Here is a 72,089-nt window from a genome sequence, read left to right as displayed (position 1 = left end):
TCCACTCTATCTATCCCTCTCATCATCTTAGACACCTCAATTAAGTCACTTCTCATCCTCCTTCGCTCCAATGAGAAAAGGCCTAGCTCCCTCAACCTTTCCTCATAAGACCTACCCTCCAATTCAGGCAGCATCCTGGTAAATCTCCTTGCACCCTTTCCAATGCTTCCACATTATTCCTATAATGAGGTGACCAGAACTGCACACAATACTCCAAATGTGGTCTAACCAAGGTCTTGTACAGTTGCAGCATAATCTCACGGCTCTTCAACTCAATCCCCCTCTTAATAAACGCGAACACATTATAGGCTTTCTTCACGGCTCTGTCCACTTGGGTGGTAACTTTCAGAGATCTATGGATATAATAATCCTAACCAATTTAGTCTCTCCACATATGACAGTCCCTCCATAGGAATCAGCCTGGTAAATATAGAGTGACATACAATGCTCTCTGTCCCCCCCTTTGGATGCCTCTCCACCCCTTCACCTTTCGCAGGACAATCGTCAGTGGCTCGAGTGCCAGAGCAAACAGCAGCAGGGACAGTGGGCATCCCTGTCTCATGCCTCTGTACAGCCGTAAGCATCTAGAGCTGGTGGTGTTTGTCCATACGCTCGCCATGGGAGCACTGTACAGTAGTTTCACTCAGGGGTGGACCCTGGTCCGAAACCAAACTGTTCCAGGAGCTCTATGAGTTACTTCCATTTGAGTTGGTCAAAGGTCTTTTCTGTGTTGAGGGATATGGTCACTTTTCGTGTTCTCTCCCCGGATGGGGTCATTATCACGTTAAGCAGGAGCCTGATGTTTGATGTTAGTTGTCTGCCCTTGACAAAGCCCATTTGTTATCCATGACTACTCCTAGCACACAGCTCTCCAGCCACCTCGCCAGAACCTTTGCATCTATGTTTAATAGTAAGATGGGTCTGTTGGACCCGGAATCAGTTGGGTCTTTGTCCTTTTTGGGTATCAGTGATATTGAGGCTTGTGCCAGTGTTGGTGGCTGTGTGTCCCTTACCAGTGATCTGGAAACATCCCTCACAGGTGCGGGCCCAGTGCTGGTGCAAATGTTTTTTAGAAGTTCACCAGGAATCCTGCCAACATGAAGTTGATACTCTCCATGACTTACATAGAACATAGAACAGTACAGCACAGAACAGGCCCTTCGGCCCTCGATGTTGTGCCGAACAATGATCACCCTACTTAAACCCACGTAACCCGTAGACCCATAACCCAACAATCCCCCCATTAACCTTACACTACGGGCAATTTAGCATGGCCAATCCACCTAACCCGCACATCTTTGGACTGTGGGAGGAAACCGGAGCACCCGGAGGAAACCCACGCACACACGGGGAGGACGTGCAGACTCCACACAGACAGTGACCCAGCCGGGAATCGAACCTGGGACCCTGGAGCTGTGAAGCATTGATGCTAACCACCATGCTACCGTGAGGCCCAATCTTCTCCCAGTCGTAATGGTGTTTCCCGGCACCGCCTTTTATCTTCCCCCATGACCAGTGTCTCCTGTCCGTTGAGGAACTGCTTCATACCCGAGTCCTCCTCAGGAGGCTCGGAGGTCTGCAGCCCCCAGTTGCGAAGACTTTGTTGATCCTTTCTAGCATGGCAACTAACCTACCACTACTGTCCCTCACTTGGGCTATTTCCTCCGTGGCTGCCTGCTTTCTCAGCTGGTGAGCCAGCAGGCAGCTGGCTTAGTGTGTATGTTCATTGAAGGTCCGCCATGTCTGACGGAGCTGGTGCACTGCTTTCACTGTTCGGCGCAGGTCAAAGTCCAACTGTAGCTTTTTTCTCTTTGACAGGAGTTCCACGGTTGGGGTCGAGGTGGAAGACCATAAGACAAAGGAGCAGAATTAGGCCAATTGGCTCATCGAATCTGCTCCACCATTCAATCATGGCTGTTAGATTTTTTTAGCACCAATCTCTCCATAACCCCTGATCCCCTTATTCATCAAGAATCTATCTGTCTCTGTCTTAAGGACACTCAGCGATTTGGCCTCCACAGTCTTCTGTGGCAATGAGCTCTACAGATTCACACCCTCTGGCTGAAGAAATTCCTCCTCATCTCTGTTTTAAAGCATTGTCCCTTCAGTCTGAAGCTGTGGCCTCTTCTTCTAGTTTTTCCTACAAGTGGAAACATCCTCGCCACATCAACTCTATCCAGTCCTCTCAGTATCCTTTTTTTTTATCAATTTAGATTACCCAATTATTTTTTCCAATTAAGGGGCAATTTAGCGTGGCCAATCTACCTACCCTGCACATTTTTGGGTTGTGGGGGTGAAACCCACGCAGACACGGGGAGAATGTGCAAACTCCACACGGACAGTGACCCAGAGCCGGGATCGAACCTGGGACCTCAGCGCCGTGAGGCAGCTGTGCTAACCACTAGGCCACCGTGCTGCCCTGGCCTCTCAGTATCCTGAAAGTTTTGGTGAGATCGCCCCTCATCCTTCTAAACTCCATAGAATACAGACCCAGCATCCTGAACCTCTCTTCAAATGAGTCCTTCATTCCAGCGATGATTCTTGTGAACCTTCTCTGGACCCTCTCCAAGACCAGCACATCCTTCCTTAGGTACGCAGTTCAAAACTACTCACAATATTCCACATGGGGTCTGACCAGAGCCTTATACAGTCTCAGAAGTACATCCCTGCTCTTGTATTATAGCTCTCGACATGAATGCTAACATTGCTTTCGCTTCCTAACTACCAAATGAATCTGCATGTTAATCTTAAGAGAATCCTGAATTAGGACTCCTAAGTCGCTTTATGCTTCGGATTTCCGAAGCCTATTGCCTTTTAGAAAATAGTTTATGTCTCCATTCTTTCTACCAAAGTGCATAACCTCACACTTTTCCACATTATATTCCACCTGTCACTTCTTTCCCCACTTTCTTCACCTGCCCTGGTCCTTCTGCATAAGTGTTCTTCAAAGTCGGGCGCGACCCGAGGGTGGGTTGCGAGTGGGTGTCGGGAGGGTCGCGGAGCCGTTGTCCGCGGCACTCGCGATCGTACAAATTCCTGCTGTTCATAATGCCGGCTGCAAGCAGCCGCGTACATGTTAAAAGAAAAAATTTGGCCGAATTGCGCATGTGCGCCGATCATTGTGCGCGCATGGACATTTCGGGCACGCATGCACAGTGCAGCCGCTATTTTTTAATACGGTTGCAGCTTTTTGTTTTAGAAGTTCTGTAGTGGTTTTTATTCCTTTATTTATTTATTTTATTCATTTAATTTTTATATTTTTCATTTATTTTATTCATTTTTTTTACAAGTTCTGGGGGGGTTTTATTCATTTCTTTCATTTATTTTACTCATTTTATTTTGAATATATTTTTTACAAGTTCGGGGGAGGGGGGTTGTAATCTTGGGATTACCCCCTGTGCCACGTGCCAGTGAGGCTAGAAATAGGAAACGAGAGCAGATAAACACGTGGCTAAACAGCTGGTGCAAGAGGGAGGGTTTCCGTCATCTGGACCACTAGGAGCTCTTCCGGGGAAGGTGTGACCTGTATAAGAAAGACGGGTTGCATCTAAACTGGAGAGGCAGAAATGTCCTGGCAGCGAGGTTTGCTAGTGTCACATGGGAGGGTTTAAACTAGTATGGCAGGGGGGTGGGCACCGGAGCAATAGGTCAGAAGGTGAAAGCATTGAGGGAGAACTAGGGAATAGGGTCAGTATGGCTCTGAGACAGAGCAGACAGGGAGATGTTGCTGAAAACAGTGGGACTGGTGGCCTGAACTGCATATGTTTTAATGCAAGAAGTATTACAGGTAAGGAAGATGAATTAGAGCTTCGATTAGTACTTGGAACTATGATGTTGTTGCCATTACAGAGACCTGGTTGAGGGAAGGACAGGATTGGCAGCTAAACGTTCCAGGATTTAGATGTTTCAGGCGGGATAGAGGGGGATGTAAAAGGGGTGGCGGAGTTGCGCTACTGGTTGGGGAGAATATCACAGCTGTACTACGGGAGGACACCTCAGAGGGCAGCGAGGCTGTATGGGTAGAGATCAGGAATAAGAAGGCTGCAGTCACAATGTTGGGGGCTTACTACAGGCATCACAACAGCCAGCGGGAGATAAAGAAGCAGATAGGTAGACAGTTTTTGGAAAAGAGTAAAACACCAGGGTTGTTGTCATGGGAGACTTCAACTTCCCCAATATTGACTGGGACTCACTTAGTGCTAGGGGCTTAGACGGGGCAGAGTTTGTAAGGAGCATCCAGGAGGGCTTCTTGAAACAATATGTAGACAGTCCAACTAGGAAAGGGGCTGTACTGGACCTGGTATTCGGGAATGAGCCCGGCCAAGTGGTAGATGTTTAAGTAGGGGAGCATTTCGGGAATAGTGACCACAATTCAGTAAGTCTTAAAGTGCAGGTGGACAAGGATACGAGTGAATGTACTAAATTGGGGGAAGGCTAATTATAACAATATTAGGCGGGAACTGAAGAACCTAGATTGGGGGTGGATGTTTAAGGGTAAATCAACATCTGACATGTGGGAGGCTTTTAAGTTACAGTTGAAAGGAATTCAGGACAGGCATGTTCTTGTGAGGAAGAAGGATAAATACGGCAAATTTCGGGAACCTTGGATAACGAGAGATATTCTAGGCCTCGTCAAAAAGAAAAAGGGGGCATTTGTCAGGGCTGGAAGGCTGGGAACAGACAAAGTCTGTGTGGAACATAAGGAAAGTAGGAAGGAACTTAAGCAAGGAGTCAGGAGGGCTAGGAGGGGTCATGAAAAGTCATTGGCAAATAGGGTTAAGGAAAATCCCAAGACTTTTTAAACGTACATAAAAAGCAAGAGGGTCGCCAGGGAAAGGGTTGGCCCACTGACAGACTGGGGAGGGAATCTATGTGTGGAGCCAGAGGAAATGGGAGAGCTACTAAATGAATTATTTGCATCAGTATTCACCAAAGAGAAGGAATTGGTGGATGTTGAGTCTGGAGAAGGGTGTGTAAATAGCCTGGATCACATTGAGATCCAATAAGACGAGGTGTTGGGCATCTGAAAAATATTAAGATAGATAAGTCCCCAGGGCCTGATGGGATCTACCCCAGAATATTGAGGCTAGAGAGGAAATTGCTGAGGCCTTGACAAAAATCTTTGGATCCTCACTGTCTTCAGGTGATGTTCCGGAGGACTGGAGAATAGCCAATGTTGTTCCTTTGTTTAAGAAGGGTAGCAAGGATAATCCAGGGAACTACAGGCCGGTGAGCCTTACGTCAGTGGTAGGGAAATTACTGGAGAGAATTATTCGAGACAGGATCTACTCCCATTTGGAAGCAAATGGATGTATTAGTGAGAGGCAGCATGGATTTGTGAAGGGGAGGTCGTGTCTCACTAATTTGATAGAGATTTTTAAGAGGTCACAAAGATGACTGATGCAGGTAGGGCAGTGAATGTTGTCTATGTGGACTTCAGTAAGGCCTTTGACAAGGTCCCTCATGGTGGACTGCGACAAAAGGTGAAGTCACACGGGATCAGGGGTGAGCTGGCAAGGTGGATACAGAACTGGCTAGGTCATAGAAGGCAGAGAGTAGCAATGGAAGGGTGCTTTTCTAATTGTAGGGTCTGTGACTAGTGGTGTTCCGCAGGGATCAGTGCTGGGACCTTTGCTGTTCGTAGTATATATAAATGATTTGGAGGAAAATGTAATTGATCTGACGACACAAAGGTTGGTGGAATTGCGGATAGCGATGAGGACTGTCAGAAAATACAGCAGGATTTAGATCGTTTGGAGAGTTGGGCGGAGAGATGGCAGCTGGAGTTTAATCTGGACAAATGTGAGGTCATGCATTTTGGAAGGTCTAATGCAGGTAGGGAATATACAGTGAATGGTAGAACCCTCAAGAGTATTGAAAGTCAGAGAGATCTAGGTGTACAGGTCCACAGGTCACTGAAAGGGGCAGCACAGGTGGAGAAGGTAGTCAAGAAGGCATACGGCATGCTTGCCTTCATTGGCCGGGCATTGAGTGTAAGAATTGGCAAGCCATGTTGCAGCTGTATAGAACCTTAGTTAGTTAGGCCACACTTGGAGTATAGTGTTCAATTCTGGTCGCCACACTACCAGAAGGATGTGGAGATTTTAGAGAGAGTGCAGAAGATACTTACCAGGATGCTGCCTGGTATGGAGGGAATTAGCTATGAGGAGTGGTTGAATAAATTCGGTTTGTTCTCACTGGAACGACGGAGGTTGAGGGGCGTCCTTATAGAGGTCTACAAAATTATGAGGGGCATAGACAGAGTGGATAGTCAGAGGCTTTTTCCCAGGATAGAGGGGTCAATTACTCAGGGGCATGGTTTAAGGTGTGAGGGGCACGGTTTAGACGAGATGTACGAGGCAAGCTTTTTACACAGAGGATAGGTTGTGCCTGGTACTCGCTGCCGGAGGAGGTGGTGGAAGCAGGAAAGATAGTGACATTTAAGGGGCATCTTGACAAATACATGAATAGGATGGGAATAGAGGAATATGGACCCAGGAAGTGTAGAAGATTATAGTTTAGTCAGGCAGCATGGTCGGCATGGGCTTGGAGGGCCGAAGGGCCTGTTCCTGTGCTGTACCTTTCTTTGTTCTTTGTTTACTTGATAAAATTTTACTGGAAAAAAATTCAGAACTTTGGACAGATGGAGACTCCATACTTTCTTACACCGGAAGGCTTCACCTTCATCCAACAGGTTCTATTGGAGGAGCGTGTACGAGGGCCAAACGGGACCTAAACCATTTCTCCATTTTTGTCATCAGCAAACAAGATAAGAGAAAATGGTGGGTCGCGTAGGTCGGCCGACGTGGGTCGCGCAGGTCGGCCGGCGTGGGTTGCGAAGGTCGCCGGCGTGAGTTGCGAAGGTCGGCCGGGTTGGGTCCCGAAGGTCGGCCGGTTGGTAAAAATGGGTCCCCGGAAAAAAAGTTTGAAGGACACTGCTCTACATATAGAACATAGAACAGTACAGCACAGAATAGAACATAGAACAGTACAGTATCTTTGTATCATCTGCAAACTTAGCAATAATACCATCAGTTCCTTCTTCCAGGTCATTAATGTATATCATTGAATAACTGTCGTCTCAACACTGACCTCTGTGGAACACCACTAGTCACCAGCTGCCATCCTGAAAAGGACCCCTTTATCCCCACTTTCTGCCTTCTGTCAGTCAGCCAATCTCTATCCATGGCAGTACCTTGCCCCTACGACCATGGGCTCTTATCTTATTTAGTAGTTTCCAGTACAATACCTTGTCAAAGGGCTTCTGGAAATCCAAGTAGATCAATTCCACTGGTTCTCCTTTGTCTAACTTCCTTGTTACCTGCTCAAAGAATTCTAACAGATTTGTCAGCCATGACCTCCCTTGACAAATCCGTGCTGATTCTGTCCTGTTTCACCATGCACTTCAAAGTATTCTGCAATCTCATCCTTAATAATAGACTCTAAAACCTTACTGACAACCAAAGTCAGCTACTCGGCCTATAATTTCTTGTCTTCTGCCTCCCTCCCTTGAACAGGATGTTACATTAACCTTTTTCCAATCCTCTGGGACCTTCCCTGCCATCAGATTCCTGAAAGATCACCATCAATGCCTGCACAATCTCCTCCGAAATCTCCTTCAGAATCCTGGGGTGTAGTCCATCCGGTCCAGGTGATTTAACTACCTTCAGACCTTGCACCTTCTCCTTAGTGTTGGCCACTACACTCACCACTGCCCCCTAACTCTGTTGAAGTTTTGGTCTGCCACTGGTGTCTTCCACTGTGAAGACTGATGCAAAGTACCTATTCAATTCCTTTGCCATTAATGTCCATTCTTGCCCCTCTCTTACCTTTTATATATAAAAAAAACTCTTGCAATCTACTTTTATAATATAAACTAGTTTACACTCATATTTCCTTTCCTCCACCCTTATTGCTTTTTTTAGTAGGCTTCTGTTTGCTTTTAAAGGCCTCCCAATCCTCTGGCTTCCCACTAATCCTCACCACATTGTACCCTTTTTCCTTTGCTTTTATGCTGTCCTTGATGTCCCTTGTCAGCTGATGTGACCATCAATTCACTCTGAGCCAAGAGTTGGAGTAATCTGTGCCTTTAATCGACTTACAACTGAGCCTGCCTGCGACTGAACGGTACTGAGGGCAGTCTCGCAGGACTACAGCACTTATACTCCCTAAAGGGGGCAGAACCTAGGGCGGAGCCCTGTACACGCTGCTCATCTCCCCCTTTGGGCAGAGTGGCTCACAGATGGGGCCCACATGGACAACAGTAAGGTACAGTGTGAATTACCAGTTACACATTCACCACATTCACCCCCTGTTCAAAAATCAGGTCCGGCGGGGGTAACGGGTCTACAAGTTCAGTCGGTCCGGTGCCCGGATCATGCGTTGCGACCGACGAAGCACTGGTGTTGCAGCCGTTTCGGATGGCTGTGGAAGGATGTTCGCTGCGGGTCCGGGGGTGGACTCCGGGGATGTTTTTTCCTGAGCTTCGTTCTTGCGGACTAGTGTGCCGGGTGGAAGGAAGTGCGGGAAGCAAATAGGTGTGGGGATGCGTGGCATGGGAGGTCGGATGGGATGTAGTGTGGGGGTGTGTCGGCAGTAGTGGTGGTAGAGCCTGCGGTCCCGGAGGGAGACTGTGTCTTGCCGGCCATCGGGATGTTCGACATACGCATAGTGGGGGTTCGAGTGCAGGAGCTGGACCCTCTCTACCCGGGGATCGGTTTTATGTGCCCAAACATGTTTCCGAAGGAGGACAGGGCCCGGTGTCCTCAACCAGGATGGAAGCAAGGCCCCTGTGGTAGTTCCCCTCGGGAAGACAAATAAGCGATCAAGGGGAGTCTGATTCGTGGCCGTACAAAGGAGGGACCTAATAGCATGGAGTGCATCAGGGAGAACCTCCTGCCAGTGGGAGATCGGGAGATTCCTGGACCGTAGGGTCAGTAGGATGGTCTTCCAGACCGTCGCGTTCTCCCTCTCCATTTGCCCGTTCCCCCTGGGGTTATAACTGGTAGTCCTGGTTGAGGTGATGCCCTTGCTGAGCAGGTACTGATGCAGTTCGTCGCCCATGAAGGACGTGCCCCTGTCACTGTGGACATTGTTGGGGAAACCGAACAGGGTGAAGACATTGTACGGGCTCTGATAACCGTGGGGGTGGTCATATCGGGGCATGGGATGGCAAAAGGGAAACGGAAGAACTTGTCTATAATGTTGAGAAAGTAGGTGTTACGGTTGTTCGAAGGGAGGGGCCCTTTGAAATCAATACTCAGGCGTTCAAAAGGCCGGGATGCCTTTACCAGGTTGGCTTTGTCTGGTCTATAGAAGTGCGGATTACACTCCGCCCAGATCGGGCAATTCCTGGTGATGGCTTTAACCTCCTCGGTGGAGAAGGGCAGGTTGTGGGCCTTGATGTAATGGGCGAGCTGGGTGACTCCCGGATGGCAGAGGTCATTGTGGATAGCTTGTAGTCGGTCGTCTTGCACGCTGGTGCATGTGCCGTGGGACAGGGCATCTGGGGGCTCATTGAGCTTCCCAGGGCGATATACTATATCGTAATTATAGGTGGAGAGTTCAATCCTCCACCGCAAGATTTTGTCATTCTTGATTTTGCCCCGCTGCAAGTTGTCAAACATAAAGGCAACCGATCTTTGGTCGGTGATGAGGGTAAACCTCCTACCCGTGAGGTAGCGCCTCCAGTGCCGCATGGCTTCCACAATGGCTTGGGCTTCCTTTTCAACAGAGGAGTGTCTAAGTTCCGAAGCAGAGAGGGTTCAGGAAAAGAACACTAACGCCCTACCTACTTGGTTAAGGGTGGCAGCGAGAGCGACCTCTGGTGCGTCACTCTCCACCTGGAATGGGACGGAGTCGTCTACCGCACGCATGGCTGCTTTGGCGATGTTTGTCTTAATGCAGTTGAAGGCCTGGCGAGCCTTAGCTGACAGTGGGAAGAGGGTGGCCTTAAATAGTTGGCGGGCTCTGTTCGCATACTGGGGGACCCACTGGGCATAATATGAAAAAAATCCGAGGCACCTCTTGAGGGCCTTGGGACAGTGAGGGAGAGGGAGTTGTAAGAGGGGGCGCATGTGGTCAGGGTCGGGTCCCAGGACCCCGTTTTCCACGATGTAGCCGAGGATGGCTAGCCTGGTAGTGCGGAAAATGCATTTCTCCTTATTGTGGGTGAGATTGAGTTTTTGGGCGGTCTGGAGAAATCGGTGGAGGTTGGCGTCGTGGTCCTGCTGGTCATGGCCGCAGACGGTGACGTTATCCAAGTACGGAAAAGTGGCCCGCAGCCTGTACTAGTCCACCATTCGGTCCATTGCTCGTTGGAACACCGATACCCCATTCGTGACTCCAAAGGGAACCCGGAGGAAATGGAAGAGGTGGCCGTCTGCCTTGAACGCCGTGTAGTGCCGGTCCTCCGGGCGGATTGGGAGATGGTGGTATGTAGACTTCAGATTCACCGTGGAGAGCACGTGGTACTGTGCGGTCTGATTTACCATGTCTGCAATCCGGGGGAAGGGGTACGCATCAAGGTGCGTAAACAGGTTAATGATCTGGCTGTAATCAACCACCATCCGGAGCTTTACCCCGGTTTTGACGACCACTACCTGAGCTCTCCAGGTGCTATCACTGGCCTCTATGACTCCTTCACGCATGAACATAGAACATAGAACGATACAGCGCAGTACAGGCCCTTCGGCCCTCGATGTTGCACCGACATGGAAAAAAAACTAAAGGCCATCTAACCTACACTATGCCCTTATCATCCATATGCTTATCCAATAAATTTTTAAATGCCCTCAATGTTGGCGAGTTCACTACTGTTGCAGGTAGGGCATTCCACGGCCTCACCACTCTTTGCGTAAAAAACCCACCTCTGACCTCTGTCCTATATCTATTACCCCTCAATTTAAGGCTATGTCCCCTCGTGCTAGCCACCTCCATCCGCGGGAGAAGGCTCTCGCTGTCCACCCTATCTAACCCTCTGATCATTTTGTATGCCTCTATTAAGTCACCTCTTAACCTTCTTCTCTCTAACGAAAACAACCTCAAGTCCATCAGCCTTTCCTCATAAGATTTTCTCTCCATACCAGGCAACATCCTGGTAAATCTCCTCTGCACCCGTTCCAAAGCTTCCACGTCCTTCCTATAATGTGGCGACCAGAACTGTACGCAATACTCCAAATGCGGCCGTACTAGAGTTTTGTACAACTGCAACATGACCTCATGGCTCCGGAACTCAATCCCTCTACCAATAAAGGCCAACACACCATAGGCCTTCTTCACAACCCTATCAACCTGGGTGGCAACTTTCAGGGATCTATGTACATGGACACCGAGATCCCTCTGCTCATCCACACTACCAAGAATTTTACCATTAGCCAAATATTCCGCATTCCTGTTATTCTTTCCAAAGTGAATCACCTCACACTTCTCCACATTAAACTCCATTTGCCACCTCTCAGCCTAGGTCTGCAGCTTATCTATGTCCCTCTGTAACCTGCAACATCCTTCCGCACTGTCTACAACTCCACCGACTTTAGTGTCGCCTGCAAATTTACTCACCCATCCTTCTGCGCCCTCCTCTAGGTCATTTATAAAAATGACAAACAGCAACGGCCCCAGAACAGATCCTTGTGGTACGCCACTCGTAACTGAACTCCATTCTGAACATTTCCCATCAACTACCACTCTCTGTCTTCTTTCAACTAGCCAATTTCTGATCCACATCTCTAAATCACCCTCAATCCCCAGCCTCCGTATTTTCTGCAATAGCCGAACGTGGGGAACCTTATCAAACGCTTTACTGAAATCCATATACACCACATCAACTGCTCTACCCTCGTCTACCTGTTCAGTCACCTTCTCAAAGAACTCGATAAGGTTTGTGAGGCATGACCTACCCTTCACAAAACCATGCTGACTATCCCTAATCATATTATTCCTATCTAGATGATTATAAATCGTATCTTTTATAATCCTCTCCAAGACCTTACCCACCACAGACGTTAGGCTCACCGGCCTATAGTTACCGGGGTTATCTCTACTCCCCTTCTTGAACAAAGGGACCACATTTGCTATCCTCCAGTCCTCTGGCACTATTCCTGTAGCCAATGATGACCTAAAAATCAAAGCCAAAGGCTCAGCAATCTCTTCCCTGGCTTCCCAGAGAATCCTAGGATAAATCCCATCCGGCCCCGGGGACTTATCTATTTTCACCTTGTCCAGAATTGCCAACACTTCTTCCCTACGCACCTCAATGCCATCTATTCTAATAGCCTGGGTCTCAGCATTCTCCTCCACAATATTATCTTTTTCTTGAGTGAATACTGACGAAAAGTATTCATTTAGTATCTCGCTTATCTCCTCAGCCTCCACACACAACTTCCCACCACTGTCCTTGACTGGCCCTACTCTTACCCTAGTCATTCTTTTATTCCTGACATACCTATAGAAAGCTTTTGGGTTTTCCTTGATCCTACCTGCCAAAGACTTCTCATGTCCCCTCCTTGCTCGTCTCAGCTCTCTCTTTAGATCCTTCCTCGCTTCCTTGTAACTATCAAGCGCCCCAACTGAAACTTCATGCCTCATCTTCACATAGGCCTCCTTCTTCCTCTTAACAAGAGATTCCACTTCTTTGGTAAACCACGGTTCCCTCGCTCGACCCCTTCCTCCCTGCCTGACTGGTACGTACTTATCAAGAACATGCAATAGCTGTTCCTTGAACAAGCTCCACATATCCAGTGTGCCCAACCCTTGCAGCCTACTTCTCCAACCAACATCCTAAGTCATGTCTAATGGCATCATAATTGCCCTTCCCCCAGCTATAACTCTTGCCCTGCGGGGTATACTTATCCCTTTCCATCACTAATGTAAAGGTCACCGAATTATGGTCACTGTTTCCAAAGTGCTCATCTACCTCCAGATCTAACACCTGGCCTGGTTCATTACCCAAAACCAAATCCAATGTGGCCCCGCCTCTTGTTGGCCTGTCAACATATTGTGTCAGGAAACCCTCCTGCACACATTGTACAAAGAACGACCCATCTAATGTACTCGAACTATATCTTTTCCAGTCAATATTTGGAAAGTTAAAGTCTCCCATAACAACTACCCTGTTACTTTCGCTCTTTTCCAGAATCATCTTCGCCATCCTTTCCTCTACATCCCTAGAACTATTAGGTGGCCTATAGAAAACTCCCAACAGGGTGACCTCTCCTTTCCTGTTTCTAACCTCAGCCCATATTACCTCAGAAGAAGAGTCCCCATCTCGCATCCTTTCCGCCACCGTAATACTGTCCTTGACTAGCAGCGCCACACCTCCCCCTCTTTTGCCCCCTTCTCTGAGCTTACTAAAACACCTAAACCCCGGAACCTGCAACAACCATTCCTGTCCCTGTTCTATCCATGTCTCTGAAATGGCCACAACGTCGAAGTCCCAGGTACCAACCCATGCTGCCAGTTCCCCTACCTTATTTCGTATACTCCTGGCATTGAAGTAGACACACTTCAAACCACCTACCTGAACACTGGCACCCTCCTGCGAAGTCAAATCTGTGCTCCTGACCTCTATACTCTCAATCTCCCGTACCCCAAAACTACAATCCAGGTTCCCATGCCCCTGCTGAATTAGTTTAAACCCCCCCAAAGAGCACTAACAAATCTCCCCCCCAGGATATTGGTGCCCCTCAGGTTCAGATGTAAACCATCCTGTCTATAGAGGTCCCACCTTCCCCAGAAAGAGCCCCAGTTATCCAGAAATCTGAATCCCTCCCGCCTGCACCATCCCTGTAGCCACGTGTTTAATTGCTCTCTCTCCCTATTCCTCATATCACTATCACGTGGCACGGGCTCTGAGCTTCCATCCTAGCTCCCTAAAGGCCTGCGTGACATCCTTGTCCCCTTTCCTACCTATGTCGTTAGTGCCAATGTGGACTACGACTTGGAGCTGCTCCCCCTCCCCCTTAAGGACCCGGAAAACACGATCCGAGACATCACTTACCCTTGCACCTGGGAGGCAACATACCAAACGTGAGTCTCTCTCGCTCCCACAAAATCTCCTATCTGTGCCCCTGACTATTGAGTCCCCAATTACTAATGTTCTACTCCTTTCCCCCCTTCCCTTCTGAGCAACAGGGACAGACTCCGTGCCAGAGGCCCGTACCCCATGGCTTACCCCTGGTAAGTCGTCCCCCCCACAAGTATCCAAAACGGTATACTTGTTACTCAGGGGAACGACCGCAGGGGGTCCCTGCACTGACTGCTTCTTCCCAGTCCCTCTTACAGTTACCCATCTATCTCCAGTCTTTGGTGTAACTACTTCCGTGAAGCTCCTATCTATGACCCCCTCTGCCTCCCGAATGATCCGAAGTTCATCCAGCTCAAGCTCCAGGTCCCTACCACGGTTTTTGAGGAGCTGGAGTTGGGTGCACTTCCCACAGATGAAATCAGCAGGGACACTGACGGCGTCCCTCACCTCAAACATTCTGCAGGAGGAGCATTGTACTGCCTTCCCTGACATCACCTCTAGATTTAAAAAAAAAACAAGAAAAAGAAAAAGAAAGGAAGAGCTTACCTGATATTACCTCAAACCCTGCTCCCGCTGAAAGGTAAGCAAATTTAAAGGCACTCACTCACCTTCACGACAGGCCCCTGCTCCCGCTTCCCAACCACCGTGGGGTGGGGGGGTTGGTTAGAGGAGGAGGTAGGGTGGGAAACACTCACAAAGTGTTTCGGGTTTAACTGTCACTTGCCAACAGCCCCTCCACAAACCACCTTCAACTTAGTCTAACCGCACTGCACGTATGCAAATTCCCCCAGAACAGCTGATCAGTAGCTCTGCTCTGCTGCCCTCTGCTGGATGCTTGTCTTCACTCAAACTCCTTGGGTCTCCTTCGCCGGTTCCCCTTCAACTTAGGCTGACCGCACTGCACGTATGCAAATTCCCCCAGAACAGCTGATCAGTAGCTCTGCTCTGCTGCCCTCTGCTGGATGCTTGTCTTCACTCAAACTCCTTGGGTCTCCTTCGCCGGTTCCCCTTCAACTTAGGCTGACCGCACTGCACGTATGCAAATTCCCCCAGAACAGCTGATCAGTAGCTCTGCTCTGCTGCCCTCTGCTGGATGCTTGTCTTCACTCAAACTCCTTGGGTCTCCTTCGCCGGTTCCCCTTCAACTTAGGCTGACCGCACTGCACGTATGCAAATTCCCCCAGAACAGCTGATCAGTAGCTCTGCTCTGCTGCCCTCTGCTGGATGCTTGTCTTCACTCAAACTCCTTGGGTCTCCTTCGCCGGTTCCCCTTCAACTTAGGCTGACCGCACTGCACGTATGCAAATTCCCCCAGAACAGCTGATCAGTAGCTCTGCTCTGCTGCCCTCTGCTGGATCAAGGCGAGGAAGATGAGACGCCGGACTTCGGATCTGATAAACACCCTGTCCTGCAGGCTGTACCTCCTGCTGCGAGTGGCCACTGGTTTGCAGTTGGTGGTGAGATTAGCGAAGAGTGGAGGGGGGTCGATTTTCAGAGTTGCTGGGCTGCATATAGTGAGTGGGGGCAGGGGTCCGCCAAAGCTGAGTGTTAAGCTCCTGAAGTTGCAGTGGAAATCCAGTCCTAGGAGGAGCGGGACGCAGAGGTCTGGAAACACATACAATTGGAAATTAGTGTAATCGGCGCCCTGTATTGTCAGAGTCGCAGTAGTGCGCCCCTGTATTTGAACTGAGTGCGACCCTGAGGCGAGGGAGATTGTTTGCTGTGTCAGGAATATCGGGAGCGTGCAGCGCCTTACCAGATCCGGGTGAACAAAGCTCTCGGAGTCGAACGGGCATGGTGTCTCGTATCCGTTGATCCGGATGGACATCATGGAGCTCTTAAGGTGCTTGGGCCGCGACTGGTCCAAGGTGACTGCGCTGAGTTGAGGGTAGTCGGTGGCGTGGTCGGCGGTGCTAGAGCAGCCCTGCAATGACTGTCCGCGAAGGTCGTAATCTTCAAGTGGCATAGCAGGTGATGGCCAAGCTGGCGGCCCCCGTTGATCGCACGTGGCGGGTGGCGAGGAAGATGGCATCCAAGATGGCCACCCCATGGATCACACATGGCGAGCGGTGAGGAAACTGCCGCCCAAGATAGCGGCCCCCATGGATCGCACATGGCCGGCCGCGTGGGGGAGGATGGCCAAGATGGCAGCCCCCATGAGTCGCACCTGTTGTGTGGAGGTGGAGTCGGCAGACACGCTGCCACATTGCTGGGTCTGCGGGCCTGAGAGTCGGAGGAGTTAGGGTTTGAATTTTTTGATTTGGTCAGGCAGACCTTAGCGAAGTGTCCTTTTCGCCCGCGGCTGCTGCAGCTCGCGTTGCAGGCCGGGCATTGCTGCCGGGGGTGCTGGGGCTGGCCGCAAAAATGGCATGATAGTCCTCCGTGGTGCCCTTTCCAGGACACCACTAACCATGACGTACTCCCCCCCCCCCCCCCCCCCCCCCGGTCTGTAACCATCCTCGTTGCTGTAAATGCTGCCCTCTTTTGAGTAGTATGGCCATCCCACGACCATAACACGATTTGTATGTCTATCCCACCCAGCTCGGTCCTTCTCCTGATATTCCAGGTGACTATTCTGATGGGGGCGTCTGTCCCCCCCACTCCAGTGGGGTCAGCCATACTTGCCTTGTGGATGCGACCCTGCACTCCAGGGTTTTCCTTTGTTTGCAGGCCATCCAAGATGGCCGTGGTCACCGTATTCGACATGTACCTTTGTCCCCGCACTCCGGGGTTTTTTTCGAGGAGGCGATGGGGGAGCATGAGGAGCAGCTTGCCTCATTGACGGCCGAGATCCTAATGATGCGGGAGACCCAGAAGCAGTAAAGGATAAGGTGGAGGATCTGGGGAACCGCTCCCAGAGACAAAACCTAAAAATCGCGGGGATGCCTGAGTGCATCGAGGGAACAGACGCTGGTTCATATGTAGCCAAGATGTTGGAGAAGCTGATGGGAGAGGTGGCCTTTGACCAGCCCCTGGAGGTCAATCGGGCCCTGATGAAGAAGCGCGGGCGAACAAGCTACCGAGGGTAATGGTGGTGCAGCTCCACCGATTCCTCGACAAGGAGAAGATATTGCGATGGGCAAGGCAGACGAGAAGGTAATGAGCTCCAGGTGTACCAGGACCTGGGCATGGACCTGGTGAAGAGGAGAGCGGGTTTAATCAAGTGAAGGCTGCCCTCTTTAAGGAGGGGGTGAAGTTTGGGATGCTGTATCCGTGACTCACAAATGCCGAGAATATTATTTTGGGACACCGGAGGAGTCGATGGAGTTTTTAATGGACAATGGACTGGCAGGAGAAGGTAGACATTGAATTGTGCAGGAGGTGTGAGGAGATGTTGGGTTTTTATTCCTGCTTTTTTTTTAGTTGCCTTTTTACTTGTTGGTTATGGGAAAACCTCTCTTCTTTTGAGAGGTCTTGTTGGATTCTATGGCGGGGTATTATGGGAACATGGAGGGTGAGTGTGCCTTTTTCTTATCTTATCGTTGTTTTTGATATGGAGGTGTGTGAACGGGGGGAGGTGAATCAATGGGGGGCGGGCTGCCAGGATAGCTGGGTGGGCTAGATAACGGAAGCGCAGTCAGGGGTGAGCAGGTGGTTAGTGTAGCGGGAGGGAATGGGATTGCTGTTTTGCTGAAGGGGAGGGGGAAGGGGGTTGCTGACAAAGGGGAAAAATAAAATTTGCCTATTGTTACGAGTAGGCTTCAATGAAGTTACTGTGAAAAGCCCCTAGTCGCCACATTCCGGCAACTGTTCGCGGAGGCTGGTACGGGAATTGAACCGTGCTGCTGGCCTGCCTTGGTCTGCTTTAAAAGCCAGCGATTTAGCCCAGTGTGCTAAACCAGCCCCTTGAGATGTGGTTGCTGTGTTGTCGCAAGAAAGGAAGTGGTGACAGTGGACATCCGAAGATGGCCTGGAGGGTTGCGTGACACGGACCAGGGGCTGGCCCAAGAAAGGATATGGTTGATCGGCAGAGGGGGCTGGGGTGTCCTGACCAAGTTGGTCACATGGAATATGAGAGGGCTGAATGGGCCAGTTAAATGGCCGCGTGTGTTCGCACACTTGAGGAACGTGAAGGCAGACGTGGCCTTTTTGCAAGAAACACACTTATAGATTGGGGACCAAACTAGGCTAAGGATAGGGTGGGTAGGACAGGTCTTTCATTCGGGATTAGACATGAAGATGCGGAGGGCCGGGATGCTGATAAACAAACGGCTGGCTTTTGAAGTGGGGAATATAGTGGCAGATTCTGGAGGGAAGTCAGAAGGGCTACCAGTGGTCTTGGTGAATGTCTATGCCTCAAATTGGGATGATGTGAAGTTCATGAGGTGGGTGTTGGGGAAGATCCCAGACCCGGATTTGCACCTGTTGATTATGGTAGGGGACTTTAACACGGCCATTGAACCAGGGTTGGACGGCTCGAGCCCGAGGTCGGGGAGGGTGTCAGCGATGGTGAAGGAGCTGAAGGGGTTCATGGAGCACATGGGGCATAGATCTGTGGAGAATTAGGAGGCCGAGGGCGAAGGAGTTCTCTTACCTCTCCCATAATCACAGGATGTATTCGCGGATTGATTATTTTGTGGTGGACAAGGCGCTTCTGGCGGGGAATGTCAATTCGGGGTACGCGGTGATTGTGGTTTCAGACCACACGCCGTACTGGGTGGACTTGGAAGTGGAACCCCCACCTGCCCCCTCTTCCTGGCAATGAAGACTGTATGTAGCGCTGTTTGTGGATGAGGAGGTGTGCGAGTGGATGAGGGCCGCCATTCAGGGTACATGGAACTGAACGATACAGGTGAGGTTTCGGCCACCATGCTACGGGAAGCACTCAATGCTGTGGTCAGGGTGGAGTTCATATAGATCCGGACACATAAGGAAAAGGTGGAGTGAGCAGAGATGGCAAGGCTGGCGGATGAGATCCCGCGGGTGGATAGGAGGCATTCGTAGGCCCTGGAGGCGGGATTGCTGAAGGAGAGGCAGAAGCCCCAGATGAAGTTTGGGTTGGTGTCCACGAGGAAGGCAGTAGGGCAGTTGCGGAGGGCCGGAGAGGCAGTGTAATAAGTACAGGGAGAAGGCGAGCAGGATGCTGGTCCACCCGATCATGAAGATGAGTATAGAACATGAGTGTAGTTGTAACAAGTATTTATTCTTAACACGTGAGGAGGTAACCATTAAACGTATGCACAGACAATTATATCTAACTTACTGGGGAGCTAAGAAGAGATGCGACTGTCCTGTTGTCTGTCCCACTACCAAGTGCACGTTTTGCCCGTCCCCGATATATATATGTGGCTCCATGTGTGACTGGTTCCACCTATTGGCAGGAGGTCATAACTGTCACTACATGTATTGCTCATCAGCTATATACATTGGTATTGTTATATACAGTTATATACATTGGTGCAACTATGTACAGTTATAGACAGCAAATATATCTGCATATCTCCACTGACCCAATGGGGGTGAATGGAGTTGTTGAGAAGTTTTATTTGTAGACTGGGTCCAATTGTTGTACAGGGTGCCGGTAGTGAGCGTACGGACGAACCAGGTGAGGTTGGGGTACTACAGGCTGCACTGTAGGAAAAGGCAGGAGTTCCCACTCTTTGTGTTGCTTTTTGCTTTGGCAATAGAGCCATTGGTAATGTCGCCTAGAGCATCAGAGAGTTGGAGAGGGATTGTGCAGTGGGGGTGGGGATTGAGCACAGGGTCCAGCTATATGCGCATTGATGCACCATCAATTGGACACGAGACAAGAAGAAGTTACAAACGACAGGCTTTAATGTTCAAGATGTGTGCCTGGCAGTAGACGTACAGAAAGAAAGGCCGACTGCCGGATAGTATGCAGGGAGGCACATGACTTCCTCAGCCAATCGGCAGAGAGGCACATGTCTTGCCTGGGCCAATGGGCAGCGAGCCTTGTGCACCAATAGCAGCTCAGTTCTAAGGAACCTTAATGTCCCGAGTCATACTACCACATTCACCCCTTGTTGAGAAGGAAGCAGGAGGGGGGGGGAAACATGGAAGAGGGGGGGGTCCCGCGGGTACGTGAGACTGGTAGTATGACAAGAGATGTTTAAGTCGTACCGATGTATCTATGGCTGCCCACTGGCCTGCAACTAACATGCAATAGAGCAACAGTAACTATTTACAGTGTAGAAGGGGAGGGGGGAATGGAGAAACAGGCAAGGAACACACACAAGAACACAAGAGTCCATAAAGTCCACCAGTACATCATATTGACTCAATCAGTCGGATGGGTGCCTTCGATGTCCTGCTGGACCTGCGCAGCGGTGTCGGCAACATCCGAGCGGTGCTCGTCCGTGACTCCGGGGCTGATGGTCTTGATCCTGTGTCCATACCCCTGGTCGGAGCTAGCGAGTGCCAGGCCGGGGGAGGGGGTTCCTGTAGTCCGGGTTGCGGGGGCGTCGGTGGGGCCAGGGGAAGGGCGCCGGGGGCGGTTGGGTTGGCGGGAGGGGGGGTGCTGGCCGCACTCCGGCGGTTGCCAGGTCCCGAAGGGAGACCGTGTCCTGTTGGCCGTTGGGATACTCCACCTACACATACTGCGGGTTTGCGTGGAGTAGCTGGACTCTTTCGACCAACGGGTCGGACTTGTGCACCCGCAAGTGCTTCCGGAGCAGGATGGGCCCGGGGGTAGCCAGCCACGTCGGGAGCGGAGTCCCTGAGGAAGACTTCCTGGGAAAGACAAGAAGACATTCGTGAGGTGTTTGATTCGTGGCGATACAGAGAGGTGACCGGATAGAATTGAGGGCGTCTGGGAGGACCTCTTGCCAGTGGGAGACTGGGAGCTTCCTGGACTATAGGGCCAGCAGGACGATCTTCCAGACCGTACCGTTCTCCCTCTCGACCTGTCCATTACCCCGGGGGTTGTAGCTGGTCGTCCTGCTGGAGGCGATGCCCCTGCTGAGCAGGAATTGACGCAGCTCGTCACTCATCAATGAGAACCCCCGATCGCTATGGATGTATGCGGGGTAACCGAACAGGGAGAAAATGATGTGGAGGGCTTTAATGATGGTTGTCGTGGTCATGTCAGGGCATGGGATGGCGAAGAGGAAGCGGGAGTACTCATCAATCACGTTGAGGAAATACGTGTTGCGGTTGTTGGAGGGGAGGGGACCTTTGAAGTCCATACTGAGACATTCAAAGGGGCGGGAAGCCTTAATAAGGTGCGCTTGTTCGGGGCGGTAGAAGTGCGGCTTGCACTCCGCGCAGATGTGGCAGTCCCTAGTGACTGTCCTGACCTTCTCGATGGAGTAGGGCAGGTTGTGGGTCTTTATGAAATGAAGAAAACGGGTGACCCCCGGACGGCAGAGGTCGCGTGGAGGGTGCGGAGGCGGTCCACTTGCGCGTTGGCACAGGTGCCGCGGGACAGGGCATCGGGAGGCTCGTTTAACTTCCCAGGACGATACAAGATATCGTAGTTGTACGTGGACAACTCGATCTGCCACCGCAAGTTCTTGTCGTTCTTGATCTTGCCCCTCTATGCATTATCAAACATAAAGGCCACTGACCGTTAGTCTGTGAGGAGGGTAAACGTCCTGCCGGCCAGATAGTGCCTCTAATGTCGCACTGCTTCGACTATGGCCTGTGCCTCCTTTTTCACCGAGGGGTGGCGGAGTTCAGAAGCGTGGAGGGTCTGGGAGAAGAAGGCCACGGGCCTCCCTGCTTGGTTGAGGGTGGCCGCCAGAGCTACATCAGACGCGTCGCTCTCGACTTGGAAGGGGAGGGACTCGTCGTGGCCTTTGCAATGTCTGCTTTGATGCGGCTAAAGGCCTGGCGGGCCTCCATCGCCAGGGGAAAGGAGGTGGACTGGATGAGGGGGCGGTCTTTGTCAGCGTAATTCAGGACCCACTGGGCATAATAGGAAAAGAAGCCCAGACAGCGCTTGAGGGGTTTGAGGGAGTTGGGGAGGGGGAGCTCCATCAGGGGGCGCATGCGTTCGGGGTCGGGGTGAGGTGCGCCACGAGGTGACAGATATGTATCACCGTCCGCCTACGCAGCCGGAGTCTCCTCCTGCAGGTGATGTCCGTCATTGTTAGGAAAGAGATCCGGGCACGGTACACCCTCGGCCTTGGTCGTCGCCTCTGGCGCCGTGGCTGCACCCTCACTCTCTCCTCTTCCTCCTCCTCCTCCTCCTCCCCATGCTGCTCGACGACTGGCAACTCCTCGGCCCTTCCCTCTGCTGCTGCAGCTGGCCCTGCATCCACTGCGGGTTGTGGGTGTGGATGCTGCTGCATCTCCAAATGCAGTGCAGCGGCCCCAACCACTGCGCAGAACATAGCCGTTCTGTTCACAGACATTGTGCTAACCTACAGAAGGGTGGTGGGGGGCAGAGAAACGGGACATGTTAGACGGAGGTTAGTCGACACCTCGGCAGCCGCCTGCCACGGGATACCTGTGTGTCCCGGTGGCCTGGTCGCGCTGCTGACACGCGGACAGCCTAACCCCTGGTCACTTTCTGCATCCAACGGGCAGTTAACTACGTCCTCTTCACCGGTGCGTCAGTGGCCTGTGTCCGTAAGCCACAGGGCAACCAGCGGCCGTGTCCTCGTGACCGGCACACCATGGCATGGTGGCAGACATTTTGTAACGGGGTTCGACGGGTCACTCGCTCACTCTCTCCCTACCCCCCCCACTCCCACTCCCCACTCCGTCTCCCCCACTCCCCCCTCCGTCTCCCCCACTCCCCCCTCAGTCTCCCTCTCTCCCCCCCTCAGTCTCCCCCACTCCTCCCCTCAGTCTCCCCCACTCCCCCCTGCGTCTCCCCCACTCCCCCCTCAGTCTCCCCCACTCCCCCCTCAGTCTCCCCCACTCCCCCCTCAGTCTCCCCCACTCCCTCCTCCGTCTCCCCCACTCCCCCCCCGTCTCCCCCACTCCCCCCTCCATCTCCACCACTCCCCCCCTGTCTCCCCCACTCCCCCCCTCAGTCTCCCCCACTCCCCCCTCGCTCTGGACCCCCTCCCGTTCTCGGGGATGCCTTCCCCGTTGTGGCCAGACTCCAGCAGTGCGCTGAGCTGTGCGCTGAGCGGCGCGCTCACCTCCTCGAAGCTCTCGTCAGCCGGCACGACTGGTTGACAAACTTGAAAAGCAGGTGTGTTGGCCGGCATGAAAACATTGCGTGATGACGTCGGGACTTCGGCCCATCCGGGCCGGAGAATAGCGGGGGGCTAATAAGTAGCGATTCTGGTCGTGTCGGGGGGGCTTTCGAGGCCTTTGCTGGGAATGCCGACGTGTAGTTTGTGCGGGGTTCAGAGAATAGCGGGAGGGCGTCGGACCTGCGTCGCCGTGAAAATATGCGCGGCCCGCTGTTCTCCGAACCGGCGTGAGTGCGGAGAATCGTGCCCCATAAGTGTGTTGGAAGGATTGGCAGGTTGATAATCAACTTGTTTGGCCATGTTACAAACACACTTTCTATGGCCACCAAGTCCTGGAGTGGGTCTCAAACCCAGGCCTCCTGGCTTAGAGGCAAGGGTGTTAGCCACTATACCAGAATACCTCCATACTATGATTCTATTGCATTTCATATGTATTTCAACACACTTATTTCATTTTGATTGATTGGCCAGTCAACTGGAGACTGTCCAATGGAATGGGTTGCAGTTGTGTGAGACGACGTCAGTGTGAACAAATATGTAGCTATACCTATTTAGGCCAATACCATTCCTAAGAAACACATGGTGTGGGATTCTCCCGCCGGGAGACAAAGTGCAGACGCCGGAGTGAAAACTGGAGTGTTTCACTCCGGCGTCGGAGGCCGCTCCTCGTCCCCTATTCTCCCACCCCGGGGGGCTAGGAGTGGCGCCGCGGCATTTACGTGCGCTGGGCCTTGGCACCGCGTAAGTTTTTTGGCTTCTCATCTGGTCTACTGTCTAGTTTTGATCTGTTCCTGCTGGTTCTTTCCCTTCCTCTGGATTCTGCTCCCATGATCATATAATCATAGAATTTACAGTACAGAAGGAGGCCATTCAGCCCATCGGGTCTGCACCGGCACTTGGAAAGCGCACTCCATTTAAGCCCACACTTCTAAGCTATTCCTGTAACCCAGTAATCCCACCTAACCTTTTTGGACTCTAAGGACAATTTAGCATGGCCTATCCACCTAACCTGCACATCTTTGGACCGTGGGAGGAAACCGGTGCACCCGGAGGAAACACACGCAGAAACGGGGAGAATGTACAGGCAGTGACCCAAGCCGGGAATTGAACCTGGGACCCTGGAGATGTGGAGCAACTGTGCTAACCACTGTGCTACCATGCTGCCCTACCATGATGCTAAACTATCTCTATTTTTCTGCACTTTGCTTCATGTGTGTACAATCCATGCAGAGTGAACATATATGGAAAGCCAGCTGGTTTCAATAATACTCTTATTCTCTGTACCCAGTAACCCTCCACTCCCCGAAGGGTCTCCGTCCTCAACCTGCACACAGATCAGGGTTTTTAATACTATGAGGGCTCCCCTCATTAAAGGGGAAGTTCATATTCCATGGAGGTCACGGAGAACCGGCTGGTCCACACTCCGTGACCTCCATGGGGGTTGTAACAGTATGGCTCTTGTCTCAGTTCTGTTCATTTGTCCACACGCACTCTTCCATCACCCTTCACTGGGTTGGGCTGGATTTGCTGCTCAATTTCCTTTGCTTCTTCTGATCTTGAGTGTCCTTCACTTCCCTACATCTGTTCCTCAGACTACCTCCCTCATCTGCGTTGATCCCATGGATGTGACTCCCTGGACTTCATTGCTCTTGGTCCTCTGCTTTAATTTACGAGTCCACCAATTTTGATGTCTTGCACATCTAACACTGCACTTCTATTCACTAGGTAGCTTTCCGAGGCACTGAGAATAACCTCTGCTGACTCATGGTTGAGTCATCATTTTCTCCTCAGGCCTCTGAATCTACTCTCTGTCCTCTAGAATCTGCTTCAAGGAAGCCAGACAAGTGCTATTTTTAGTTGAAATGGTTTCTCGCTTATAACCATAGACTGGTGGCTGTTAATTTTAGAATTTCCTGCTTTATCCACTGGGAACATTCCGATGGTAACTGTCAATACAAATGAGAAGAATCCTTTTGGAATAAGTCGAAGAATAAACATAGGTTGATTATTCTCTAATTAAGAACAATAATGCTCTTCATAATTTAGGTTGTCAATCACCAGTGGAATTTTTGTACAGAAATCCTATGAGTCAATTGTTTAAGATTGTAAGCAGGTTCGAGAGACTTTTCTCTCCACCGTGGGACGAGGCAGGGATGTCCTATGTCCCCCCTGCTGTTTGCACTTGCGATTGAGCCGTTGGCCATCGCATTAAGAAGTTCAGGAGCATGGAAAGGAATAGTGAGGGGGGGGGGGATAGAGCATAGGGTGTCCTTGTATGCCGACGACTTGCTGCTGTATGTGTCAGAGCCGAGTGCGTCGATAGGAGGAATATTGGAGTTGCTGCAGGTATTTGGGTCTTTCTCGGGGTACAAGCTGAACTTGTTTGGTGGGGAGAGTGAAAGCCGACCTGGTGAGGTGGGATGGTCTCCCTCTGTCACTGGCGGGTCGGGTGCAGGCGGTTAAAATGAATGTGTTGCCGCGATTTCTGTTTATTTTTCAATGCCTACCAATTTTCCTGCCAAAGTCTTTTTTCAGGGAGATTGAGGGAAGGATTACCTCGTTCATATGGGGAGGGAAGGTGGCCAGAGTGAGGAAGGTGCTGCTACAGAGGGGAAGGCAGGCAGGGGGTTTGGGTCTCCCGAACCTGATGTACTATTACTGGGCGGCGAATGTGGAGAAGCTGGGGAGCTGGGTCAGAGGGGTTGATTCCCAGTGGGTCAGAATGGAGGAGAGTTTGTGCTGGTGGTCGGGGCTGAAGGCACTAGCAACGTCTCCGCTCCCGATAGCTCCGGGGAAATACTCAGTGAGTCCTGTAGTAATAACTTCATTGAAAATCTGGAGGCAGTTTTGCCAACACTTCGGGTTGGGGGCAGGGTCGAGGAAAATGCCGATCCGGGAGAACCACAGATTTGAGCCAGGGAGGTGGGACGGAAGCTTTCGGAAATGGGAAGAGAAGGGGATTAAGACTCTAAAAGATCTGTTTCTTCGGGGTCGATTTGCAGGATTGAAGGAGCTGGAAGCGAAGAATGGGCTGGAGGAGGGAGAAATGTTTAGGTATATGCAGGTTCAGGACTTTGCCAGGAAAGAGATACAGAGCTTCCCGGAGGAAACGGCCTCCACGTTGTTGGAGGATGTGCTGGCGGCAAGGGGACTGGAGAAGGGGACAGTGTCAGCGGTATACGGAGCTATGTTGGAAAAGGATAAGGCACCACTGGAGGGGATCAAAGCGAAGTGGAAGGAAGAGTTGGGAGAGGTTCCTGTACCACCCTCCCCGGACAGGCGCCGGAATGTGGCGACTTGGGGCTTTTCACAGTAACTTCATTGAAGCCTACTCGTGACAATAAGCGATATTCATTTCATTGAGGAGGGGGTTTGGTGTGAGGTGCTCCGGAGAGTGAATGCCTCCAGCTCATGTGCGAGGTTAGGGCTGATATAGCTGAAGGTGGTATACAGAGCACACCTCACGAGGGCGAGGTTTTTAAGGAGTAGAAGATGCGTGGGGAGGGGGGGGGGGGGGGGGCGGTGGCGCTAATCACGTTCATTTCTTTTGGTTATGTCCAAAGCCAGGGGAGTACTGGAAGGAGGTGTTTAGGGTAATTTCCAAGGTGGTGCATTTGAAGCTGGACCCGGGTCACCGCGGGAGGCCATATTCGGGGTGTAGGACTTGCCAGGGTTGGAAACGGGTGCGGAGGCAGATATCAGAGCCTTCGCCTCGTTGTTCGCCCGAAGGCACATCCTGCTGGGATGGAGAGCGGCCTCTCCACCCTGTGCCCTGGCGTGGCAAGGGGACCTGTTGGAATACTTGACCTTTGAGAAGGTTAAGTTCAAACTTGGGGGAAGCTTGGAGGGGTTCTACAAGTCATGGGCACTATTTATTATGCACTTTCAATATCTGGATAACATCGAACATTAGTTTGGGGAGGGGGATGGGTGGGTGGGGTGGGGGTGTGGGAGGGGGGCTATGTATGTTAAAGATGGCTATGGGTAATCCCTGATTCCCTTTTTCCTTTGTCATTTGTTTATGTTAACATGGGGGCTGATGTTTGGGCATGGTGGGAGGATGGGATCATTGTTACTGTTATGGGCTTTGAGATATTTGTTGTTGGTTATTGATTGTTGTTGGGTGTAAATTCGGGAGAGAAATTGTGAAAAAGGAGGAGAATAAAAATATTTTTTTTTAAATGGCTGCCTGGCTGTTGGATTTTTGGTCTGGAGGCTGCAGGCTGGAATAGAAATTAAGATGGCAACCCAGGAAGAAGTGGGTGGCAGGTGGAAGGCCTACCTCGGGGGCTCTGGCACAGTGTCAAAAATGAAGATTAAAACATAAAACATCCCTCCAGTCCTCAGCCCTCACCTCCTTACACATTCTCCATGCCCCATCCATGCCAACCCATGCCACCTCATACCCGTACTCACCATCATGGTTTGTCCTACCCTCCATGTCACCTATACCCATGGTCCTCTGTAACCCTTTGCCAACCTAGTGCCAACTCATGCTTTCCCATAGCCGCATCCACCACTATTCCCTTACACCTACCGTGCTAAATCACCTAGTATACATCATGGGCAAACCTCAGGACTCAAGCAAAGACAAGATAAAACAAAGTTCTATAAAAAAATGTTCTAAGTGTCTATTGTACACTTCCTTATATTAAAAAAATTAATTCATAAAAACACATTTATTACATTTACATTCCTTCAACTAAATCAAGCTTGATGACAAGAAACATTTCACTTAAATGCACAATCCCTTGCAACAAAAAACATTGGAATTCATAGCCCACATCAAGAGTCTCTGATCATTTATCGCGATCAAACTGAGAAATGGAAGACATCCTACTGTGACAATAGGTGGTTGTGAAATTAGTCATGCAACAGTAATCCAGTTATGGAAGCCCTCCGGCTTCTGTCAACAGACAAAATGATATAAGAAATCATTTTTAAAAAAACACACCAGACAATTTTTCAAAGATTTAAAGGGCTGGATTTTTAAAGCCGTGACAGCTCCCATTGACGGGCCCTTTTGGCAGATGCTTCTGACAATTTAGACAATTGCTTTTGACAAGTCCATTGACAGTTTCAGAGAACTTGACAGTAATGTGTTTATGCACTTTTTATGCACATTTATGTCAACATTTAATACTTCCAAAGGGCACCTGAGTGCCCCGAAAGGTATCCTGGAACCAAAGGGATACCCTAGCTATTCACACAAATTCACTAAGTTCAGAACTTGTTTCATCTGTACCAATCAGATTTCCAACCCCTGGACTACCAAAATCCCACTTAACTGCAGGAGTTGATAATTTAAATGGTTAGCTGGCCCCATTAACCATTCATGTGTTAAATGCATCCCACCCCCACAAAAATAGGCAATACCGTGTTTGGACCAGGTGCTCCGATTTGCAGACATTTACACTCTTTTCATGGGCAGCACGGTGGTTAGCACTGATGCCTCACAGCGCCGAGGTCACGGGTTTGATTCCGGCCCTGGGTCACTGTCCGTGTGGAGTTTGCACATTCCACCCCCCGCCCCCTGTGTCGACGTGGGTCTCACCCCCACAACTCAGAAAGATGCGCAGGATAGTTGGATTGGCCATGCTAAAGTACCCCTTAAAAGGTCAAAAAATAATTTGGTTCTCTAAGTTTAAAAAATAAATCCCACTATTATCACCATGATTGGGAGCCTCTCAGTCATGGTGAACATGTGGGGCCTAGAGTTGCCTTATCAATATACATTTCGCAATGCTTTAACTCTCAAAGCCTTCAGCTGTGCTGCCATGACCTTGGAACGAAACGAGCAAACATGCACATTTTTATCAATGCCTTTTTCAGAAATTGTTGTGTCAATTGGAATATGCACTGTATGATATTCATTCATTGATTGCTTTATTGTGTCAGTTTATTTATAAGCTAATGAAGCAATAAAGCACAGCTTGATATCGGGCAGTACTGAATCCAACTTCAAGGTTAGACAATGGATGATGGCAGGTGTAAAATTAGCGATATACATACTATGATATAGTCATAATTACCTGCAGATTTATAGATTCTTGTTTGCATAAAGATACAAATACCATACAGTCACAAACAATGTTCACATGGTTTTGTACATCTGCGGTTTTCAACAAAAGGCAAAACTTCCATCTAAGCTTTATTCCATTCTTTGGAAGGTTCCTTGATCTCCATTTTTTGTTCCTATTTCCCCACATGTATGTTCTGCTCCTGCACATTTATCAACCAGGAAGGTGGGTAAACTTTTCAATGATTCTCATTCCAAAGCGTTTTACCCCTGTCAAAAACATTCTCATTGTTCTGCGTCTTCCATGTAAAGGAGAATGGAAGACCAAATAAAAGTACATGACCAGCGCTAGTGTATTTTTATTGGAGCTTGGAAAGACGTGGGGCGGTATTCTCCGTTAGCCGATGCCAAAATTGGGAAATGCGATTGGGCGGACAATCAGTCGTGAAGCCAAAATTGTGGCTTGTGCCGGGTGGATGCCAGATTGCCATGCTCCGGTGCCTGAACAGCGGCATCAATGCATTCTACTCTGCACGTACAGTAAACACTATTTGCATACCATTAGCAGGCCTGACCCAATATTCTCTGAGGCCTCCATGATGATCCGCCTCAGCCAGGGGAATTCCCGACAGCGTGGTTCACATTTGGTTTACAAAATTGGGAAGCAGGCGCCGTGACTGATGAGGAAGAGATAAGAGGAGAGGAGGTCAGACATGCAGAGGCACGACCATGTCAGGGCTGGCTGTGGGGGGAGATGGGGGGTGGGGGGTGTGACCAGGGGATAGCCCTAGGGTCTGGCTGACCCCATCCCCCCTTCCCCCAGCCCTGGGAACAGGCATCAAGCCATGGCCCACCGTTGCCGCGACATTCAAGGCCCCCATCTTGCTACACACCCCACTGCCTACCCTCTGTATCACCTGATCATACAGAATGCCACCGGACATATGGATGCGAACGGGGCTAGGGGTGTGATGGGCAGGGTGCCGAGAGAACAGCCAGGGGTGGGTGTCGGGTTGCTGTCCATAGGAGTATCAGCAAAGTTTGGCATCTCACTGATGAGAAGCTATAGTTGGGAAAGTAGGTTGGCGGAGATAAAACATTTTCACCATAGGAATGGAGACAGAGTTGGATGGTGTGACCTCCTGGGTCACATGTTTGTATGCATTACCTGCTGTAAATAACAGAGCTACACAGAGAGACTCTTTGAACAGGTAGCTTTCTACCCATTCCCTTGACCAGGATGAAGTAAATAGTAGCATAGAATGGGTACAGCACAAAAGAAGGCCATTTGGCCCGTTGTGTCTCTGCCAGCACATTGCAAGAGCAAATCAGCTGGTCCGACAGCTCAGCTCGTTTCCCGTAACCCAGTAATTCTTTTCTCTTCAGGTGCTTATCCTTTAAAAGCCGTGATTGAATCTCCCTCCGCCACCTTCTCAGGCAAGGCATTCTGGATGCAAACCTCATGCTGCACAGAAAATTGTCTTTCCTTATGTTGCCTTTTGCTCTTTTGCCAATCGCCTTTGTGGAATAAATTGTCAACTCTAACAATAACTACTGAATATTTGCATAAGGAGATAAATCATGGAAATGTCATTCACTGGGAGAAGATGAGAGGAACTGTAGCTATGCCCTGATGTCTGTAACAATGGGCTGGATTCTCCACACCGCCACGCCACATTTATGCCTCGACTCGCTGACGGGATTATCCATTACGCCGGCCGGTCAATGGGGTTTCTCCATTGTGGGGCAGCCCCACACCATCGGGAAACCCCCGGGGCACGGCAAAACGGAGAAACGCGCCAGCGGAGAATCCAGCCCAATATGTTAGAAGTGGGCTTACACTTTGGGGAGCCCGCCCTCACCTTTGTTTCTGCGCCGCCCTGCCATGATGTCTTGCCCTACCCCCCCAGTGATGTGACACCCTGCCACCAGTGGCATAACACCCACCCGCCCTCACCCCACAGAATGCAAAGGTGCAAGGCACGAAACTACAGAAATTACTCACTGCTTAACAGCCTTAGTACTTTTGAAACTATAAAGACACGCCTGTAATGGCTGAATTGAAATCCAAGCCTTGCCTGTCTCTGAATGACAGTAAAGATGGTCAATACTGTGACCTGTATGCCTTGAGGTGAGCAAATATGGCACTGGCCAATGAGCAATGAGGTGGAAAAATCAGCCGATGACAGAATGTGCCAGAAAAAGTCCAGTGCAGGAGAAAATACTGCAATCAGGTGAAGTCCAGTGAGCCAAAGTCCAAGATCAGTGATGTGGATTTGTCTGGCAGGATTCTGTTCTTTGTGCTCAAAGAGACTTTCTGAGGGCCAGTCTTGGGAGAGATGGGGACAGTGATTTGGTCCATGTGATTTAGATGGAAGCATAATGGTTTTCAGCCTCGATACTTGGAACCAGAGAATTAAAGAAACCAAGAGACTAGTGTCATGATATGCAAGCATGCAACCAATGAGCACTCAGAATAGGACACAACCAATGGGCAGTCAGGAAACTCAGATGTGGCATCACCACAAGGAGGCATGACATAAACACTATAAAAGGGATGAGCCACTCACACCCTGCCTCTTTCCACAGACAGACATCTAGAGAGTTAGACAGGGTTGATCAGCAGCATTACACCCCAGCACGTGGCTTAGAGCAAGCTGGTACAGTTAGACTGAGTTACTACAGTTAGATTAGCAGAGAGACAAACTCATTTGAGAACTGTCTCAATAGTTCAATTAACGCGTTGAACTCATTTCAGAGTCTGGAGCATCCTTTAGTTAAGACTGCATCAAGTAACAGCCTGTGTTATCCGAAGCAGCATAACACAACATGATACCATGAGTGACTGTTCAATCTATTCAGTTCAACTCAGCAAGATCCGTGACAACCAGCTACTGAATGCAGGCACAATGGACAAGATTCAGGCTTTCATCAGCTCAGGACCACCGGCAATCTTAGTGCCAACTGGCGATCATTCAAGCAGAAATTTCAACTGTACGTGGAAGCATCCAAACTCAATGGCACAACCGATGCTCAGAAGATAGCTCTTCTACTCATCACTGCGGGTGACCATGCGATAGAGATCTTCAACTCCTTTCACTTTTCCGAATGGCAGGACAAAACAAAGTACCAAGCCATCCTGGACAAATTTGACAGCCACTGCGAGGTGGCCGAAGCAGCATAACACAGCACTTGGTAATAAATTGTAACTCTTTTTAATATAGAAAACTTCCCTGCTGATTGCTGACTACGAACAGATCTTGGAACAAGTTGGTGAACGGCTTCCATGTCATGTGGAATCCTTCTTCTGATGCCTGATGACAAATTTGATTTTCTCCAGTCTGAGAAATTCCGCTAGGTTTGACAGACAGTCTGCAGCTTTAGATGGTGCTTTATTGGTCGGAGAATCATAGAACATAGAACATACAGTGCAGAAGGAGGCCATTCAGCCCATCGAGTCTGCACCGACGCACTTAAGCCCTTACTTCCACCCTATCCCCGTAACCCAATAACCCCTCCTAACCTTTTTGGTCACTGAGGGCAATTTATCATGGCCAATCCACCTAACCTGCACGTCCTTGGACTGTGGCAGGATACCGGAGCACCCAGAGGAAACCGACGCAGACACGGGGAAAACGTGCAGACTCCACACAGACAGCGACCTAGCAGGGAATCAAACCCGGGACCTTGGCGCTGTGGAACCACAGTGCTAGCCACTTGTGCTACTGTGCTGCCAGATGTTGCTGACTGCCTGGTTTAAGCTCCTTCATTCGTATTCTCTTCTTGCTGTCGTTATGATCGAATATGTACGGCTTGGGAGGGCAATGGAAACGTGTCCTCTTAGTATCCTACTAGTTACAGTCTTCAAACCCCAAATTATTCCTATTCCATTTCTTCCTGGCTCCATTAACGAGTCTTCAAACCATGATGGTTTGATTGCAATCGCGTGAGCCCTTATTATATATATTAACCTGTTGGTAGCACCTTGTTGAACACTTTTTGAAAATCCTCGCACACAACATGCTTTTGTTCCTACTTATCTATGCTACACGAGACAGCCTCAAAACCTCTCAATAAGTTAGCCAACCAAGATTTATTTTACACAAATCCCTACTGTGGCTGCCAAATCATACTATGACACTTTAAGTTCATTGTTTCCATGACCCTCATGTATTCCAACATGTTTGCCCATGATCTGAGACTTCAACACAATGCTAAAAACGCCTGTCCTATACTCCCATTCCAACATTTTTTGTCAAAGCACTTTGAGTAACTATGGTGAAGCGGATTCTTTATTAACAATGGGAGCTCTTCAGACAAATATTACTGCTAAAGACTGGAAATGTTGCAGTGTCACAAATGGCCTGTATTTCAATGTGGCACTTTAAACCTCAGCACCACCTTAAATGGTCACCAACAGTTGGCAGGATTTAAATGGACGCAGGTTCAGAGTTACATCACATTTGAGGGGACAGGTAACCTGGCATCACAATGGGAACCATGACGACACAGTTAAGTGATGCAATCTACTGTGGATATATAAAACCACAACAAAAGGCACATCTGTGTTCATGCAGTAACCTTCATTACGAGGATCCTGTGTGATCAGAGACATCAGAGACATAAAATGAAACTTCTGTGTTTATTTTCGGCTGCTATTGAGGAGTTGGTTGTGAAAACTGAGGAGAGATCACAAATACAGAAGATCGAAGAGGGGATCGTTTCAGTCGAAGACCATGAGCGACAGGCAGCTCTGTCTACCATCTTGGAGCTGGTAAAATCTCACTCCATGAGCAGAAGAATGCCTCAGAAGATCATGGGGACATTGCTTGGAGGACTGCTTCCGCGCTGCGCAGACCGCTCTCTTGCTGTTCAACAGACTGCCTTGGACACCATTTACAGACTGCTTACAATCCAGCTTTCTGATCAAGGTGTAAGTCTGGAACAGCAAGAGGAGACGATCGGGGTTCTCAAAACTTTACATGAAACATTGAACCCCAATGCGCAACGTGAGCAGGTGGCGGAAGTAGTTTCCAAGTGTGTGCCCCATGATCAGCTGGACACCCTGTTACTCATGGTCTTCGACTACTTGGCTGATGAAGATCAGAATTGTGCCAATATGGCTGCACAGTTGGTGGAAACCATCCTGACATATCATCATCAAGACCTTCAGGACAAGGTATCAGAGATAATTGATGTGCTGTGGGTTCATTTTCTGTTCATTCCATACCAGGAGGTCAAACGGCAAGTTTGGCGAGGTATAACAATTTTGACCTCACACAGCTCAACAGCAGCTGTGAACCACCAGCTCACCTGCCACATCCCTGGGGAGGAGTCCATCAAGGATGTGAGGAGAGCAGCGCCTGAGGACACAGACTGCGCAGTGAGTACCCTAAAGCATCTGGGGAACTCACTTCAGAGAAAATCCTGTCCTATCAGTGGGAACGTGTATTCGACCATTACTTCACTGGTTGCCATCGTTGGGGTGTACGATATTATAACTCAGCCTGAGATGGAAGTGGTGAGTACATTGTTCCCACTGATATTCAAAGGCCTTCTTGTATCTCTAACCAGTTATGTAAATTTCTCTCTTGATCCATCAGAAGAGAGAGGTTTCACAGCTGAATTTGATTCGGAGACAAGCAGGCTTTTGAATGAAAATTGTGTGAGGTCACTAAAGGCTCTGTTTGATCAGCCAGGTCAAAGTGACATCTGTGGAGAGATGGTGGAAAATGGAGGATGGCACAAGATGGTAGGGGTTACTTTTGATAAGGGCGTTGTTCTGCTGGCCAGTGCAATGACAGCACATACAAGCTGTTATCTGGGTCACATTGTTCACCAACTAGCTCGCCAAATCTTTGGGCTCCAAGACAATCAGGCAGTTCCAGTTATCATCTTTTTTGGAGAACTCCTAAAAGCTCCGTATCTTTCAGTGCTGGGTCTCAGAGACACTGTGGTTAACACCTTGGTGAAATATCTGTGGTATTACTCTTCACCTGTTACCCAGTTTCTCTGTGTCAAAGCACTGGAAAATCTGAATTTTGGAGAGCGACGATTGTCTTGGAGTGTGACAGATACGTTGGTGGGCTTGTTGGGGATGAAAGGTGACCCCGTCTTAACACTTGGGGTGTTGTCATGCCTGCAAAAGAACATTCTTGAAGCACCAGCAGAGACAATACAGCCCTTTTTAGATGCAATCCTCACCAGGATTCAGCCGCTCTTTGGGGCAGAGAGCGAGCAAGTCCAGGCGGCAGCTTTCAGAATGTTGGGGGTCTTGACCAAGTTTGTGGGCTCCAGTAACTTACAGCAGCAGATCCATGCCAACCTGATGTGTATGTTGCTGCATTTGGGTGGCAAGAGTGAGGAAGTCATCAACTCTTGTGCTTTTACACTCTGCACGAGCTTCTCACTCATTGGATCTGCAAAGGCTTGCTCCCTACTTGAAAAGTATGCGGAGGAGCCGAGCTGGACTTACCTCGATTTTCTGAGGCGCGTATCACGCCAACTTGTTCATGACTTTCCCAGCATGATGAATTTATATGCCATGCAGTGTGCCTCATTACACAACCATGCCCATCTCCGTGATCATGCACTGGCCTTGTCAACCTTCCTCGTGAAGCGTACAGACCGCTTTGGACTTGCCCGATGCTTCTCCTGGTGGAAAGCATTTATTACAAATTGCTGCTGTCCGGCACCAAATGAACCCTCAGTACAACAGCCTCTGATACTGTCCTGAACGTGATTGTTCACATAACTGATTGCAGCCAAATCCACATCTTGGTAACAACTGATGTCAGCCAGATCCCCATCTTGGTAACATCTGATCTAAGCCAGATCCTCCTCTTTATAACATCTGATCACAGCCAGCTCCTCAAAATTGGGACAGCTGAACTCAGCCATACTGTTGTTTTTGTAACAAATGATCTCAACCACATTCTCAGCTTCGAAGAACTGACCTCAGTGAGATACTCATCATTGTAACAACAGACCTCGGACAAATCATCACCGTGAAAACAACTGATCTCGGCCAAGACATTATCGTGAAAACAACTGATCTTGGTCAAATCATCATCTTGATAACAACTGACCTCGGCCAAATCAACATCTTGACAACAACTGACCTCAGCCAAATCATCATCTTGAAAACAACTGATCTCGGCCAAATCATCATCTTGAAAACAACTGACCGCGGCCAAATCATCATCTTGAAACAAGTGACCTCGGCCAAATCATCATCTTGAAAACAACTGGCCTCGGCCAAATCATCATCTTGAAAACAACTGACCTTTGCCAAATCATCATCTTGAAAACAACAGATCTCGGCCAAATCATATTTATAACAACTGATCGCAGAAAGATCCTCATCATTGTAACTGTCTCTTCTCTGAAAGAAATTTGTATATTTTGTAAATATTGTTGTTTAAATAATCTGAAATATTTATTATAAATTACATTTATTGGATTTCCAAATGATGCTGGTCCTCCTGATGTACAGACTAACAAGCAAGACAGGCAGATATGGGCAGACACACACATCACACAGACGGACGGACAGGCACAAACACAAGACGGAGAAGATACACAAGAGACAGGGACAGACACATGCGCACGGCACATTCATTTTCTCCACTTTTTGGGTGGCACAGTGGTGCAGTGGTTAGCACTACTGCCTCACTGAGCCAAGGACCGGGGTTTAATACAGCTCCTGGTCGCCGTGTGGAGCCCGTGCATCCTCCCCGCGTCTGTGTGGGCCCCACCCCTCAACCCAAAAATCTGTGCCGGATAGGAGGATTGGCCAGCAGTACAAACACTAATTTTGTGTTGGAGAAACAGGCTACCCTCCCCTCAGCATCAATGTACGGGCAGGTGGGGTCGGATACTCTGATTATTAAAACACAGTCCTGCAAAAAACAAACGTTGCAAGCACTAAACTTTGTGTTGGAGAGACCAGATACCCTCGCATCTGTACCAACAGAAGGGAAAGGAAGTGGGTGGGTGGGGAGAGAAAGGAAATGAGGGTTGTGGGGAGGGACGGAGTTGGGGTGTTGGTGGAGGGCGAAGCCCAATTGGACACTGCCTGAACTATCTATGGAGGCAGAAAAACAAAAAAACCTTCAATTATGATGTGTCAGATTCCGGGTGTCCCCCAGAGGGGGTGAGGGGCGACACAGTATCAGGCACGAGTGAGCCCTGCACCCCACTGCAGAGCCTTGTGTGCACTGGAATGGCCACGCTAAATTGCTCCTTAATTGGATAAACATAATTGGGTACTCTAAATTTAATAAAACCTTCTCCACGTTATGAGAAGGGACACCGATGATTCATGGTCTCATGCGGACTCGGAACTTTGCAGACACTGAGTAATGCTGCCTCTTTTCTGTGCCCGATCAATCATAACATGATTAGGCTAGAGGGAAAAAGAGAAGGTAGACTTAATATGGATAACGGCAGGGTAAAAAGAGACGCAGCCAACAGCAAGACACAAATGGATTTGGAACGGATAGAGAACATGAAGGATCAAAGGTTCAATCATTAACAGGTTGGTCTGCAGATCAAAAGAAAACTTGCTCCAAATACATCAGATAATATCACTCAATTCAACTTCATCCCAAACAAGCCACTGCTACTCTAGGCATCCATAACATTCCCATTTCAGCACCTGACTTACATCACTGACCACAATTCCTCCCAAATTGAGAGATAAACAATATTGAGGTGTTGCAGTCAGAGATGAGTTCTCCTTGTACTCCAATTGACTGCAATGTTCTATAATGTAATTTTCCTCATCCTTGGTGTCTTTGATGATGTGGAATTAGGTCCTCAGCACAGTCCCCACCTTCCACTCCTTATCAAATCAATGAATCTTAAAGCGCAAAGGAGGCCATTTATCCCATTGTGCCTGCTCTACCTCTTTTAAAAAGCTACCCAATTTGTCCAACCCTCGCCCCCCTGCTCTTTCTCTATAGTCCTGCAATAGAATATAGAACATATAGTGCAAAAGGAGGCGATTCGGCCCATCGAGTCTACTCCGACCCACTTCAGCCCTCCCTATCCACATAACTCAATAACTCCTCCTAACATTTTGGTCACTGAAGGCAATTTATCATGGCCAATCCACCTAACCTGGACGTCTTTGGACTGTGGGAGGAAACCAGAGCACTCAGAGGAAACCTAAGCAGACACGGGGAGAACGCGCAGACTCCGCACAGACAGCGACCCAGCGGGGAATCGAACCTGACACCCTGGCGCTGTGAAGTTACAGTGCTGTCCACTTGTGTTGCCGTGCTGCCTACTAATCTTCTAACCTCCGTGTACTTATCCAAATCCCTTTGGAAATGTATTATTGAATCTGTTTCCTACATCTTTTCAGACAGTGCATTACAATAACTAGCATATTTCACCTCAGCGATAGGATGGACAGGAGGGCAGATTAAATAACAGAAGATTTCCAAAGGCAGGTCGGCACCAAGTGGGAGCAAGTCAGCAGACAAGATATATTTTGTCAGAGTAGCATGTTATTTATTCGGCGAAAGGGCTCACTCATTGGAGTGAAAAGTTACAACAGCACTTCAAGCAATGAGGAAGAGGTAGAAGTCAGATTTTTACTCCCTTGGGGGCTGTTGTATTCCTAGCATCACTTAGACATTGTGCTTTGGCACCTGTCAAGTATGAAGGGATCGTTCCCTTCCCTGACATCCTGGTGCAGTCTTCCATCATCCTCAACACCTCACTTTCCCAAGCAATCACGAGGTATAAGACCTGCCCATTTATCATTACCATTCCCTTTGCATTGTTTCCAGGAAAACCTTTGACATTTAATCGTTCCTGTCCTCTGACCTATTCCTGACCATTATTTTTGCCCTGCTTGTCCCTCCCATTTGGCCATCAATGTGAAACCCATCCACTGCTACCACTCTTCAGTTCCAAAGAAGGCACATATTGGACCCAAAATGTTGTGCTGGAATCTCTGTTGGCCGACGCTGGAATCGCGAACCACAATAGGGCGGAAACTTGTGTGCAACCTGCTAATCAATCGCCAGGGGTCGGTGTGAATCCCGCCCCGGCCATCCTTCGAATACTCTGGCGTGAATCTTCAAGCTTCGGAGAATGGCGGTGACCGGTCCAACTCAGTGGGTCCCGGGACTGCCCGAATTCTGTGACCCGCAATGGGCCGAAGACCCCATTGTTTATTGGCGGTCCCGCTGGTGTGGTTCAGACTAGGTCCCTTACCAGCGGGACCTGGCGGTGTGGGCGGGCTCCGGGGTCCTGAGGAGGCGGGCGATCTGGCCCTGGGGAGTGCCTTCACGTTGGCCTGGCCCACGATCGGGGCTCACTGATCCGCCAGCGGCCCTGTGCCATGCGGGGTGTCTTTTCCTACGCATCAGCCGTGTCAGTCTCCTCGATGGCAGACTTGTAGGTGAACCCCCCCCCCCGCCCATGCGTGGGGATGACATCACAGCCGCTGATGCTCCTGTGCATCCGCAGACTCTCGCTCGCCAGGGGAATCCCTTCGGCTCCGGCTGGCGTGGCGCCAAAGGCCTTCCATGCCAGCCAGCGGGGCACAAACCACTCCGGCGCTGGACTAGCCCCTGAAGGTGTGGAGGGTTCCTGCCCAATACCTCTGACATCCCTCCTATATCTTCTAACATGAACCTTATTGTTCTGCCCCCTTGTAACAGTTACATCCACCCGAGGAAAATGTCGCTAAACGTCCACTCTATTTATCCCTCTCATCATTTTAGCCACCTCAATTAGGTCACGTCTCATCCTCCTTCGCTCCAATGAGAAAAGGCCTAGCTCCCTCAACCTTTCCTCACAAGACCTACCCTCCAATCCAGGCAGCATCCTGGTAAATCTCCTTTGCACCCTTTCCAATGCTTCCACATTCTTCCTATAATGAGGTGACCAAAACTGCACACAATACTCCAAATGTGGTCTAGAACATGGAACAGTACAGCACAGAGCAGGCCCTTCGGCCCTCGAGGTTGTGCCGAGCAATGATCACCCTACTCAAGTCAACGTATCCACCCTATACCAGTAACCCAACAACCCCCCCCCCATTAACCTTATTTTTTAGGACACTAAGGGCAATTAGCATAGCCAATCCACCTAACCCGCACATCTTTGGACTGTGGGAGGAAACCGGAGCACCCGGAGGAAACCCACGCACACACGGGGAGGACGTGCAGACTCCGCACAGACAGTGACCCAGCCGGGATTCGAACCTGGGACCCTGGAGCTGTGAAGCATTTATGCTAACCACCATGCTACTGTACAGCCCTAAGCATCTAGAGCTGGTGGTGTTTGTCCATACGCTCGCCATGGGAGCACTGTACAGTAGTTTCACTCAGGAGGTGGACCCTGGTCCGAAACCAAACTGTTCCAGTACCTCTATGAGCTCCATTCGAGTTGGTCAAAGGTGTTTTCTGCGTCCAGGGAGATAGTCACTTTTGGTATTCTCTCCCCGGATGGGGTCATTATCACGTTCAGCAGGAGCCTGATGTTTGATGTTAGTTGTCTGCCCTTGACAAAGCCCAATTGTTATCCATGACTACTCCTAGCACACAGCTCTCCAGCCACCTCGCCAGAATCTTTGGATCTATGTTGAATAGTAAGATGGGTCTGTTGGACCCGGAATCAGTTGGGTCTTTGTCCTTTTTGGGTATCAGTGATATTGAGGCTTGTGCCAGTGTTGGTGGCTGTGTGTCCCTTACCAGTGATCTGGAAACATCCCTCACAGGTGCGGGTCCAGTGCTGGTGTAAATGTTTTTTAGAAGTTCACCAGGAATCCTGCCAACATGAAGTTGATACTCTCCATGACTTCTCCCAGTCGTAATGGTGTTTCCCGGCACCGCCTTTTATCTTCCCCCATGACCGGTGTCTCCTGTCCGTTGAGGAACTGCTTCATACCCGAGTCCTCCTCAGGAGGCTCGGAGGTCTGCAGCCCCCAGTTGCGAAGACTTTGTTGATCCTTTCTAGCATGGCAACTAACCTACCACTACTGTCCCTCGCTTGGGCTATTTCCTCCGTGGCTGCCTGCTTTCTCAGCTGGTGAGCCAGCAGGCAGCTGGCTTAGTGTGTATGTTCATTGAAGGTCCGCCATGTCTGACGGAGCTGGTGCACTGCTTTCACTGTTCGGCGCAGGTCAAAGTCCAACTGTAGCTTTCTTCTCTTTGACAGGAGTTCCACGGTTGGGGTCAAGGTGGAAGACCATAAGACAAAGGAGCAGAATTAGGCCAATTGGCTCATCGAATCTGCTCCACCATTCAATCATGGCTGTTAGATTTTTTTAGCACCAATTTCTCCATAACCCCTGATCCCCTTATTCATCAAGAACCTATCTGTCTCTGTCTTAAGGACACTCAGCGATTTGGCCTCCACAGCCTTCTGTGGCAATGAGCTCTACAGATTCACACCCTCTGGCTGAAGAAATTCCTCCTCATCTCTGTTTTAAAGGATTGTCCCTTCAGTCTGAAGCTGTGGCCTCTTCTTCTAGTTTTTCCTACAAGTGGAAACATCCTCGCAACATCCACTCTATCCAGGCCTCTCCGTATCCTGTAAGTTTTGGTGAGATCCCCCCTCATCCTTCTAAATTCCATAGAATACAGACCCAGCATCCTGAACCTCTCTTCAAATGAGTCCTTCATTCCAGGGATGATTCTTGTGAACCTCCTCTGGACCCTCTCCAAGACCAGCACATCCTTCCTTAGGTACGCGGTTCAAATCTACTCACAATATTCCACATGGGGTCTGACCAGAGCCTTATACAGCCTCTGAAGTACATCCCTGCTCTTGTATTATAGCTCTCGACATGAATGCTAACATTGCTTTCGCTTCCTAACTACCAATTGAATCTGCATGTTAATCTTAAGAGAATCCTGAATTAGGACTCTTAAGTCGCTTTATGCTTCGGATTTCCGAAGCCTATTGCCATTTAGAAAATAGTTTATGCCTCCATTCTTTCTACCAAAGTGCATAACCTCACACTTTTCCACATTGTATTCCACCTGTCACTTCTTTCCCCACTTTCTTCACCTGCCCTGGTCCTTCTGCATAAGTGTTCTTCAAAGTCAGGGGCACGACCCGAGGGTGGGTTGCGAGTGGGTGTCGGGAGGGTCGCGGAGCCGTTGTCCGCGGCACTCGCGATCGTACAAATTCCTGCTGTTCATAATGCCGGCTGCAAGCAGCCGCGTACATGTTAAAAGAAAAGATTTGGCCGAATTGCGCATGTGCGCCGATCATTGTGCGCGCATGGACATTTCGGGCACGAATGCACAGTGCAGCCGCTATTTTTTAATACGGTTGCAGCTTTTTGTTTTACAAGTTCTGTAGTGGTTTTTATTCCTTTATTTATTTATTTTATTCATTTAATTTTTTTTTTTTTCATTTATTTTATTCATTTTTTTTTTACAAGTTCTGGGGGGGGGGTTTATTCATTTCTTTCATTTATTTTACTCATTTTATTTTGAATATATTTTTTACAAGTTCGGGGGAGGGGGGTTGTAATCTTGGGATTACGCCCTGTGCCACGTGCCAGTGAGGCTAGAAATAGGAAACTAGAGCAGATAAACACGTGGCTAAACAGCTGGTGTAGGAGGGAGGGTTTCCGTCATCTGGAGCACTAGGAGCTCTTCCGGGGAAGGTGTGACCTGTATAAGAAAGACGGGTTGCATCTAAACTGGAGAGGCAGAAATGTCCTGGCAGCGAGGTTTGCTAGTGTCACATGGGAGGGTTTAAACTAGTATGGCAGGGGGGTGGGCACCGGAGCAATAGGTCAGAAGGTGAAAGCATTGAGGGAGAACTAGGGAATAGGGCCAGTATGGCTCTGAGACAGAGCAGACAGGGAGATGTTGCTGAAAACAGCGGGCCTGGTGGCCTGAACTGCATATGTTTTAATGCAAGAAGTATTACAGATAAGGCAGATGAATTTAGAGCTTTGATTAGTACTTGGAACTATGATGTTGTTGCCATTACAGAGACCTGGTTGAGGGAAGGACAGGATTGGCAGCTAAACGTTCCAGGATTTAGATGTTTCAGGCGGGATAGAGGGGGATGTAAAAGGGGTGGCGGAGTTGCGCTATTGGTTAGGGAGAATATCACAGCTGCACTACGGGAGGACACCTCGGAGGGCAGCGAGGCTATATGGGTAGAGATCAGGAATAAGAAGGCTGCAGTCACAATGTTGGGGGTTTACTACAAGCATCACAACAGCCAGCGGGAGATAAAGAAGCAGATAGGTAGACAGTTTTTGGAAAAGAGTAAAACAACAGGGTTGTTGTCATGGGAGACTTCAACTTCCCCAATATTGACTGGGACTCACTTAGAGCTAGGGGCTTAGACGGGGCAGAGTTTGTAAGGCGCATCCGGGAGGGCTTCTTAAAACAATATATAGACAGTCCAACTAGGAAAGGGACCTGTTATTGGGGAATGAGCCCGACCAAGTGGTAGAAGTTTAAGTAGGGGAGCATTTCGGGAATAGTGACCACAATTCAGTAAGTTTTAAAGTGCTGGTGAACAAGGATACGAGTGAATGTACTAAATTGGGGGAAGGCTAATTATACCAATATTAGGCAGGAACTGAAGAACCTAGATTGGGGGCGGATGTTTGAGGGTAAATCAACATCTGACATGTGGGAGGCTTTTAAGTTACAGTTGAAAGGAATTCAGGACAGGTATGTTCTTGTGAGGAAGAAGGATAAATACGGCAAATTTCAGAAAACTTGGACAACGAGAGATATTCTAGGCCTCATCAAAAACAAAATGGGGGCATTTGTCAGGGCTAGAAGGCTGGGAACAGACAAAGTCTGTGTGGAACATAAGGAAAGTAGGAAGGAACTTAAGCAAGGAGTCAGGAGGGCTAGAAGGGGGCATGAAAAGTCATTGGCAAATAGGGTTAAGGAAAATCCCAAGATTGTTTACACGTACATAAAAAGCAAGAGGGTAGCCAGGGAAAGGGTTGGCCCACTGACAGACTGGGGAGGGAATCTATGTGTGGAGCCAGAGGAAATGGGAGAGCTACTAAATGAATTCTTTGCATCAGTATTCACCAAAGAGAAGGAATTGGTGGATATTGAGTCTGGAGAAGGGTGTGTAGATAGCCTGGATCACATTGAGATCCAATAAGACGAGGTGTTGGGCATCTTAAAAAATATTAAGATAGATAAGTCCCCAGGGCCTGATGGGATCTACCCCTGAATATTGAGGCTAGAGAGGAAATTGCTGAGGCCTTGACAAAAATCTTTGGATCCTCACTGTCTTCAGGTGATGTTCTGGAGGACTGGAGAATAGCCAATGTTGTTCCTTTGTTTAAGAAGGGTAGCAATGATAATCCAGGGAACTACAGGCTGGTGAGCCTTCCGTCAGTGGTAGGGAAATTACTGGAGAGAATTATTCGAGACAGGATCTACTCCCATTTGGAAGCAAATGGGCGTATTAGTGAGAGGCAGCATGGATTTGTGAAGGGGAGGTCGTGTCTCACTAACTTGAAAGAGTTTTTTGAAGAGGTCACAAAGATGACTGATGCAGGTAGGGCAGTGAATGTTGTCTATGTGGACTTCAGTAAGGCCCTTGATAAAGTCCCTCATGATGGACTGCTACAAAAGGTGAAGTCACACGGGATCAGGGATGAGCTGGCAAGGTGGATACAGAACTGGCTAGGTCATGGAAGGCAGAGAGTAGCAATGGAAGGGTGCTTTTCTAATTGTAGGGCTGTGACTAGTGGTGTTCCGCAGGGATCAGTGCTGGGACCTTTGCTGTTCGTAGTATATATAAATGATTTGGAGGAAAATGTAACTGATCTGATTAGTAAGGTTGCAGACGACACAAAGGTTGGAGGAATTGCGGATAGCGATGAGGACTGTCAGAGGATACAGCAGGATGTAGATCGTTTGGAGAGTTGGGCGGAGAGATGGCAGCTGGAGCTTAATCCGGACAAATGTGAGGTCATGCATTTTGGAATGTCTAATGCAGGTAGGGAATATACAGTGAATGGTAGAACCCTCAAGAGTATTGAAAGTCAGAGAGATCTAGGTGTACAGGTCCACAGGTCACTGAAAGGGGCAACACAGGTGGAGAAGGTAGTTAAGAAGGCATACGGCATGCTTGCCTTCTTTGGCCGTACATTGACAATAAGAATTGGCAAGCCATGTTGCAGCTGTATAGAACCTTAGTTAGTTAGTCCACACTTGGAGTATAATGTTCAATTCTGGTCGCCACACTACCAGAAGGATGTGGAGGTTTTAGAGATCGTGCAGATACTTACCAGGATGCTGCCTGGTATGGAGGGAATTAGCTATGAGAAGCGGTTGAATAAATTCGGTTTGTTCTCACTGGAACGACGGAGGTTGAGGGGCGACCTTATAGAGGTCTACAAAATTATGAAGGGCATAGACAGAGTGGATAGTCAGAGGCTTTTTCCCAGGATAGAGGGGTCAATTACTCGGGGGCATAGGTTTAAGGTGTGAGGGGCAAGGTTTAGACTCATGTACGAGGCAAGTTTTTTACACAGAGGATAGGTTGTGCCTGGAACTCGCTGCCGGAGGAGGTGCTGGAAGCAGGAACGATAGTGACATTTAAGGGGCATCTTGACAAATACATGAATAGGATGGGAATAGAGGAATATGGACCCAGGAAGTGTAGAAGATCATAATTTAGTCAGGCAGCATGATCGGCACGGGCTTGGAGGGCCGAAGGGCCTGTTCCTGTCCTGTACTTTTCTTTGTTCTTTGTTTATTTGATAAAATTTTATAGGAAAAAAATTCAGAACTTTGGACAGATGGAGACTCCATACTTTCCGACACCGTAAGGCTTCACCTTCATCCAACAGGTTCTATTGGAGGAGCGTGTACGAGGGCCAAACGGGCCCTAAACCATTTCTCCATTTTTGTCATCAGCAAACAAGGTAAGAGAAAATGGTGGGTCGCACAGGTCGGCCGAGGTGGGTCGCGTAGGTCGGCTGGCATGGGTCGCGCAAGTCGGCCGGCGTGGGTCGCGAAGGTTGCTGGCGTGAGTTGCGAAGGTCGGCCGGGTTGGGTCCCGAAGATTGGCTGGTTGGTAAAAATGGGTCCCCGGAAAAGAAGTTTGTCGAACACTGCTCTACATATCTTTGTATCATCTGCAAACTTAGCAATAATACCATCAGTTCCTTCTTCCAGGTCATTCATGTATATCATTGAATAACTGTCATCTCAATACTGACCTCTGTGGAACACCACTAGTCACCAGCTACCATCCTGAAAAGGACCCCTTTATCCCCACTTTCTGCCTTCTGTCAGTCAGCCAATCTCTATCCATGGCAGTACCTTGCCCCTACGACCATGGGCTCTTATATTATTTAGTAGTTTCCTGTACAGTACCTTGTCAAAGGGCTTCTGGAAATCCAAGTAGATCAAGTCCACTGGTTCTCCTTTGTCTAACTTCCTTGTTATCTGCTCAAAGAAGTCTAACAGATTTGTCAGGCATGACCTCCCTTGACAAATCCGTGCTGATTCTGTCCTGTTTTACCATGCACTTCAAAGTATTCTGCAATCTCATCCTTAATAATAGACTCTAAAACCTTACTGACAACCAAAGTCAGCTACTCGGACTATAATTTCCTGTCTTCTGCGTCCCTCCCTTCTTGAACTGGATGTTACATTAACCTTTTTCCAATCCTCTGGGATCTTCCCTGCCATCAGTGATTCCTGAAAGATCACCATCAATGCCTCCACAATCTCCTCCGCGATCTCCTTCAGAACCCTGGGGTGTAATCCATCTGGTCCAGGTGATTTAACTACCTTCAGACATTGCAGTTTCCCCAGCACCTTCTCCTTAGTGATGGCCACTACACTCACCACTGCCCCCTAACTCTGTTGAAGTTTTGGTCTGCCACTGGTGTCTTCCACTGTGAAGACTGATGCAAAGTACCTATTCAATTCTTTTGCCATTAATGTCCATTCTTGCCCCTCTCTTACCTTTTATATATAAAAAAAAACTCTTGCAATCTTCTTTATAATATAAACTAGTTTACACTCATATTTCCTTTCCTCCACCCTTATTGCTTTTTTAGTAGGCTTCTGTTTGCTTTTAAAGGCCTCCCAATCCTCTGGCTTCCCACTAATCCTCACCACATTGTATCCTTTTACCTTTGCTTTTATGCTGCCCTTGATGTCCCTTGTCAGCTGATGTGACCATCAATTCACTCTGAGCCAAGAGTTGGAGTAAACTGTGGCTTTAACCGGCTTACAACTGAGCCTGCCTGCGACTGAAAGGTACTGAGGGTGGTCTCGCAGGACTACAGCACTTATACTCCCTAAAGGGGGAAGAACCTGGGGCAGAGCCCTGTACACGCTCTTCCTGTGGGCAGAGTGGCTCACAGATGGGGCCCACATGGACAACAGTAAGGTACAGTGTGAATTACCAGTTACACATTCACCACATTCACCCCTTGTTAAAAAATCAAGTCCGGCGGGGTGACAGGTCTACAAGTTCAGTCGGTCCAGTGCCCGGATCATGCGTTGCAACCGACGAAGCACTGGTGTTGCAGCCGTTTCGGATGGCTGTGGAAGGATGTTCGCTGCGGGTCCGGGGGTGGACTCCAGGGATGTTTCTTCCTGAGCTTCATTCCTGCGGACTGGTGTGCCGGGTGGAAGAGAGCACAGGAAGCAAATTGGTGTGGGGACGCAGGGCGTGGGAGGTCGGGTGGGATGTAGTGTGGGGGGTGTATCGGCAGTAGTGGTGGTAGAGCCTGTGGTCTCGGAGAGAGACGGTGTCTTGCCGGCCATCGGGGTATTCGACATATGCATACCGGGGGATCAAGTGCAGGAGCTGGACCCTCTCTACCAGGGGATCGGTCTTATGTGCCCAACCGTGTTTCCGAAGGATGACAGGGCCCGGTGTCCTCAACCAGGATGGAAGCGAGGCCCCTGTGGTAGTTCCCCTCGGGAAGACAAATAAGCGATCATGGGGAGTCTGATTCATGGCCGTACAAAGGAGGGACCTAATAACATGGAGTGCATCAGGGAGAACCTCCTGCCAGAGGGAGATCGGGAGATTCCTGGACCGTGGAGTCAGTAGGATGGTCATCCAGACCGTCGCGTTCTCCCTCTCCACCTGCCCGTTCCCCCTGGGGTTATAGCTGGTAGACCTGCTCGAGATGATGCCCTTGCTATACCACTATATAATGTTTTTTTATTGAGTTTTCATATTTTATATATGACAAATTACAAGTTATTAGAGAGAGAGAAAAAAAAAGGAAAACACAAAAATTTAACATGAATATTTACAGGTAAGCATCTTCATAACAATAATTGTGGCCGCCCCCTTTAGCCAGCATACATATTTTACATTCCCCAATATGGCCGAGGCACATGTTTATAGGCTTTTATTTATAGTTTGGTTTTGGGCCTTGGCTTGCCATCAAACCCCCATACCGAGCCCGTAGCCCCCCCCCCCCCCCCCCCCTCCCTTCCCCCGGCTACCTTCCCCCGATTCCCGTCCATTTTCCCCTGGTTCTTGGCCACCCGACTATTCTTCCTCCTGTACGTTGGCCACAAACAGGTCCCGGAACAGTTGCATGAATGGCTCCCACGTTCTGTGGAAGCCGTCGTCCGACCCTCGGATGGCGAATTTGATTTTCCTCCATTTGGAGAGATTCCGAGAGGTCGGACAGCCAGTCTGCAGCTCTGGGTGGTGCTGCTGACCGCCAGCCAAACAGGATTCTACGGCGGGCAATCAGGGAGGCAAAGGCAAGGGCGTCCGCCCTCCTCCCCAGGAATAGATCTGGCTGGTCTGAAACCCCGAAGACCGCCACAATCGGGCATGGCTCCACCCTCACCCCCACCACTTTGGACATAGCCTCGAAGAAGGCTGTCCAGTACTCCACGAGTCTGGGGCAAGACCAGAACATGTGGGCGTGGTTGGCCGGGCCTCTCTGGCACCGCTCACATTTGTCCTCCACCTCCGGGAAGAACCTACTCATACGGTTTCTCGTTAAGTGGGCTCTATGTACCACTTTTAGTTGCGTCAGGCTGAGCCTTGCGCACGTGGAGGTGGAGTTGACCCTATGCAGTGCTTCGCTCCAGAGTCCCCACCCTATCTCCATCCCCAGGTCGTCCTCCCATTTCCTTCTTGTTGCGTCCAGTACGGTGTCGTCCCTATCTACCAGTCGGTCATACATGTCACTACAGTTCCCTTTCTGTAGGATACTTGCGTCCAGTAGGTCTTCCAGTAGTGTCCGTCGTGGCGGTTGTGGGTATGTCCTTGTCTCCTTTCGTAGGAAGTTTTTGAGCTGCAGGTACCGTAGCTCGTTCCCCCCAGCTAGCTGAAATTTCTCTGTCAGTTCGTCCAGTGTTGCGATCCTGTCGTCCGTGTATAGGTCCTTGACTGTCAGTGTCCCCCCGTCCTGCCTCCACCTTTTGAAGGTGGCGTCAGTCAGTGCTGGTGTGAACCTATGGTTGTTGCAGATGGGAGCCTTGTCCGACATTTTGTACAGGCCAAATTGCTGCCGCAGTTGGTTCCAGGATTGGAGGGTGGCCGTCACCACTGGGCTGGTGGAGTGTTTTTTGGGTGGGGATGGGAGTGCTGCCGTGGCGAGGGCCCGGAGGGAGGTTCCCATGCAGGAGGCCTCCTCCGCACGCACCCACTCGGTTTCTGGCTCCTGGATCCATCCCCTTACTCGCTCGGCTGTTGCCGCCCAGTGGTAGAATTGTAGATTCGGGAGGGCTAGCCCCCCCCTGGATTTTGTTTTTTGTATGACCTTCTTTGGGATCCTAGCATTTTTACCCCCCCATACGAACGCCATGATATGTTTGTCCAGCGCTTTGAAAAAGGCCTTGGGGATGTAGATCGGAATGGATCTAAACAGGAAAAGGAACCTGGGCATACGTTCATTTTGATCGTCTGGACTCTCCCCGCGAGGGAGAGCGGGAGTGTGTTCCATCTTTGCAGGTCCTTTTAACTTCCTCCGTCAGGCTGGTGAGGTTCCATTTGTGGATCCCTTTCCAGTCATGGGCTATTTGGATCCCCAGGTAGCGGAATTTATTTCGGGCTTGTTTGAACGGCAGGCCCTTTAGTGCTGCCCCCCCCCCCCCCCCCCCTTGCGGGTGTACTGGGAAGATCTCACTTTTGCTCATGTTGAGTTTGTAGCCCGAGAAGGCTCCAAACTCTTTCAGGAGCGCTATGATTCCGTCCATGCTGCTTTGTGGGTCCGAGATATAGAGGAGCAGATCATCCGCATAGAGTGAGACTCTGTGCTCTCTACCTCCCCTTCGGATCCTCCTCCAATATTTTGCTGCCCTGAGCGCGATTGCTAGCGGTTCGATTGCTAGTGCGAACAGCAGCGGGGACAGTGGGCATCCTTGTCTGGTGCCCCTGTGCAGCTGGAAGTATTGGGAGTTGGTATTGTTGGTCCGTACACTCGCCATGGGAGCGTTGTATAGGAGCTTTACCCAAGCGGTGAACCCTGTTCCAAGCCCGAACCGCTCCAGTACCTCTATGAGGTATTTCCATTCGACTCTGTTGAAGGCCTTTTCTGCGTCCAGGGAGACGATCACCTCTTGTGTTCTCTCCCCGGAGGGGGTCATTATCACGTTCAGCAGGCGCCTGATGTTCGCGGTAAGCTGTCTACCTTTGACGAAGCCCGTCTGGTCCTCTGTGACCACCTCAGGTACACAGTCTTCTAGCCTTTTGGCTAGGATTTTGGCCAGTATTTTGGCGTCTGCGTTCAGCAGAGATATGGGTCTGTATGACCCACATTCCGTTGGGTCTTTGTCTTTCTTAGGTATCAGCGAGATTGAGGCCTGTGCTAACGTGGGTGGCAGTGTGCCCCTAGCTAGCGAGTCTGTGAACATCTCCCGCAGGTGCGGGGCCAGCGCTGTCGCGAATGTTTTGTAGAAGTCCGCCGGGAATCCGTCCGGTCCCGGCGCCTTCCCCGTCTGCATGGAGCTAATGCTCTCCATGATCTCTCCCAGTGCTAGTGGTGCTTCCAGATCCCGTTTTCTGCCCTCTCCCACGACTGGTATGTCCAGTCCATCAAGAAACCGGTTCATCCCAGCCTTCCCCGTTGGGGGCTCCGAGGTGTATAGCTCTTGGTAGAAGGCCTTGAAGGTTTCGTTAATCCTCTCTGGTTCTGTTTTCCACGTGCCTCTGGTACCTCTGATTTGCGCAATTTCCCTGCTGGCTGCCTGCTTTCTCAGCTGGTGTGCCAACAGGCGGCTGGCTTTGTCTCCGTGTTCGTACAGGGCCCCGCGTGCCTGGCGGAGTTGGTGTACTGCTTTCCTGGTGGAGAGCAGGTCAAAGTTCCTTTGTAATTCTTTTCTCTCCGCCAGGAGCTCTACGGCCGGGGCCTCGGAGTATTTACGGTCTACCTCCAGTATGGAGTCGACCAGCTTCTGCCTAGCCACCCTTTCCTCCCTATCTCTTTGCGCTTTGTAGGCAATGATTTCCCCTCTTAGTACGGCCTTAAGCGCTTCCCAGAACGTGGAGGATGAGACCTCCCCGTTTTGGTTGTTCTCCGTGTATTCCGCTATGGCCCGCGCTATCCTTTCGCTGAAGGCCTTGTCAGCTAGTAAGGCACCGTCCAGCCTCCATGTGGGGCGCTGGGCCCTTCCCGTCTCCAGCCGCACGTCCATGTAGTGTGGGGCGTGGTCTGATATCACAATTGCGGAATATTCCACCTTGTCTATCCCTGGAAGCACCGTTTTCCCCACCACAAAGAAGTCAATTCTGGTGTACACATTGTGTACTGGGGAGAAGAAAGAGAATTCTTTCTCCCCCGGGTGGGCGAATCTCCAGGGGTCCACTGCTCCCATCTGCTCCATATAGTGACTGAGTTCCCTTGCCATGTTTGAGGTTTTCCCCGTTCTGGGGTTTGATCTGTCCGTCTTTGGGTCCTGTACACAGTTGAAGTCCCCCCCCATGATTAGTCGGTGCATCGCTATGTCCGGGATTTCTGCCATGGTCTTTTGGATGAAGCTCGTGTCGTCCCAGTTGGGCGCGTACACGTTAACTAGAACTACCGGCGCCCCATCCAGGGCTCCGCTGACCATGACATACCGTCCCCCTGGGTCCGTAACCGTCTTTGTCGCCCTAAACATTGTCCTCTTGCCAATCAGGATCGCCACCCCCCCTGGCCCTTGCCCCATAACAGGAATGATAGGTTTGTCCCACCCAGCCCTTTCTTACCCGCAGTTGGTCCTGCTCCCTCAGGTGCGTCTCTTGGAGGAAGACTATGTCGGCCCTCATGTTTCTAAGGTGGGTGAGGACTCTAGATCTCTTCACTGGGCCGTTAAGTCCCCTTACGTTCCAGGTGACTATTCTGGTGGGGGGCTTCTGCCCCCTTGCTCCTGTGGGGTTAACCATATTTGTCCGGTGGACGCGCCCCTGCCCTCTGGGGTTTCCCTTTGTTAGGGGGCCGTCCAGGATGTCCACTATCACTGCTCTCCCCATGCGGTCGGTTCCCTGCGCTCCGGGGTTCCCCCTTGTCCCGGGGACACCCGCCATGGCCGTCCACTGTGTGTCCGCCACGCGGGTAGTCCCCTGCACTCCGGGGGGCCCCTTCACCCACAGACCGTACTGGGTGGGTGCTTGCAGCGGTTCCCTGTTTCGAGCCCTTGTCCGTGGCACTTTGTGGCCCTATTCCCTTTCTGGCCTCTTTTTTCCCTTCGTCCCTGCATTTCCACTCCCTGGTCTCTCGCCCCCCGAGGGCCCCCCCCCCCCCCCCCGCTCTATCCCTTTTCCCCCCTCCCCTGGTATACCCCTCCATTGCCCCTCTCTCCCCCATTCCTGTCCCCATTTGCTCTCCCACCTTTGATGGGTGATCCCCCCCCTCCCCTGCCTGGCGCCTTCCCCCCTGTTGGGGGTGCGCTGCGGCCCTGCTCTGTTGCGCGCCCCCGTCGCTAGCTTTCCTGCTAGCACGGTGGCTCCCCTCTCGGAGGTTGCTGTCCCGCTTCTCCTCTCCCCTCTCCAGTACTCCCGTTCCCATCGTGCCGGGGCCTGGCCTCCCACCTGGAGCGGGCCCGTGGGCATTGGGTTGTTTTTCGTTCTGGGTGTTCCTGCCAGGGGGGAGGGGGCTGGCTTTGCCTCGCCCCTCCCCCCCCCCCCGTCGGCATGACGTTTCTCCTTTCCCTGGGCCCCTCGTCCCCACTTCCCCTTGCGTTTTTCCAGCCCGTGCTCCTCGACGAATCTATTCGCCTCGGCAGGGGCTGTAAAGAAATATTCCTTGTTTTGGTATGTGACCCAGAGTTTGCTGGGTACAGCATACCAAAACGTACTTTGTTCTTGTAGAGAGCTGCTTCGCTCTGTTGAACTCCGCCCGTCTCTTAGCTATGTCCGCTCCAAGATCCTCGTAGATTCGGATGGCGTGCCCGTTCCATTCGCAGGCTCTATTCTCCTTGGCCCAGCGCAGGATTGTCTCCCTATCCCGGTACCGGTGCAGTTTGGTTATAACTGCTCTCGGTTTTTCCCCTTCCTTGGGCTTCGGGCGCAGTGACCGATGAACTCTGTCCATTTCCGATGGGGTGGGAAAAGTTTCCCGCCCCACTAAGGAGCCCAGCATCGCAGCCACGAATGTTGTGGGATTTCTACCCTCGATCCCCTCTGGCAGGCCCACTATCCTAATATTTGCCTTCTCGAGCTGTTCTCCTGATCGTCTACCCTGCCCTTCAGGCTCCCCTGTGTTGCACTCAGTTTCACCATTTCCCTCTCCAGGGACATGACCCGGTCGCTCACGTCAGTCGCTGCCTTCTCCAGCTCTTTAATGGTTGCCCCCTGGGCTTCCAGTATCTTCCCTTGGCATCCACTTTCTCCTCCAATCTGGTCAGAGCCTGCTGCACCCCTGACATGGCCCTGGTCACTGCTGCCTGTGCTAGCGGCCTCTGCGTCTGCTTTTAACTCTGCCTTGATTGCCTGCAGCTGCTCCCTTACCACCTCGGCAAAGGCTTCCTTCCAATTCACGCCCCCCCTCTAACCCCAGGGGAGAGGTTGCCCGCCCGTCCAGCTCTTTTGGATGCGGCGATACATCCTTCCCGCTGCTTCGCGTGTTGACTCGTTGCGCCCAAGCTGGTTTGCCCTTTGCCCCGTCTACTTCCGTGCCACCCTTTCTCTTGGCTCCCTTCTGCATTTTTTTCCTCACCCCTTCCCCTTCATCTTTCTTCTCTCCTTGTTCTTCTTTTCCCCCTTTTCCGCACCCTATTTTATTTATTTATTATATAGATATATATATATATATATTATATATTTTTTTTTTAAAATAAAAATTTATTTCCCCCTTCTTTCCTTTAACCCCGTTATTTACCCCTTTTCCTCTTTACCAGTTTTCTTTGGGGGTTTTTTTTTTTAAAAACAGAAATATAAGTCTCTTTTTTTTCTTTTGTTTTCTCTCCCCCTCACCCAGGAGAGAGAGAGAGAGAGTCTCTTTGTCCTTGCCGACGTGGTGGTCACCTGCAGGTTGGTGGGGGAGGGGCGAGTGGGCCGGTGGTCGCTGCCGGTAAGGGGGGGGGGGTGTCCCCGCTGCTGGTTGGGGGGGGTCCCCCCGCTGCTGGTTGGGGGGGGGGGTCCCCGCTGCTGGTTGGGGGGGGTCCCCGCTGCTGGTTGGGGGGGGGTCCCCGCTGCTGGTTGGGGGGGGGGGTTCCCCGCTGCTGGTTGGGGGGGTGTCCCCGCTGCTGGTTGGGGGGGGGTCCCCGCTGCTGGTTGGGGGGGGGGGTCCCCGCTGCTGGTTGGGGGGGGTCCCCGCTGCTGGTTGGGGGGGGGCCCCGCTGCTGGTTGGGGGGGGGGGGGTCCCCGCTGCTGGTTGGGGGGGGGGGGCTGGGGGGGGTCCCCGCTGCTGGTTGGGGGGGGGCCCCGCTGCTGGTTGGGGGGGGGGGGGAGAAAAGAGGGCCCGCCGCTGCCGCACTGCTCCCGGCCCGCTCTGGGGGGGGGGAAAAGAGGCCCCCTGCCGCACTGCTCCCGCTCCCGGCCCGCGTCTGGGGGGGGGGGGGGGGGGAGAGAAGAGGGCCCGCCGCTGCCGCACTGCTCCCCGGCCCGCGTCTGGTGGTGGGGGGGGGGGGGGGGGGAAGTAGGAGAGGAGAGGGGCCCGCCGCTGCCGCACCGCTCCCGGCCCGCGTCTGGGGGGGGGGCGGGGGGGAGAGAGAAGAGGGCCCGCCGCTGCCGCACCGCTCCCCGGCCCGCGTCTGGGGGGGGGGGCGGGGGGGAGAGAGAAAGAGGGCCGCCGCTGCCGCACTGCTCCTGCCCGCGTGGGGGGGGGAGGGGAGAGGGTTGGACCTGCCGCTGTTGGGCTGGGGGTGTCGCCGGCCCTCCTCTGCGTCGCCTCTCCGCCTCCAGCTCGCTCCTCCTCCGCTGCCGCTTCTCCTCCGCTCGCTCCGTCTCCTCCTCGCTGCCCGCTTCTCCTCCCGCTCGCATCCTTCGCCTCCGCTGCCGCTTCTCCTCCGCTCGCTCCTTCTCCTCCGCTGCCGCCGCTCTCCTCCGCTCGCTCCTTCTCCCTCCGCTGCCGCTTCTCTCCTCCGCTCGCTCCTTCTCCTCCGCTGCCGCTTCTCCTCCGCTCGCTCCTTCTCCTCCGCTGCCGCTTCTCCTCCGCTCGCTCCTTCTCCTCCGCCGTCCGGCCTGTCGGGGGGGGTTCCTTGTCTGGCGCTTGCGGGAGCCCCTCTCCCTGCGACCTCCTCGCTCGCCGCCCGGAAGTCGAATCTGATGCCCTTGCTGAGGCAGGTACTGACGCAGGTTCGTCGCTCAGGAAGGACGAACCCCTGTCACTGTGGACATAGTTTGGGGAAACCAAACAGGGTGAAGACGCTGGGCAGGGCTCTGAAACCGTGAGGGGGGTCATATCGGGGCATGGGATGGCAAAAGGGAAACAGGAGAACTTGTCTATAATGTTGAGAAAGTAGGTGTTACGGTTGTTCGAAGGGAAGGGCCCTTTCAAATCAATACTCAGGCATTCAAAGGGCCGGGATTCCTTTACCAGGTTGGCTTTGTCTGGTCTATAAAAGTGCGGTTTACACTCCGCGCAGATCGGGCAATTCCTGGTGATGGCTTAACCTCCTCGGTGGAGAGGGCAGGTTGCGGGCCTTGATGTAATGTGTTAGCCGTGTGACCCCCGGATGGCAGAGGTCATTGTGGATAGCCTGTAGTCGGTCGTCTTGCGCCTGGCGCATGTGCCGCTGGGGGCTCATTGAGCTTCCCAGGGCGATATACTATATCGTAATTATAGGTGGAGAGTGCACATCCTCCACCGCAAGATTTTGTTATTCTTGATTTTGTCCCGCTGCGTGTTGTCAAACATAAAGGCAACCGATCTTTGGTCGTGATGAGGGTAAACCTCCTACCCGTGAGGTAGTGCCTGCAGTGCCGCACCGGCTTCCACAATGGCTAGGGCTTCCTTTTCGGACTGAGGAGAAGTTCCGAAGCATAGAGGGTTCAGGAAAAGAAACACTAACCCTACCTGCTTGGTTAAGGGTGGGCAGCGAGAGCGACCTCTGATGCTCTCCACCTGGAATGGGACGGACTCATCTACCGCACACATGGGCGGCTTGGCGATGTCCGCCTTAATGCAGTTGAGCCTGGCGAGCCTCGGCTGACAGTGGGAAGAGGATGGCCTTAAATAGTTGGCGGGCTTTGTCCGCATACTGGGGGAACCCACTGGGCATAATATGAAAAAAATCCAAGATACCTCTTAAGGGCCTTGGGACAGTGAGGGAGAGGGGATGTTGTAAGACCGCATGCGGTAAGGGTCGGGTCCTAGGACCCCGTTTCCATAACGTAGCCGAAGATGGCTAGCCTGGTAGGTGGCGGAAAAACGCATTTCTCCTTATTGTCGGTGAGATTGAGTTTTTGGACGTCTGGAGAAATCGGTGGAGGTTGGCGTCGTGGTCCTGCTGGTCATGGCCGCAGACGCTGACTTTATCCAAGTAGGGAAAAGTGGCCCACAGCCCGTATTGGTCCACCGTTCAGTCCATTGCTCATTGGAACACCGAAACCCCATTTTTGACAGCCAAAGGGAACCCGGAGGGAATGGAAAACGCGGCCGTCTGCCTCGAACGCCGTGTAGTGACGGTCCTGCGGGCGGATTGGGAGCTGGTGGTATGCAGACTTTCAGATCCACCGTGGGGAACACGCGGTACTGTGCGATCTGATTTACCATGTCTGCAGTCCGGCGGAGGGGATACGCATCAAGGTGCGTGAACCGGTTAATGGTTTGTCTGTAATCAACCACCATCCGGAGCTTTTCCCCGGTTTTGACGACCACCACCTGAGCTCTCCAGGGGCTATTACTGGCCTCTATGACTCCTTCACGCAAAAGACGCCGGACTTCGGATCTGATAAACACCCTGTCCTGCAGGCTGTACCTCCTGCTGCGAGTGGCCACTGGTTTGCAGTTGGCGGTGAGATTAGCGAAGAGTGGAGGGGGTTTGATTTTTAGAGTTGCTAGGTTGCATATAGTGCATGGGGGCAGGGGTCCGCCAAAGCCGAGTGTGAGGCTCCTGAGGTTGCACTGGAAATCCAGTCCTAGGAGGATAGGGGCGCAGAGGTCTGGAAGCACATACAATTGGAAATTAGTGTAATCGCACCGGCCTGTATTGTCAGAGCGGAGTAGTGCGCCCCTGTATTTGAACTGAGTGCGACCCCGAGGCGAGGGAGTTTGTTTGCTGCTGTCGGGAATATCGGGAGCGAGCAGCGCCTTACCAGATTCCGGGTGAACGAACTCTTAGTGCTCCCGGAGTCGAACGTGCATGGTGTCTCGTATCAGTTGATCCGGATGGATATCATGGAGCTCTTAGGTGCTTGGGGCCGCGACTGGTCCAAGGTGACTGCGCTGAGTTGAGGATATGAGGATAGTTGGTGTTGTGGTCGGCGGTTGCTGACTGTCACCGTGAAGGTCGTAATCTTCGAGTGGCGTAGCGGGTGATGGCCAAGATGGTGACCCCCGTGATCGCACGTGGCGGCGGTGAGGAAGATTGCATCCAAGATGGCGGCCCCCATGGATTGCACATGGGCCGGCCGCGTGGGGGAGGATGGCCACATAGGCGGCCCCTGTGAGTCGCATATGTTGTGTGGAGGTGGAGTCGGCAGACACGCTGCCACATTGCGGTGTCTGCGGGCCTAAGAGTCGGAGGAGCGAGTGTTCGAGTAAGGGTTTGAGTTTTTGATTTGGCCAGGCAGACCTTAGCGAAGTGTCCTTTTCGCCCTGCGGCTGCTGCAGCGCGTGTTGCTGGCCGGGCATTGCTGCTGGAGGTGTTGGGACTGGCTGCAAAAATGGCACGATAGTCCTCCGTGGTGGTCGGATGGCCACGCGGCCCAGTCCTGGGGCAGCCTTTTGTCGGGGGTCCACGATGGTGGCCGTGTGATCAGCAGGGAACGCAGTTAGGCTTTGGAAAGCGACCTCCAACGAGGTCGCCAGTTTTAAACCGTGGCCTCCAGGTCCTGGGCCCCTTTCTCAAGGAGACGCTGCCGCACTTAATTTGATCGGAACCCCGCAACGTACACATCTCGGACAGCGAGTTCCATGTGCGGAGTGGCTGTCACGGCCTGGTAGTTACAGTCGTGTGCTAGGGCTTTGAGGTCATGCACATAGTCACTAGCGACTCCCCAGGGCGCTAGCGGTGAGTTGTGAAGATGTGTCGCGGGTAGACTTCGTGTCACAGGGCCGCATGTACAGGCGTTCGAGTATCACGAGGGCCTCGGTGTAAGAGTCATCTTCATCAAGGTTGAGTAGAAAGACGATGGCTCACCCGTGACGTGGAGAAGACGTAGTTTCTGTTCATCTGTAACGGAGGAGTCGTCGACGCAGCCAGGTAGGCCTGAATCACCGAAGCCAATGCAAAAAAATTTCCTTTGCCTCTGCAGCCTGTGATCGAGATCCAGTTGGTCAGTTTGAGGGCTGATTCCATAGTTGTTCTTTAAGTCGATTAAATTGATGCGACCATCAATTCACATCTGAGACACAAGTTGGAGTAAACTGTGGCTTTAATTGGCTTACAACTTGAGCCTGCACGATACTGGGGCGGTCTCGCAGGACCGTAGCACTTATACTCCCTAAAGGGGGCGGAGCCGAGGGCGGAGCCCTGTATATGCTCCTCATCTCCCCCCTGTGGGCAGAGCCGCATAGTGGCTCACAGATTGGGTCCACAGGGACAACAGTAAGGTACAGTGTGAATTACCAGTTACACATTCACCACATCAGCCATGGTTGCCTTCTCGCCTCCCCTTCGCCGATCCATCGGCTAGCTGCTCCCTCTCCTTCCTATCTTTGTACGCCGTGTACATAATAGTTTTCCTCTCTAATCACCTTGTCTCCCAGAAAAGTGAGGGTGAGACCTCCCCATTCTGGTTGTTGGGTAACATATACCCGTCTATGGCCTGTGATATCCGTTTTGTAGAATGCCTTGTCGGCCAGGGGAGGCCAAACCCAGTCGTCGTGGGGGGGGGCGCGGGGGGGGGGGGGGGGGGGGGGGGGGGGGGGGGGGGGGGGGAGAAATGGGGGGGGGGGGGGGGGGGGGGTTGTGTCTGGCCCGTCTCCAAACCTCACATACACATAGAGTGGGCAGAGATTACAATTGCAGAGATACTTACCTACCTCTCCTGACTACCCCCCTGGAGAACCGCTTTCCCACTACAAAAACAATTGAGTGTAGTATATACCCTGTATACCTGGGAGGAGAAGGAGAACTCCTCCCCTGAGTGTGTGAATCTCCATGGGTCCAATGCCATCATCTGTTCCATGAAAACATTCAATTCCTTTGCCATGTTTGATTTTTTTCCCCCCAACTTAGGGCTGGATCTGTCTGTCCGTGGGTCCTGTACGCAGTTAATTTCCCCCCATGATGAGTCGGTGGGACTCTATGTCAGGGATTTCCGCCATGGTTTTCTTTATGAATTCCGCGTCATCCCAGTTGGGAGCTTACACATTTAGAAGGACCACTGGTGTCCCTTTCCAGGACACCACTAACCATAGACGTACTTGCCCACCCCCCCCACCCCCCCCCCCCCCCCCCCCAGTCTGTAACCAACCTCTTTTGAGTAGTATGGCCCTCCCACTACCATAACACGATTGGTATGTCTATCCCACCCAGCTCGGTCCTTCTCCTGATATTCCAGATGACTATTCTGATGGGGGCGTCTGTCCCCCATTCCTGCGGGGTCAACCATACTTGCCTTGTGGATGCGCCCCTGCACTCCAGGGTTTCCCTTTGTTTGCCGTGGTCACCGTATTCGACATATACCTTTGTACCTGCACTCGGGGTTTCCAACTGCTCAGGGTCCACCAAGATGACCGGCAATATGATGTTCACCCGGCAGAGGAGGGAAGCCCAGGAGGACCAAGCCAAGGTGGCGAAACCACTAAAAGCTGGAATAGATTGAGTGGAGCAGACACTGGAGTTCCAGGGCCAGGCTATTCGGAAGGTGGAGGAGGCGATGGGGGAGCACGAGGAGCAGCTTGCCTCATTGACGGCCGAGATCCTAATGATGCGGGAGACCCAGAAGCAGTAAAGGAGAAGGTGGAGGATCTGGGGAACCGCTCCCAGAGACAAAACCTAAAAATCGTGGGGATGCCTGAGTGCATCGAGGGAACAGACGCTGGTTCATATGTAGCCAAGATGTTGGAGAAGCTGATGGGAGAGGTGGCCTTTAACCAGCCCCTGGAGGTCAATTGGGCCCTGATGAAGAAGCGCGGGCGAACAAGCTACCGAGGGTAATGGTGGTGCAGCTCCACCGATTCCTCGACAAGGAGAAGATATTGCGATGGGCAAGGCAGACGAGAAGGTAATGAGCTCCAGGTGTACCAGGACCTGGGCATGGACCTGGTGAAGAGGAGAGCGGGTTTAATCAAGTGAAGGCTGCCCTCTTTAAGAAGGGGGTGAAGTTTGGGATGCTGTATCCGTGACTCACAAAGGCCGAGAACATTATTTTGGGACATCGGAGGAGTCGATGGAGTTTTTAACGGACAATGGACTGGCAAGAGAAGGTAGACATTGAATTGTGCAGGAGGTGTGAGGAGATGGTGGGTTTTTATTCCTGCTTTTTTTTTGTTGCCTTTTTACTTGTTGGTTATGGGAAAACCTCTCTTCTTTTGAGAGGTCTTGTTGGATTCTATGGCGGGGGTATTAGGGGAACATGGAGGGTGAGTGTGCCTTTTCTTATCTTATCGTTGTTTTTGATATGGAGGTGTGCGAACGGGGGGAGGTGAATCAATGGGGGTTAGGCACCATGGGCGGCGGGCTGCCAGGCCAGCTGGGTGGGCTAGATAACGGAAGCGCAGTCCGGGGTGAGCAGGTGGTTAGTGTAGCGGGAGGGAATGGGATTGCTGTTTTGCTTAGGGCAGGGGGAAGGGGGTTGCTGACAAAGGTGAAAAATGAAAATCGCTTATTGTCACGAGTAGGCTTCAATTAAGTTATTGTGAAAAGCCTCTAGCCGTCACATTCGGCGCTTGTTCGTGGAGGCTGGTACGGGAATTGAACCGTGCTGCTGGTCCTGCCTAGGTCTGCTTTAAAAGCCAGCGATTTAGCCCAGTGTGCTAAACCAGACCCATGAGATGTGGTTGCTGTGTTGTAGCACGAAAGGAAGTGGTGACAGTGGACATCCGAAGATGGCCTGGAGGGTTGCGTGACACGGACCAGGGGCTGGCCCAAGAAAGGATATGGTTGATCGGCAGAGGGGGCCGGGGTGACCCCCTACCAAGTTGGTCACATGGAATGTGAGAGGGCTGAATGGGCCAGTTTAACGGCCGTGTGTGTTCGCAGCACTTGAGGAATGTTGAAGGCAGACGTGGCCTGTTTGCAAGAAACACACTTAAATATTGGGGACCAAACGAGGCTAAGGAAAGGATGGGTCGGGCAGGTCTTTCATTCGGGATTAGACATGAAGATGCGGAGGGCCGGGATGCTGACAAACAAACGGGTGGCTTTTGAAGTGGGGAATATTGTGGCAGATTCGGGAGGGAAGCTGGAGGGGCTACCAGTGGTCTTGGTGAATGTCTATGCCTCAAACTGGGATGATGTGGAGTTCATGAGGTGGGTGTTGGGGAAGATCCCAGACCTGGATTTGCACCTGTTGATTATGGTAGTGGACTTTAAGACGGTCATTGAACCAGGGTTGGACCGCTCGAGCCCGAGGTCGGGGAGGGTGTCAGCGATGGTGAAGGAGCTGAAGAGGTTCATGGAGCACATGGGGGGTAGAAGCGTGGAGGTTTAGGAGGCCGAGGGCGAAGGAGTTCTCTTACCTCTCCCCTAATCACAGGATGTATTCGCGAATTGATTATTTTGTGATGGACAAGGCGCTGCTGGCGGGGATTGTCAATTCGGGGTACGCGGTAATTGTGGTTTCAGACCATACGCCGTACTGGGTGGACTTGGAAGTGGAACCCCCACCTGCCCCCTCTTCCCGGCAATGAAGACTGGATATAGCGCTGTTTGCGGATGAGGAGGTGTGCGAGTGGATGAGGGCCGCCATTCAGGGGTACATTGAACTGAACGATACAGGTGAGGTTTCGGCCACCATGCTAAGGGAGGCACTCAATGCTGTGGTCAGGGTGGAGTTCATATAGATCCGGGCACATAAGGAAAAGGTGGAGTGAGCAGAGATGGCGAGGTTGGCGGACGAGATCCCGCGGGTGGATAGGAGGTATTCGTAGGCCCTGGAGGCGGGATTGCTGAAGGAGAGGCAGAAGCCCCAGATGAAGTTTGGGTTGGTGTCCACGGGGAAGGCAGTAGGGCAGTTGCGGAGGGCCGGAGAGGCAGTGTAATAAGTACAGGGAGAAGGCGAGCAGGATGCTGGTCCACCAACTTAGGAAGCAGGTGGCGGCTAGGGAGATTGGAAGGGTGAAGGATGGAAGGAGGTGGACCCTGTTGTGTCTTATGGCTCCCCTGATCATGAAGATGCGTATAGAACATGAGTATAGTTGTAACAAGTATTTATTCTTAACACATGGGGAGATAACCATTAAACGTATGTGCAGACAATTATATCTAACTTACTGGGGAGCTAAGAAGAGGTGCGACTGTCCTGTTGTCTGTCCCACTACCAAGTGCACGTTTCACCCTTCCCCCGATATATATATGTGGCTCCATGTGTGTCTGGTTCCACCTATTGGCCGAAGGTCATTACTGTCACGACATGTATTGTTCATCAGCTATATACATTGGTATTGTTATATAGTTATATATATTGGTGCAACTATGTACAGTTGTATACAGCAAATATATCTGCATATCTCCACTGACCTAGTGGAGGTGAATAGAGTCTTTGAGAAGTTTTATTTGTAGACTGGGTCCAATTGTTGTACAGGGTGCCGGTAGTGAGCGTACGGACGAACCAGGTGAGGTTGGGGTACTACGGGCTGCACTGTTGGACAAGGCAGGAGTTCCCACTCTCCGTGTTGCCTTTTGATTTGGCAATAGAGCCATTGGTAATGTCGCCTAGAGCATCAGAGAGTTGGAGAGGGATTGTGCAGTGGGGGTGGGGATTGAGCACAGGGTCCAGCTATATGCGCACGATCTGTTGCTTTAAATTTGGACCCACTGGGAGGCATCTGGGGAATTATGGGTAGTGGGGTTTGACCGGTTTTACGGATACAAGCTTAACATGGGGAAGAGTGAGGTCTTCCTGATTGATGCCAGGGGGCAGAGAGGAGATTGGGTGAGCTGCTGTTTAAGATGGTGGGGTGGCGAGCTTCAGGACTGGTGGCACGGGGATGGAACAACTTCACAAATTGAATCTGGCGCAGTTGATGGAATGATGAGAAGGGGATTTCAAGAGATTGGATGTGCTGCCGCTGTCGTGTCGGGGTGGTTGCAGTCAGTGAAATGATGGGGTGCTGGCCGACATTTTTATTTGTTTTTCAGAACCTCCCGACCTTTGTCCCAAAATCAATTTTGAGGGAAGTTAATTCATTGATCTCGGGGTTTATTGGGCGAGTAAACCCCAATGGTTAGAAGGTGCTGATGGAGGGGGGGGGAGGCTGGCCTTGCCAAATATAATGAATTATTATTGGGCAGCAAACATCGCTATGGTAAGGACCCGGGCAATGGGGGGAGGGGACAATGTGGGGTGGATCGAGGCAGCCTCTTGCAGGGGTACGTGTCTGGGGACATTGTTGACAGAGCCTCTGCCGTTGTCACCGGCCAAGTAATCCCCAGCCCAGGGTGGTAGCGCTCTGTGGGCATGGGGACAGTGGTGCAGAGTCTGAGGCTGGAAGGTGCCTCGTGTGGGCACCGATTTGTGGTAATCATAGATATGCACGGGGGAGGGGGATTTCGGGGGTTGGCAGACGGGCAGGGATCGAACGCTTTGGAGACCTGTTTGAGGGGTGCAGCTTTTCAGTTTAGAGGAATTGGAGGAGGAACATGAGCTGCCCAATGGGAACGGGTTCTGTTACTTACAGGTTACGGGGACTATGTAAGGAAGCAGGTGACCATCATGTGCGCCCCGTGAACTATCTGAAAACTGGATAAGGCCAAGCCTTGCGCTGACGAAGATGCATTCACCATGCTCAGGGCGTCATCCAACAACCAGGCCTCAGTCACAGTGAATGTATCTTCGTCATGCGCAAGGTTTGGCCTCATCCAGTTTAAGATAGTTCACAGGACGCACTGATGGTGCCAGGGTAAGTAGTATTCTTTAAGGGGTGTTGAGGACAGGTGTGGCAGTGCGTGGGGAGGCCGCGAACCAGTGTCCACATGTTTTAGGCATGTCCGAAGCTGACAGGTTCTGGCAGGGTTTATGATGTGATGTCCGAGGTGCTGAGGGTGAAGGTGACCCGGAGTCCAGAAGTGGCGATATGTGTGTGGGAAGACCGAATTCAGGGGGGCGACAGAGGCTGACATTTTGGCCTTTGCCTCCCTGGTAACCCAGAAACAAATTTTGCTGGAATGGAGGGATTCTGGGCCACAGAACCGGTGATGTGGGTCAGCTACCTGGCAGAGTTCCTAAAGTTGGAGAAAATCAAGTTTGTCTTAACATAGAACATAGAACATAGAGAAATACAGCACAGAACAGGCCCTTCAGCCCACGATGTTGTGACGAACTTTGTCCCAGGTTAATCATAGATCATTAGAATTTTTGGACACTAAGGGCAATATTATCATGGCCAATCCACCCAACCTGCACATCTTTGGACTGTGGGAGGAAATCGGAGCACCCGGAGGAAACCCACGCACACACAGGGAGGATGTGCAGACTCCACACAGACAGTGACCCAAGCCGAAATCGAACCTGGGACCCTGGAGCTGTGAAGCAATTGTGCTATCCACAATGCTACCGTGCTGCCCTTAAGAACAAATTAATCTACACTCCATTATTCTACCATAATCCATGTACGTATCCAATAGCCGCTTGAAGGTCCCTAATGTTTCCGACTCAACTACTTCCACAGGCAGTGCATTCCATACCTCCACTACTCTCTGGGTAAAGAACCTACCTCTGACATCCCCCTATATCTTCTACCATTTATCTTAAATTTATGTCCCCTTGTAATGGTTTGTTCCACCCGGGGAAAAAGTCTCTGACTGTCTACTCTATCTATTCTCCTGATCATCTTATAAACCTCTGTCAAGTCGCCCCTCATCCTTCTCCGTTCTAATGAGAAAAGGCCTAGCACCCTCAACCTTTCCTCGTAAGACCTACTCTCCATTCCAGGCAACATTCTGGTAAATCTCCTTTGCATCTTTTCCAAAGCTTCCACATCCTTCCTAAAATGAGGTGACCAGAACTGCACACAGTACTCCAAATGTGGCCTCACCAAGGTTTTGTACAGCTGCATCATCACCTCATGGCTCTTAAATTCAATCCCTCTGCTAATGAACGCTAGCACACGATAGGCCTTCTTCACAGCTCTATCCACCTGAGTGGCAACTTTCAAAAATATATGAACATAGACCCCAAGATCTCTCTGCTCCTCCACGTTGTCAAGAACCCTACCGTTAACCCTGTATTCCGCATTCATATTTGTCCTTCCAAAATGGACAACCTCACACTTGTCATGGTTAAACTCCATCTGCCACTTCTCAGCCCAGCTCTGCATCCTATCTATGTCTCTTTGCAGCCGACAACAACCCTCCTCACTATCCACAACTCCACCAATCTTCGTATCATCTGCAAATTTACTGACCCACCCTTCAACTCCCTCATCCAAGTCATTAATGAAAATCACAAACAGCAGAGGACCCAGAACTGATCCCTGTGGTACGCCACTGATAACTGGGAATATTTTGCCATCCACCACCACTCTTTGACTTCTATCAGTTAGCCAGTTCGTTATCCAAATGGCCAAATTTCCCACTATCCCATGACTCCTTACTTTCTGCATAAGCCTACCATGGGGAACCTTATCAAATGCCTTACTAAAATCCATGTACACTACATCCATTGCTTTACCTTCAGCCACATGCTTGGTCACCTCCTCAAAGAAGTCAATAAGACTTGTAAGGCAAGACCTACCCCTCACAAATCCGTGCTGACTATCCCTGATCAAGCAGTGTCTTTCCAGATGCTCAGAAATCCTATCCCTCAGTACCCTTTCCATTACTTTGCCTACCACCGAAGTAAGACTAACTGGCCTGTAATTCCCAGGGTTATCCCTATTCCCTTTTTTGAACAGGGGCACGACATTCGCCACTCTCCAATCCCCTGGTACCACCCCTGTTGACAGTGAGGACGAAAAGATCATTGCCAACGGCTCTGCAATTTCATTTCTTGCTTCCCATAGAATCCTTGGATATATCCCGTCAGGCCCGGGGGACTTGTCTATCCTCATGTTTTTCAAAACGCCCAACACATCTTCCTTCCTAACAAGTATCTCCTCAAGCTTACCAGTCTGTTTCACACTGTCCTCCCCAACAATATTTGTAAATACTGAAGAAAAGTACTCGTTCAAGACCTCTCCTATCTCTTCAGACTCAATACACAATCTCCCGCTACTGTCCTTGATCGGACCTACCCTCGCTCTAGTCATTCTCATATTTCTCACATATGTGTAAAAGGCCTTGGGGTTTTCCTTGATTCTACCCGCCAACAATTTTTCATGCCCTCTCTTAGCTCTCCTAATCCCTTTCTTCAGTTCCCTCCTGGCTATCTTGTATCCCTCCAGCGCCCTGTCTGAACCTTGTTTCCTCAGTCTTACATAAATATCCTTCTTCCTCTTAACAAGACAGTGAACCTCTCTTGTCAACCATGGTTCCCTCACTCGACCATCTCTTCCCTGCCTGACAGGGACATACAGATCAAAGACACGCAGTACCTATTCCATGAACAAGTTACACATTTCACTTGTGTCCTTCCCTGACAGTCTATGTTCCCAACTTATGCACTTCAATTCTTGTCTGACAGCATTGTATTTACCCTTCCCCCAATTGTAAACCTTGCCCTGTTGCACACACCTATCCCTCTCCATCACTAAAGTGAAAGTCACAGAATTGTGGTCTCTATCTCCAAAATGCTCCCCCACTAACAAATCTATCACTTGCCCTGGTTCATTACCAAGTACCAAATCCAATATGGCCTCCCCTCTGGTCGGACAATCTGCATACTGTGTTAGAAAAGGTTCCTGAACACATTGCACAAACACCACCCCATCCAAACTATTTGATCTAAAGAGTTTCCACTCAATATTTGGAAGTTGAAGTCACCCATGACTACTACCCTGTGACTTCTGCACCTTTCCAGAATCTGTTTCCCAATCTGTTCCTCCACATCTTTGCTGCTATTGGGGGGCCTATAGAAAACTCCCAACAAGGTCACTGCTCCTTTCCTATTTCTGACTTCAACCCATACTACCTCAGTAGGCAGATCCTCCTCGAACTGCCTTTCTGCAGCTGTTATACTATCTCTAATTAACAATGCCACCACCCCCCCCCCCCCCCACTTCTTTTACCATCCTCCCTAATCTTGTTGAAACATCTATAACCAGGGACCTCCAACAACCATTTCTGCCCCTCTTCTATCCAAGTTTCCGTGATGGCCATCACATCGTAGTCCCAAGTACCGATCTATGCCTTAAGTTCACCCACCTTATTCCTGATGCTTCTTGCGTTGAAGTATACACACTTCAACCCATCTCCTTGCCTGCAAGTACTCTCCTTTGTCAGTGTTACCTCCCCCACTGCGACACTACACGCTTTGGCATCCTGCATATCGGCTTCCTTAGTTGTTGGACTACAAATCCGGTTCCTATTCCCCTGCCAAATTAGTTTAAACCCTCCCGAAGACTACTAGAAAACCTCCCTCCCAGGATATTGGTGCCCCTCTGGTTCAGATGCAACCCGTCTTGCTTGTACAGGTCCCACCTTCCCCAGAATGCGCTCCAATTATCCAAATACCTGAAGCCCTCCCTCCTACACCATTCCTGCAACCACGTGTTCAACTGCACTCTCTCCCTACTCCGAGCCTCGCTATCACGTGGCACCGGCAACAAACCAGAGATGACAACTCTGTCTGTCCAGGCCTTTAACTTCCAGCCTAACTTCCTAAACTTGTTTATTACCTCCACACCCCTTTTCCTACCTACGTCGTTGGTACCAATGTGCACCATGACTTCTGGCTGCTCACCCTCCCCCTTCAGGATCCTGAAGACACGATCCGAGACATCCCTAGCCCTGGCACCCGGGAGCAACATACCTTCCGGGAATCTCGCCCGCTATCTCAGAATCTCCTATCTATTCCCCTAACCATTGAATCTCCTATTACTATTGCTTTTCTATTCTCCCCCCCTTCCCTTCTGAGCCCCAGAGCCAGACTCAGTGCCAGAGACCTGGCTGCTAGGGCCTTCCCCTGGTAGGTCATCCCCCCAACAGCATCCAAAACGGTATACTTGTTTTGAAGGGGAACGGCCACGAGGGATCCCTGCACTGTCGCCTATTATTTTCTTTCCCCTGACTGTAACCCAGCTACTCTTGTCCAGTACCTTGGGTGTGGCTACCTCCCTGTAACTTCTCGATAACCCCCTCTTCCTCCCGGATGATCTGGAATTCATCCGCTCCAGTTCCCTAACACGGTCCTCTGAGGAGCTGGAGTTGGGTGCACTTCCCGCAAGTATAGTCAGCGGGGACACTGGTGGTATCCCTCACCACCCCATCCTACAGGAGGAGCATGCAACTGCCCTAGCCTCCATCCCCTCTTACTTTACAGAATTAGCTGCCCCGTGGACCAACTGGACCTCCGCCCTCCGACTCTGCTTCCAGTCAGCTGCACTCTCTGTAAACTCCTGGCTCCCTTCTCGCTCTTTGCGGAATGAAATGAAAGGAGCATCTTGCTCCCTCCTCACCTACCTCCCTCAGTCACCAAACTCTCACTGTAGCCTCAAATGCACCAAGTTCAGCACTCCAGTGCAAACAAAGCCTGCACTGTAGATGGATCCTTTTTAATACTATGAATCTAGCGTCTGAAATGACCCTCTTAAGAGGGTCAGTTAAAGCTCAAAAACTTCCTATGAAGGAGACAGGGACGTACCCAAACCGCCCACGAACAGACACTACTGGAAGACCTACTGGACGCAAGATATCCTAGAGAAAGGGAACTGTAGCGACATGTATGACCGACTGGTAGAAAGGGACGACACCGTTACTGGACGCAACAAGAAGGAAATGGGAGGACGACCTGGGGATGGAGATAGGGTGGGGACTCTGGAGCGAAGCACTGCATAGGGTCAACTCCACCTCCACGTGCGCAAGGCTCAGCCTGACGCAACTAAAAGTGGTACATAGAGCCCACTTAACGAGAAACCGTATGAGTAGGTTCTTCCCGGAGGTGGAGGACAGATGTGAACGGTACCAAAGAGGCCCGGCCAACCACGCCCACATGTTCTGGTCTTGCCCCAGACTTGTGGAGTACTGGACAGCCTTCTTCGAGGCTATGTCCAAAGTGGTGGGGGTGAGGGTGGAGCCATGCCCGATTGTGGCGGTCTTCGGGGTTTCAGACCAGCCAGATCTATTCCTGGGGAGGAGGGTGGACGCCCTTGCCTTTGCCTCCCTGATCGTCCGCAGTAGAATCCTGTTTGGCTGGCGGTCAGCAGCACCGCCCAGAGCTGCAGACTGGTTGTCCGACCTCTCGGAATCTCTCCAAATGGAGAAAATCAAATTCGCCATCCGAGGGTCGGACGACGGCTTCCACAGAACGTGGGAGCCATTCATGCAATTGTTTCCGGGACCTGTTTGTGGCCAAACGTACAAGAGGAAGAATAGTCGGGCGGCCAAGAATCAGGGGAATAATGGATGGGAATCGGGGGGGGGGGGGGAAGGTTGCCGGGGGGGGGGGGGGGGGGGTCTACGGGTTCGTTATAGGGGTTTGATGGCTAGCTAAGGCCTAAAACCAAACTGTAAATAAATGCCAATAAACATGTGCCTCGGCCATATTGGGGAATGTAAAATATGTATGCCGGCTACAGGGGGAGGCCACAGTTATTATTACGAAGATGCTTACCTGTAAATATATATGTTAATTTTGCATGTTCTTTTTTTTTTCTCTCCCTCTAACAATTTGTAATTTGTTCAATGTAAAACATGAAAACTGAATAAAAAACATTTATTAAAAAAAGAGGGTCAGGTTAATGGATTTGGCCGGAGATAGAAGCTGCTCATCGAAATTTAGGTGTCAGCAGTTGGGGTGGATAATGGTGTTAAAATGGGGAAGGCAGGTCAGGAGGTGGGGAACAGCAGAGAGGTCGGGGCATTTGGGTAGTTATTTATTTTTTAATGAGATTTCTGTTTGTTCTTACTCTTGTGATGGCTCATTTTTAATGTTTATATAAATGCCTCAATAAAAATATTTTTAAATAAATCAAGAAATTAGCTGTACAAAACTCTTGTGTGGCCGCATTTGGAGTATTGCGTGCAGTTCTGGTCACCGCATTATAGGAAGGATGTGGAAGCATTGGAAAGTGTGCAGAGGACATTTACCAGAATGTTGCCTGGTATGGAGGGAAGATCTTATGAGGGAAGGCTGAGGGACTTGAGGCTGGTTTTCGGTTAGAGAGGTGACATTAATTGAGGCATACAAGATGATCAGAGGATTAGATAGGGTGGAACCAGTGGAGAGCCTTTTTCCTCGGATGGTGATGTCTAGCACGAGGGGACATAGCTTTAAATTGAGGAGAGATAGATATAGGTCAGATGTCAGATGTAGGTTCTTTACTCTGAGAGTAGTAAGGGCGTGGAATGCACTGCCTGCAACAGTAGTGGACTCACCAACACTAAGGGCATTCAAATGGTCATTGGATACACATATGGATGTAAGGGAATAGTGTAGATGGGCTTTAGGGTGGTTTCACAGTTCAGCGCAACATCGAGGACCGAGGGCCTGTACTGACGCTGTAATGTTCTATGTTCTACAAATAAGCACCCCAGACTCTGCAGGGCCCATCGAGCATGAAGGCCGTATGGTGCCAGTGGACACTGCATGCTCCTTCTCTAGGGACACCCGGCCGCGAATGAAGCTGAGGAAGAGGGTCAGATGGGCTGGATGACTCCCTCAATCACCGCTGCCTCCTCCTTTTAGTGGCAAGTTTTGCCAGGCCAGATGCAGGTGCACGAGGAAGTCCTCCTCCTTCTCTCACCCCTCTCCGCATTGGGTTTGGCCTTGTCTCTGGGACAATGGGGAGCTAATGGTATTAAGGAGTAATCCCTGAGGGCCAACTGGTCACACTGCGTGAAGCTCAGGATTCTAACTGGGCACAACTGGCTTCTCCATCTGGGACCTGTTTGTCAGGGTGGAGAATTCTGCTCTCTAGCCCTGTGCAGCCGATATGTGTCATCATTCCCTATTTAGGCCTGAATCCTGAGGTGACCCAAACCCTCCACCACCACCCCCCTCCTACCCGCCACCACCCATACCGCCTGGCTGCATGACACCCACCCGACCCCATGGACCACGCATGCGACAGACAACTCCACATCGGACCCCCATCCCCAGTATCTCTGCAACTTCTCACATCCCCAGAACATATGCATGTGATTTGCTTGTCTCACCCACACTTCTCACATTCGTC

At 50.9% G+C, this 72,089-nt stretch overlaps 1 protein-coding gene across 1 annotated transcript; it reads left to right on the top strand.

Moving 5' to 3' along the window:
• Nucleotides 1-33,480: 33,480 nt before the first annotated feature.
• LOC119977842 (maestro heat-like repeat-containing protein family member 1) lies at nt 33,481-36,551 on the top strand. The gene has a single exon (XM_038819081.1). It carries the CDS (start codon nt 33,780-33,782, stop codon nt 35,886-35,888), a length of 2,109 nt encoding a protein of 702 aa, XP_038675009.1. The 5' UTR covers nt 33,481-33,779; the 3' UTR covers nt 35,889-36,551.
• Nucleotides 36,552-72,089: the final 35,538 nt, after the last annotated feature.

Source organism: Scyliorhinus canicula, chromosome 14 (genome assembly GCF_902713615.1).
Source record: "Scyliorhinus canicula chromosome 14, sScyCan1.1, whole genome shotgun sequence".
Lineage (NCBI taxonomy): Eukaryota > Metazoa > Chordata > Chondrichthyes > Carcharhiniformes > Scyliorhinidae > Scyliorhinus > Scyliorhinus canicula.
The sequence above is the reverse complement of the archived record's forward strand: the minus strand, read 5'-3'. Positions and strand labels throughout refer to the sequence as shown.

Coding starts and splice junctions, on each gene's coding strand:
- LOC119977842 (XM_038819081.1), top strand. CDS start 33,780: ATGAAACTTCTGTGTTTATTTTCGGCTGCTATTGAGGAGTTGGTTGTG.